This window comes from Scardinius erythrophthalmus, assembly GCF_964197995.2.
Source record: "Scardinius erythrophthalmus genome assembly, chromosome: 13".
In the NCBI taxonomy this organism is placed as follows: domain Eukaryota; kingdom Metazoa; phylum Chordata; class Actinopteri; order Cypriniformes; family Leuciscidae; genus Scardinius; species Scardinius erythrophthalmus.
The window spans coordinates 28642266-28714354 of record NC_138233.1 but is presented as its reverse complement, the minus strand read 5'-3'; the positions used below and the strand labels follow the sequence as shown (position 1 = coordinate 28714354).

General features: G+C 37.1%; 1 protein-coding gene across 1 annotated transcript; it reads left to right on the top strand.

Moving 5' to 3' along the window:
• Positions 1 to 40075: 40075 nt before the first annotated feature.
• slitrk2 (SLIT and NTRK-like family, member 2) lies at positions 40076 to 42802 on the top strand (the record flags this gene model as incomplete). Its single annotated transcript, XM_081381943.1, has 1 exon — positions 40076 to 42802. The coding sequence occupies exon 1, from the start codon at positions 40238 to 40240 to the stop codon at positions 42800 to 42802; it is 2565 nt and encodes an 854-aa protein (XP_081238069.1). The 5' UTR covers positions 40076 to 40237.
• Between the last annotated feature and the right edge of the window lie 29287 nt (positions 42803 to 72089).

Sequence of the window (72089 nt, the reverse complement as noted above, 5' to 3'; positions counted from 1 at the left end):
CCAATGTTAACTTTTTTTTTTCTATATTTATCTATGGCATTTGTTATGAAAAATAGCAACCTACACATTTAGTAACTATAGCTACAACATGCCACAGTTGTAAATCTATTCCCATAGCTTATCTTTTATAAATTCTACAAATTAGTCAAAATTTACCACAATAAATACAATAGAACATGATACATAAGAATAAAGGTCCATGTTTTATAAAATGTCCACGAAACTTAATGAAATGTTTAGTGAAATTAGAAAATATTTAAGAGATCGTTAATTTAGTTGTATAGCCTACATACATGTTTTTATATCCACATATTTTGTTCTAATGTCACAAGTAATAATCTCAGGGTTTACTGGAATTTACACAATTCTTTTTGTAGTGTGGTAGTGATGTACTAAAATAAACATTGACACGTGTGGATGTTTCTTCATCTCGCCGTTGATTCCTGATGGTTAAGAGGACAATTACTTGAGTCGCCCCCTGTCGTTTCACAGAATAGTACAACGGCGAGCGCGTCGTCCGTTTGGGGAGGTGCGCGCGCAGTCTGCGAAGACTCACGCTGCGGAGCCAGGCGTGAGGGTACACTACTATATATATATATATATATATATATATATATATATATATATATATATATATATATACATTTAACATTTAGACCACTTAACTTAGTGATAGCTATCAGGATGTGTAGAGACTTTCAACCAGCATAACAAAAAATGTTTCTGGAACAAATCAAGTCAAGTCAATTATGTCTGCAACAATAAGCCACAGTTCGCATTATAGTTGAGCAAATATCCGTCACTAGTAAACTCAGGGCAACAATATTCTGCCTTTTAGAGTGTGCTTGACCGTATATGAACATTTCACATTTCAACAATCAACATGGCACCCTGTCATAGGATGTCACCAATAAAATAGTTTGTTGGTGTGGAAGAACTTGATTCACCTGAACCCCACCTGAGACCTTAGATGAACCAGAAAGACTGCTGTGAACCAGACCTCACCACCTAAGGTAAGTGACCTCACTACTGCAGTATGGAACTTATGCCTCTATAATGCCATCTCTGTTTGAAACATAACACTGCAAGTTACTTGATGAGTTTTTTTTTTTTTTTATCACCACCTTAGAGCAGATCTGTCATTGTACATCGAGATGACAATAAGAAGTACATGCATATATTCTATAAAACATAAAAAAGTCATCTGAACAAGTAACATCAGCCTCTTTTGTTCTGACCAAATGAATCGTAAATAAATCATGTTATATGAGCAATCAGTTCTCTAGTTGACAGTTTGACAGTTGGGCCCAAGCCTCCGTTACTAGTTCTAAAACGTCACTTTAGAACTTGTAACGAAGGAACGTTGAGTTGCTTCATTGATGTTTTTTGTATTATGTGTAGAGTATTATGGTATTATGAGAGATATTGACTAAATGGGTGTATTACTGTACCTGCATCTGATATAGCATTCATTCCCTACGTCGATGTCCATAATATTATATCCAAAAATCGGAGATCACATGCAGAGATCCGCATCAGCAGATCGTAAAATAGGCACTAAGATTATATATTACTCACATATTTGAGGTCTAAATAACTACATTCTCGCCTAAAAAACTCTTATTTACACAACAAAATACACAATGTTATATATATATATATATATATATATATATATATATATATATATATATATATATATATATATATATATATATATATATATATATATATATATGTATATATATATATATATATATATATATATACAGTATGTATGTGTGTGTGTGTTTGTGTGTGTGTGTGTGTGTGTGTATAGATGAGAGAAGCAAAATGTATACGCATTGTGCACATGCTACATTATGGCCAAGCATGCACCCTTAAAATAGCATCTGAACACGCCACTGAAAACGCGCCACCGACTTTAGACTAGGTTTTTCCTGGTCTGTGGCGGAATGGTTTTCTGGAACTGCAAAATAGCACCAGGGAACGTTTGCGCCGGAACACGCCTCCTCTTTTCGCTGAACCGCCCCCGGGAGAGCAAGTTCATTCCCTAATTTACCGACGTGTGTCTGCCTAGGGAAAAGTCCGCAGTGCATCAGGTGCAAAATAGGAATGAAACATGCGTCGGTGTACAGAGTCAATTGCGCTGGGTGCAAGATAGAGCCAATTGTGTGTGTGTGTATATATATATATATATATATATATATATATATATATATATATATATATATATATATATATATATATATATATATATATACAATAGCATTTAAGATTTACAATTAAGCACACTTCTTTTTCAAAAGGGAGGTTTTGATACATAAAATGTGTTCATTCAAATTTAGGGAGCAGTCTCTTGGGAACGGTCACTTTTATATAACAGTATTTACATTTTTAGCGAGTGTGTCAAAAACATTTTGATCTGTTCACAGAATAAGCTCAATTTCCAAACTAGAAATGCATAATTTGTTTTATCAAAAAAAAAAAAAACACTCAGGTGAAGAGGTTGTAAAGTAATTGGAAGTTGTTGGTAGTCCATGCTGAAAAATCCAGCATTGCTGGTCACCAGCATAAGGTATATTTTGCATGCTGGGACCAGCATGTGATGCTGGCTACGGATTTGCTGGATCCCAGCATGGGATGCTGCTTTGCATGGTGGACCAGCATATGCTGTCTTTTGGGTGCTGGTATGATCCCAGAAAGACCATAACATAGAAGAAATCAACTGCTGCATATAAAATCAATATCTCACCAGAGGATGATTAAACAACTCCAAAAACAGCATTACCATAGTCACACCAGTTTGGCTTTATTTATTTCATATGATACATGGACAAGGTTGTTGAAGCCCTTTAGTTGGGAACTTGGCTATTGACTTGAGTTTATTATCTTTTAGCAATATCTTTCTGACTGACAGCTGGATTTTGCCACGTGAGTCCCCAAAGGAGTATAAAGTCTTTAAAAACAGGAAACAATTCCTTTGATGCTTTAAAACATTTTACCAATTTACCAGTGACACAAGATTTTCAGTTCTACATTCAGCAGAGGGAGCAAAAGAAATTACAAATGTATTATCATATAATTCAATAAATCATATTTTTTAACCTTAACTGTATTGTTTGCGTTTTCTGTCCGCTTGATCCTATTCCCACTAACTAGTCCAGTCATTCTATGAAAAAAAGGTTGAACAAATTGCAACAGAAGTAAACTCAACTGATTTTGTATCCTCAATATGTCCTGAGTAAGGGAAAAAAAGCCCAGAAGAATCCCATTAGGGGGAAGTTTAGAAAAAGACCCAAATATAGTCTATTCATTCGCATTCACATTCATATGTGAATAGGGTAAACATTTTAACCTTTAGATATCAACATGCAAATTACTGAGTTGATTACTTACACACAACTGGAGCTACATGTGCAAAACTCTAACTACAGTCTGCACTAGTCACCTGAGCTAAACAGTTCACATCACCTGCAAAACTCATTCCAAGCAACACAACTCTTAACACATGGCTCAAAACAGGCTCAGTGCAGCCAAACACTATGCACAACCCTCACTGAGATAACACACACTGTCACTCAGAACACACTGAGAGTAAAAACACTAGCATCAAACACCAATATAGAAAATACAAACTTTTCATCTTTACGGTTTGAACAATTTCAGTGACTTCAGTGACAAAGAAAAGAGTGACATTCTTTCACATGATTTATTTAAAATTTTCAAACATAACAATTCTTTAAGGTAAATGAAAATTAGAAGTTTGCTTAAATAGTCTGTTGTAATTTATGGAATTACAGTAATGAGAAAAAAAGGTAGAAACTAAAAGTATATACTGTAATTCGAACAAATAATTGAATTACAGTTTTTTTCAATCGCTAACAAGCGCTTACCCATACTTAAGATACTTTTTCTAAACTCTTAACACAGACTCACACCTACAAAACACAATTGGCCAAATGGTTAATTGTCTTCTCAAAAACACATTTTGTTAAATATATACTAACTCTTCATTTCAAAACAGAAAACATGTTTCTCTGCGCACACACTAACTTTACCAAAACACTGGAAATCTGACTCAAAATAAGATTATTCTGTCAAAGAATAACACTTGTTTTCACTTCACAAGGTACATGCACTCAATCAAAGTACACCAGGTTTCAAAATCCTGGCTATTGTTGACATTACTAAAACTGCATAGACTTTTATGTTTCAGTTTTACAGGTATTTGCATGCAAAACGTGCAATCCACCATTTTACACTAAATTCTTGGTTGGGAACTGTCCACATGTACAGTACTGTTCACATTCATAATCATTCCAGTAAAAAGAAATCAGTTTTTATACCTTTACTGTTTACTACAGGAGGTACAGTAGAAACACGGTTTGATAGAACAGAAAAAGTTTTACAGTATTGCTTACAGTGAACAAAATTTCCATGAAACACACAAGAGCATTCTGAACAAAAAAACAACAGCAAAAAAAAAAACATAAAATTACTGTATCTAATCTCTGCGATCTTCAGGGTTAGGCCACATGTTTTCATCAAGATCACATCTGATATCATCCAAGGTGATGCACCTGGGATAAAACTGCTTGGTATGTCGGATCCACCCTTGGAGCCAGCATCCATGGCTTCAAGGAGGGACATCTGGTCATGTGGCTGATGGCCATTAACCTTCCAACTCCACATTACATTTTGTCCAGGTTGATGCCTTTTGGCCAGATTGAATCCTGCCTCATCTATGTATATGAATTCATGAGGGGCCTGTTGGCCTCCAATTCCATAACTCTCAAAACAAAGTTTATGTAAATCATGTCATTTACTGTATACCATACTGTACTGTAACCTATTGCTGTGTAGGTTACCTACTTGCAAAGTGCAAAGCTTATAGAACTGGACATTGAATTGAATATACACTATACCTGGACATATTGTTGTAGCTCCTTGACTCTCTCACTGATATATTGTTTTTGAACTGATATCATTGCAGAAGCAGAGGTTTTTATAAACTTTCATATTGTGAAATATTACAGTAGTACAATTTGAAATAACTGATTTCTGTTTAAAAATATGTATGTCATGTAATAAATTGTGTAAAATTTATTCATGTGATGAAAAGCTGAATTTTCAGCATCATTACTCCAGGAAGAAAAGCTTGTTTCTTCATGACATTGTTCAAAAGCAACACATTTTGCTAGCAATCAAAATCACATTTTGCTAAAATCATGAAATTTACAAAAATGGTAAAAGTTTCATGTAAATGGTAAATAAATAAATGCAGTCCATACTGTATCTAAGGTTTGGAATATTGTTTTTGCTATTGTGGGATGTTGTGTGTTAACATTTGTAAATACTACAAAAACAATCCATCATTTTGTTGGGAGGTATAGCTTGTCTGTTAAGAAAATGTAAGCATTGTGGAAATGTGTTCACTGACTGCATATTGTGTGAAAACGACAAGAAATGTGTGAATGGTATGGCCACAAAAGGCTGATGCTGTGCTAATTGTGTTTAGAGTTTTGAAAATGTGACAACTGATTGGACAAACGCTTGTTAGCGACTGAAAAAAACTGTAATCCTGCCTCTCTCTAGCATCAGGCCACAGGTTTTCATCAACATCAGTTCCCATCAAAACCCGTCTTCCTTGTTCCATTTCCAAAATTAGTCTCTCTGAGCTCTACCTATATATATATATATATATATATATATATATATATATATATATATATATATATATATATATATATATATATATATATATATATATACATATATATATATATATACATATATATATGTGTGTGTGTGTGTGTGTGTGTGTGTGTGTGTGTGTGTGTGTGTGTGTGTGTGTGTGTGTTCACTAACAAGTCTAAAACAAGACACCTGCTTAGCCTCTCAGCTGAAATTGCAATCAGCAGTGTTTGAAAGGCACAAGGCTGAAATCTATTCTGTTTTGAATGTGTGGTTCACAGTTTAGACAGCAGTGTGTTAGCATTTGAACAAAGTGCCGTAAATCCACAGTGTTGTGCAGGTTGTGGTTAAAGTCATGGGATAAGTGTGTAGAGTTTTGAAAACTGTGTTCAAGCAATGAAAAACGAACTAGAGTTTGGTCCACATGAACTGCTGCTGTGCAGACTGTAGTTAGAGTTTTGCACATGTGACTCCAGTTGTGCCCACTGTCGTTTAGCAATCGAAAAAAAAACTGTAACATGGACAAACAGTGCATAATCTAATTATGTATGTGCTAATTGTATTACAGTTTTTTACGATTGCTATGACAGATTTTTCAATACTTTTAACAATTTTCCAAAACTCTTAACACAGTTAGCACTACATCCATCTGTGTAAGCTATACTATTAACACATTTCTTGTTGCTTTAACACAAAATGCATACAATTAACACAAATTTAAAATGCTTGAACTTCTTTTACACACAAGCTCAAACAAGACCAAAAACAATGGATTTTTACTGCCAAATTTACCAATGCTTTAACACTGTATGTCAGAACAGATAACACCATGTTCTAAACCTAACCTTACAGGCTAAAGTCAAGGTGAACAGCTGTTTATATTGTGAACTGAAACACAAATATATCCCCTGTATTTTATTATATTCTTACTGAGAAACAGCTGATTGAATTATGCAAATAATTAGAAGATCTTTTTTTTTTTCTTCTGGTGCTTTTTCTGTTTGCATATTTTGTATTTTCACATTATTCCATTGCTAGTAAGAAACAGCTGATTGAAGTTATGCAAATATGGGACAATGTGGCATTCCACCATTCCCGTCTATAGTCACAGCGTGGTTTGACGCCCATCAGAGGATGATGACCATTTTCCTTGCCCCTTACTTCCCTTTCCTCAACCCCTTTGAGGAGTTTTCTCAGCCTGGAGATGAAGAAAGGTTTTTGACCATAGTCCACAGGACCAAATGTCCCTCCTGTATGCAGAAGATGCTGTATACCAAGACATCACAGCTGAACACTACCAGGGGTGGATAAGGCATGTTACTGTAAAAGATTATTCCCAAGATGCCTTGCCAGGGAAGATATCAGGTGTGATGTGGATGAGAACATGTGGACAAATGCAGAAGACTGGGCAGATTAGAAGATGGCCTTTTCTGTTTGTATATTTTGTATTTTCACATACAATAATACTGTAAATGGCAGCTATATTGCATATTTTTGTTATCTTGCAGAAATGTCCTGTTGCAAATAAAGCCGTTAAAGCAGTAATTCTGTCTCTGTCTTCTTTTTTTCATAAACCATACATTCCATAAAGCTACTCTAAGAAGGGTCATTTATTTTGTTGTATTGAATTTCTGCTGCAAAAAAACAACAACAAAATGCATTTACATTACAAACAAAACAAAAATGTAGAGAGACTTCAAAAGAAACTGCAGTGCAAAACACAATCTATATCAATACATTATCTATAGATATAATAGATATAGTATAATATACCTATAGAATAATATGTCTGTTGTATAAGGGCAGACCTGACACATATAAAATAATGCAGTTTCTGTAATTCCATCTGATGTTAGTGTTTTTTATGACATTGTGCTATGATTGACTAAATGTTCCTGGTGGAAGAGAACATGTGTTAATGTTTTGGTAGACATGGTGTATTGTGTTAGTGTATTATTGTATTTTGAAAATTAGTTTTGCAGTTTAGTTTATAATGTGTGATTTTGAGCATGAAATTAACCGTTTTGCCAATTGTGTGTTTTAGGTGTGTTGGTGCGTTAAGAGTTTAGGAAACTTGTTAAATGTATTGAAAAATCTGTCATAGCGATTGTAAAAAACTGTAATGCTCATGGGTAGCCTAAATGGGTTCCATTCAGACCTTAACATTAAGTATTTTACTGGTATATGTCAACGAGATTCAACAAGACATTTTCACCTGGCTATACCCAATGTTTAGACCTGTTGTGGTATTTATGCAAATTAGCACATATGTAATTAGATTATGCACCGTTTGTCCATGTTAACAAACAATAAAAAAAACAAAAAAACTTGTAGTACATTTTTTGTTTGTCTTGATGTAAGTAATCAACTCAGTAATTTACTAAAGGTTAACATTTTTACCCTATTCATGTAAGAAAAATAATGAATAGGCGTATGAATAGACTATATTTGGGTCTTTTTCTAAAATTTCCTCTAATGGGATTCTTCGCTTTTTTTTTTTCCTTACTCAGGACATATTGAGGAGTTTCCTTCTGTTGCAATTTGTTCAAGGTTGACCCCCATTTTGGCTTAAAATGATTGGACTAAACCTACTTCAAGCCATTTCATCCTCAGTTGTACCCGCACTCAAGCACATCATAAACACCTCTCTTCACACTGGTACCTTTTCCACAGCATTTAAGCAGGCTCGGGTAACCCCACTGCTTAAGAAACCCACTCTAAATCCAGCACATGTGGAAAATTACAGACCGGTATCTCTTCTTCCAATCGTCGCAAAAACACTTGAACGAGTTGTTTTCAACCAGACCTCTTCCTTCCTTACACAGACCAACCTCTTGGACAACAATGATTTTAAAACACTCAACTGAGACTGCCCTGCTTTCAGTAATTGAAGCTCTGAGACTGGCAAGAGCAGCTTCCAATTCCTCAGTTCTCATCTTGCTGGATCTGTCTGTTGCCTTTGACACAGTTAACCACCAGATCCTCCTGTCAAGATGAAAGGCATCTCGGGAACCGCACTCCAATGGTTCAAGACTTACCCCTCAGGTAGGTCCTTTAGGGTGTCGTGGAGGGGTGAGGTGTCTAAGACCCAGCATCTAGCTACTGGAGTGCCTCAGGGCTCAGTGCTTGGACCACTTCTCTTCTCCATCTACATGACATCACTAGGATCTGTGATTCAGAAACTATCACTGCTACGCCGACGACACACAATTCTACCTCTCATTCCAGCCTGACGATTCGACGGTAGCTTGTATCTCAGCCTGCCTGACAGACAGTTCTGGCTGGATGAAGGACCACCACCTTCAACTAAACCTTGCGAAGACAGAGCTACTTGTGTTCCCGGCCAAACCAACACTTCATCACAACTTCACCATTCAGCTAGGTTTCGTCATCCATAAGTCCATCAAGGTCAGCGAGGAACCTTGGAATTGTAATTGATGATCAATTGAACTTCATAGTCCACATTGCTAGAACTGCCCTGTCGTGTAGATTTGCCTTGTACAACATTAGGAGGATCAGGCCCTTCCTCACAGAGCATGCCACACAACTCCATGTCCAAGCGCTTATTCTATCCAGACGGGACTATTGTAATGCTCTCCTGGCTGGTCTTCCCGCTTGCTCTGTAAAACCTCTGCAACTGATCCAGTATGCTGCAGCCAGAGTGGTCTTTAATAAGCCGAAGAGAGCACACGTCACTCCTCTCCTCACAAAAGTGCACTGGTTGCCAGTTGCCGCTCGCATCAAATTCAAGTCACTGACGTTTGCCTACAGAACAACCACTGGTTCTGCTCCCTTTTACCTAAACTCATTACGTCAGACTTATGTGCCATCCAGAAACTTGCGCTCTGCAAGCGAACGACGTCTTGTGGTGCCATCTCAAAGAGGCACAAAATCTCTTTCTCTGACCTTTACCATGACTGTTCCCTGCTGGTGGAATGATCTGTCTAACTCAACCAGAGCTGCTGAGTCCGTAGCCATTTTCAAGAAACGGCCCAAGACGCATATTTTTCGGCAGCACTTGATCCAGTAATATTAATACTCTCTCTTCTATTCTATATTTTATTATATATAAAAAAAAATACATGTAGTGCGTTAGATTAAACTGAGAAGGGTCATAGCACAGCATGAATTTGCTGCTCCACCAGCTAGACCAGCACTATACCAGCATATATCAGCATAAACCAGCTTGGACCAGCACTATAAAGCACAACCCTGGTTTATGCTGGATTTTTCAGCAGGGGTATTTGCCATTTTATCATCATTTAATGCATCACACTCTTCCAGTTGCTTGTCATGTAAATATTTTGCCATGCACTTTCAGACTGATGGTCTTCCAACAGTCCTTTTTCTCGTCAGAGCAATAAAGTCTGTTCCTTTAACGGCTTTTTGTAATTGTATTCAACTATCTCTCTGGATCCCTTGTGTACTGAGAACAATCTGAAACGCAGACCTTGTCAGCTTGATGGATTGATTCACTCTTGGGCGGTGTTAGAAACGAGACTCCCTCTCCTGGCTTGAAATCTCTCAACTGACAATTTCAGTGTGAATTCTCACAGTCTATAAATGATGTTGTCCTTTATCCCCTTTGTTACCTGGGAAATGGAAGAAGTGTGGCCTCATCTGAAAGGAAAATGTATTCTGTCTGTTAGATTCTATCAGTGGCCTGTAAGATGGACTGTCCTCAATGAACAAAGGAACTAGACAATTTATATGCCAAAATAAGTCCTCAGTAAAAATTCCTGGCGTTAATGTGCCAATATATCTCTAATATAACTAATATTCTCCTCAGATATATGAGGTATATGAGATATATATATATATAATACCCTTTTACATATTACCCCAACTGTTATACCCTTAAAGGGATAGTTCCGTCAACTGTCAAATGAATGACTACTGTCAACTGTCTGCTTACATTCTTCTCAACAGAAGAAATAAACTCATGCAGGTTTGGAATTGGAACAACATCAGGGTGAGTAAATGATGACAAAAATCATCTTCATTTGAATTATTATTATTATTATTTTTGACTCATCATTTTGAACAAAAAAAAATCATAACTCAAACTTCTAGGTACAATGACAGACTTCTCTCTGTTGATGTATGGAATACTCCAATTTAGTCCACTTTTACCCTGTTCCCCCACAATCGACTGCAGGCTCGCATTCATTTTTGAGACGCTCACATCCCAAAATCCAATCAACACCCGATGAATAGAACCAAGTCCCCACCCTACTTTCCTTTTTCTTTTCTTTTTTGCATTGAGTTTTTCTGTGACTGGAGTTTTTTTTTTTTTTATAGGACATCAATAGAGATCTTTGAGTAAAACTTGTAAAAGCAGTCATGTCAACAGTTCCAAACAAATCAACACAAAGGCTTCTCCTATTCACTGGGAAATGTTTTCTGGTGTAATCCAAATGAAATAATCCAGTCCCTGAGCTCTTAGGGCAGCATGGAGAAAGCAGGGAAGGTATTGAGGTATAAACAGTAGTTTCAGTCGTAGCCCAGTGCCACTGTGGTCAATTAAAGCAAACCACAGTGTCCCAGGCTGCTTTGTGAAGATCCCATATCACAACCCTCCCTCAACAGAGCCAAAGGTAACAAAAAAAAAAAAAACCTGCAGTGTATAGCAAAAGCCCTAGAGTAGAAAACCAGACAACATATATTGGTCTCATTATGAAACTATGTCTGTATACCAACTAAGTAATATCTCTCTAATTTCATTACAATGCTCCATTTTTTAGGACTGTAGTCTGTTAGAAATTGTATATCTCTGCTGCAATGTTATACAAAAGTAGCCTATTACAAAAGATCAAAATAAGAGTTTAATTTCTACCTCATTTGCTACTTGTTTTTATCTGCATTGCCAGTGACATTTAAATCAGTAAGGAGTCTAGTCTTTGAAACTTTGCATAAATTTGCTCCATTTTTGATGAATTTTAGATTTGTAATTAAGATTTCACAAATCATGTGGAAGTGAAAGTTTTGTGGGTTTTTTGCTCATCTGTAAAGAGATGTGCAGTACATCAATAACTCTTCAAATAAATGTTTCTCTGACCAGCTTGTTGTCTTGCGGTATAATGAATTGGTTTCACACTCTCTTGGGTCCAAGAAACAAACAAAGCAAACCCCATACTGTTTCCTTGCAGGAGAATGTTAGTTTCACCACAAGAGTATGCAGAATGCAAGGTCTCAGAGATGAAAATCAATATGTGCTCCAGGACAGGTACCTTTTTGAGAGGTTAAATTATTATCGATACAACAAAACAACATGAGCCACTTACTGCTGCATTGTCATTTATGAATGCTGTCTTCAAGTGCCCACTGAACTGTGCTCTGTGAATAACCTGTGATGCTGAAGGGATAGTTCACCAGTGTTGGGGTAAAAAAGTAATTAGTTACTAGTTACTAGTTACTTCTGTAAATTGTAATGAGATTACTTTACTAGTTACTGCATTTGAAAAGTAACTTCACTACTTATTACTTTACTTTCCCATTTCTTAATTTACCCTGTAGATACGGACAAACATCATAGCCCTATCATCACTTAGCCTGTCCGCATAGTGTTTATAAATGTAGTAGCCTATACAAAATGGCATGCAAAACCATATGAAAGAACAATAACTATGTCTGCACAAAGAAATATGCCTCACTGTAAAATCCACAAACAACAGGATAAAGGACAAATGTCCGCGGTGGTAGACACATGATCAGGGCTGGACTGGGACAAAAAAAATCGGCCCTGGCATTTTGGCCATAATAATAATAGCACACTAATAGACATATATTGTAAAACAAATGCACTGAAAAATAAAGGAAACTTTCATAATTAGTTTTGTACTAATTTCTATACTTGAAAGAGATATAAGCACATGATCTTTTATTTTGACGGAAAACATGGTTTACAAACGCGTCTCATTGAATTTATAGTAAATTACGGTAATTGTCAACTACATGCAGATGTGGAAATAATGTGTTACTGGGTAATGGGTTCCTACACTCATGACACCCCATACACAAAATAAATATATTTGAAATATTTTTTCAGAGTATATTTTGGAATATATGCAAATATTTGAAATTGGCCCAATAAATATATTTAACACTTAACATAACATCATATATTTTTGTTATATTTCAGAATATATTTCAATGTATTTGGAATATATGCCACATATATTTTGACACTTTTGGGGACCCATACAGAAAAAAAAATACATTGTAATATATTCTGAAAACGAATAAAAATATAATGGGAATGGGCCGCCGATGTACGAGTTTTATGGTCCGTTAAGACAAAAAAAAAAAGAAAAAAGAAAAAAGGTATGAGATGTCGGCCCAAAAGGCACGTCAGCCCACTGGGAATCTTCCGGTAGTCCCGATGGCCATGTACTTGCTGCCTGGGCGCATTTCACGCGAATATTTTTGTCCTTTCGAGCAATAAACTGAAAGTAATGTGAATATCGCCACTGGCCGAAACCCCCTGTCTTCGTCTCCGTCTCCATTTCCCGCTCCCCTTCGCACCAGCAGCTACGTCACTCAAATCGATCTCTACGCGCACACACAGACATGCACGCACCACAAACAGATCGGAGCTTTACAAGCAGGCAAACACGGCTTGGTTAACGCAGGAAAGCGCGTTCCTATAGTCTAGTAAAGTAGTGTAGTTACCGATATTTTTAGTGTAATGCATTACTTTATTTCGTTACCCAAAAAAGTAATATCGTTACTGTAATCCGTTACTTTGTAACTCGTTACCCCCAACACTGTAGTTCACACACACACACACACACACACACACACACACACACATACACACAAATGCACCAAAAAAAGTGTTAAATTAACATAAAGAGTTAAAATAAAGGATGTGTTTCAGATCCGCGTCATGTGTGGATCTTAAAGTGACAGCAGCCTGATAAACCCACTGCTGCCTGTGTCATTAATTGTAATCAAAAAGCAAAAGACAAAGAGAAAATTGCTCATGCTCTTGACTGATTAACTTTTGTAGCTTTAAAGTCCCTGTAAAGGCAATTCTAAAAAAAAATTCTAAACACATTATAAATGTTAGAAGTGTATTGCTAAATCATATTACAAAGACTGTGAACTGTGAAGAACTAAATTGTGGAGTTAGACCGTTAAACAGTTTGTCACCATTGCTGTGTTCCGGATTTTTTGGGCGGGGCTAAAACGGGGGCTCGATGACACACTGGAGCCGCTGAGCTCCTGGACACGCCCCTACTTGATGACGCACTGGAGCCCATTCACATCAGTTTGCAACTCAATCGCGAGTTACTGTCAGTACTATTAGTTACTACATCCTACAGTTTGCTAGCTAGCTATGCCTTCGTTACGGAAATGCGTATTACCTGGATGCGATCACGTACAAAACAGATTGTGTCCTTATTTAAATTTCCGAAAAACTATTATATCAACAAGAGGTGGATTAATTTTGTGAAGAGCCACCTTGATGGAGAGCTGAGGATCACCGCCAAAACCCGCCTCTGTAGTGATCATTTTACACGGGATAGTTTTATAAACTTTCGTCGGAGACAACTGGGATTCATTCACTAATAATCCGCTGTTACTGGTGAATGTGGCCGAACTGACTATCTCCCGCCTCGGCCTTCATCCTCCCGTCGCGCCGACAACTGGTGCCATCATCGGCAGTGCGTGCCCACCAATGAGTGTAAGTTGCCTTGTGTGCTTATGTTATAATTATAGTAGGTAGTCCAGGCTCGAACATGTATGGCTTTGTAAAACAAATTAAGCTGCTAGGAGCATCCTTTCTGGCTGTAGCGGTGACAGTTGAGTGTGGCGAGTCGACGGCAGCGAGCTTTCCCGCGAGTGGGCGTGGTTTCAGCGCAGCCAGCGGACACGCCCCCAGCATTTGAGAGCAGAGACTACTGCTCATTTTTAGTGCAATTTTTCCCCCGGAAATTGCGCTTGTTAACTCATGATTTCTGTTCTGTGCGTCTGTGCGCACCAATCTTGCACTTCTATCTACTCCTCAACCAGACCACCTAGAGACTTCGGGTTTTCGGCATTATGTTAAGGAAGGTCTATTCTCGGGAACGCACAAAAAAAATCCAGGAAAAGATTTACTATCTCTTAGTGTTGTGATCCCATGAGGTGAGAAAATTGCGCTAAAACACTCACCAAGTTTTTATTACTTGTTTCAAGATTTTGATCGCTTATTTTATGTACTTGCCAGCTTTTTTTATCATTCAAATTTGGCTGGGTGGCTAACAACACATTTTTCTGTGGTGTGACAAACTCAGAACACATACTTAATTTTGACTTTACAAGGACTTTATTAAGGATTGATCAATATTCAGTTTATAATTTATGCAGGGAAGACCGTGCAGTATTTGATTATTCAGTTTCTGTATATTTACCTGTTAAACTTACCTTAAAACCTTAAAGCACTGTTTACAAGGTTACATGGGGCAAAAATAATGAAAACGAGTTGTTTTTGACCCATGTAACCTTGTAAACAGTGCTTTAAGATTTCCAGTTTTTTATTTATACTAGTGCAGTGCAGTGCCCGTGCAAAATCAGTTTTTGTGTGTGTTTTTAGTAATTGTTGGTTTGGTGTGTTTGAGTGCTCATTGTTACAATTAGGGATGGGACGATTACCGGTTTCACTATAAACCACGATAAAATGTACTGACTGTTAGTATTATCGTTCAAATTTTAATTATCATTAAAACCGTGTTTGATTATCGCGATTTTAATAACTCACTGTAAATCCTGTCCACCCAGCAACAGTCTGACGCAGCGCGCAATGTTGTTGTTTCTTATTCGAGAAGGAATAGCGGAAGGCAGTGAGCGTGCTCGGGAGATTTTTCAGCCTTTTAAGAGGACCAAATCTGAGGTGTGGTCATATTTTTGCATATTTTTTCATGAGTGAAACTTATTTGAGAATGGTCACTACAATAGGGGGGAAACACTTCAAATCTGCCGAGTCGTCTTGTGTGACCATCACCCACTGTTAGCGAACGCAAGACAAGTTAACTTTGACCTCAATACCAAAACTACGTCTGGTAAATATTTGATCACAAAATGTTGTTTTGAGTTGAAATATTTTATCTCACTCACTTGAAATAAACGTGAAGCTTCCGTGAAGAAAATTTCGCAGCAAGTGGCTTTGAGCCAAAGACGAACGATCAAGTTCAAACAAGACTATCATTGTAGGCTACACTTATTACAGCGATTTTTATTTTTTTATTTTTTAACCACACAATTACGGGGACATATTGAAATGAGATTAATGTTTTAAATCTTACCTGTTTATAAATCCATTTTGATTTTGTACAGCGTACAAAACAATCGTCCAAAAACGGAGACGCAAGACGGCAAGTTGTATTTGAATGAAACGAGAGAGCGCGTCCGTTGCGATACATGGATGTGCGCCGTTATAATGCGTTGGTAGGAAGGAAATGCCACAGAATATAATCTTGCTTAAAAAAGTGCATAGAGCTGCTGTTTTATTTGTTGTTTGTTGATTTTCAAATATTAAACTGTTTTTAGTGTGAGCATCAGTTCTTTTTGAACACTTTCATCTCGTTTTAACAAAACCGTGATAATATTGATAATCACGATAATTTTGGTTACTATAATCATAATATGAAATTTTAATACCGTCCCATCCCTAGTTACAATTACACAGCAAAAGTTCAGTGATATTTTTATTTGTGCATGGTAGAAAGCAAATACTGATACTGACATAATGACATACAATAAATATGGAAAATTGAACTACATGGTTGCAAAATAATTTATAATGGTGATATTAGGTGACATATATGTGGGTATCTGTGTACAGGTAGCCGGAGTTTAGATTAGATTAGATTTACATTAGTTTCAACTTTGTTGTCATTGTGCAGATTACAATTATAGAGACAATGAAAGGCAGTTAGCGTCTAACCAGAAGTGCAAAAATGCAGAAAAGTGCAATGTGAACAGTTTAGACAGGTAGTGCAGTATAAACAGTATATGACATTGCAGTGTAGACAGTAGTATTCAGTTAATGAAGTGGTAGGGTGTACAGTAAGGATATGGGGATTTGCCGTCACAATCGGTAAGAGGAGAGTTAACCTCGTTTAAGCCTGCATTGCCTACATGAGCTATCCTGTTAGGCAGGGCAACTATTTAACATAGCATATTCAGCATCCCATTTTTACAGGCTAACTTCAGCGCGCATGACACAGTAATAACTTAGCATTGAGACCAGGCTATGCTTGCGCAAACAGTTTGTGAATAGGCTACTACAAGTGATGGCTGTGAAAGAGACCGTGAACGCACTGAATAGGATATGTTTAGTTGGTGGATAGCATAGGCTACTATTACACAGTAGCGATAACGTTAAGCGCACCAGAATAAAATTTAATATTCAGAAGTAAACAGTGTAGCTGACTTACAGATTCAGTTAACATCCACAAACGAATAAGTGCAATGATTCAGGGAGCAGGCTACACAGTGAACTCCGAGAAAACGTTACTTAAAGGTGCACTAAGTAACTTTTTTACCCTAACCGAACAGCTTCGGAGTCATTGGAATAGTTATATGACTTTTTTCGGGTTGAATGGTGGTCGTCTCGCATCCCCCAAGCGCCTGTGAGCCGAAAAACCACACTTGCAACTTTGGGCCGGCAGGCCGCCGGCGTCAGCGTCAGGAAGTATCGCGTGATATCAGGTCTCGCGATGTAACAAATTGCTTTACGGCACTGCACACAAAGCTAGGAAAGCTTTGTCGGAGGACGAAAGAAAGAGGAAATGGCAGACTGACCGAGCAAGGAGTCAGACTCGAGTAAATATCGTTCTTGTTGATGGACTAGTAGACATCTTCAGAGGTTATCTGTGCCTGTTCGATGTCAGGAGGAGAAATAGGGATAGCTCACAGATGAAGTTATTACAGAGGCCAGACAGACTCACGGAGGCGATTGGCATCTCACAACTTGCACTTTATTCCCCAGTCGAACTTGTGTAACTGTCTGTCACCCGTTCTACCATCCACATCTTTACTTGATAAACAAAAGTAGGATAAGAATGAGCATCAAACTGAAATAACCCGCATACGGGTGTTCGAGGTGCACATACAATACAGACTGCCGACGACAGTTCAACAGGGCGCGCGCAGCTCTTAAAGGGGCCACACCTTATTTCCACTCATTACAGCTTCCATCCGACTGAACAGGGACCGGTATACAGGGGGGAGGGGATCAGGCCGTGAGTGCAGAGACGGCTCTGCGCGAGTGGTATTTACGACAGTAACGTTGAATACAAGTACTCCACAGCGACTCTAGGGGTCGCTGTTTGACAAAAACGGAAAGCTGCATAGTGTCTCTGGTCTTGCACTGTGCTCACTCAGTGTGCAGTGTGAGAGGGGGAGTGGCAAAAAGTATCGCGAGAGCGATTCGAGAAAACGGCAAAAAGTACCGTTCCATCAAAGTACCGCAAGAGCGTTTGAATGATAATTTAAAGTATATTAAATTGAAAACCAATTATTTTAAATTGTAATAATATATCACAATATTTAATTTTTTCTGTATTTTTGATCAAATATATATATACAGTGCTATGCATAAGTTTAGGCACCCATGCTAAAGTTGATGCCTTCATTTAAAAAATGAGGAAAAATCCAACCTTTAAGGACACCAATTTTCTTTGAGAATAAATAATGTATCGTAAATAAATAAATGTTCTTCCTTAAAATACAGGGTGCATAAGTTTGGACATCCCTATGTTAAATTCCCATAGAGGCAGGCAGATTTTTATTTTTAAAGGCCAGTTACTTCATGGATCCAGGATACTATTCATCCTGATAAAGTTCCCTTGGCCTTTGGAATTAAAATAGCCCAACATCATTACATAGCCTTCACCATACCTAGAGATTGGCATGGTTTTATTTCAGTTAGCCTAATAGCTGGTTTGATTTGCATTGAGTGATGATCTTATGGAAAGTACTCCATGCCAATCTCTAGGTATGGTGAAGGCTATGTGATGATGTGGGGCTATTTTAATTCCAGAGGCCAAGGGAACTTTATCAGGATGCATAGTATCCTGGATCCATGAAGTAACTGGCTTTTAAAAATACAAATCTGCCTGCCTCTATGGGAATTTAACATAGGGGTGTCCAGACTTATGCACCCTGTATTTTAAGGAAGAACATTTATTTATTTACGATACATTATTCATTCACAAAGAAAATTGGTGTCCTTAAAGGTTGGATTTTTCCTCATTTTTTTTAAATTAAGGCATTAAGTTCAATTTCCAAAAGATGATTTTTTATTCCTCTTTTTAGTCAACTTTAGCATGGGTGTCTAAACTTATGCATAGCACTGTATACTTAACGTTAATAAGCCATGATATATTAAAGGCACAGCTAAATGTGACATTTATCACAATGGGTTTATGTGAAAATCGTTTTAAGTTCACTTGAATTAAAAGTTGTTATATTTTTACTGCCTATTAAATGTTAAAATATATAGCTTTCAATTATACTGTAATGCTGAATGGCTATAATTAATGGCCTAGATTGAGAAAAACAAATCCATGTAATAATCAGCATCAGCACTGGAATCAGCCTACTGGCCTTCATAGTGCTTAGTAAAAATATGTCATTAAACAAATATTTAAAATATACTGTCTTTATGTTGTTTCAACATTATTTTGGAGATTTGATGTGTAAGTATTACACTATATATATATATATATATATATATATATATATATATATATATATATATATATATATATATATAGTGTAATACTTACACATCAAATCTCCAAAATAATGTATATATATATATATATATATATATATATATACTTTAATGTTAGGTGTGATTAATCACAATTAATTACAGAAAAAAAGTGTGATTAATTATTATTATAATTTTTTTAATCGATTGACAGGACTAGTTTTTATATGTTAGGGTAGATTCTGAAATCTTTCAATTTCAATTTTATCAGTATTCACTGAAAACCCAACACAATTTCATTTCAACGCAATTTGTATGAATTCGTACAATCTTTTTATGCCCATGTCTCGGGGTTAACCTCCAAGCTTAATTTTTTTTTTTTGTATGAATTCATATGAAATCACCACCTAAAATTGTTACGAGTTAGATCAAGTTGGATTGTGAGATCAGGTAAGGAAAACCTTGCACTCATATTCAAACTGGAAAACTGGAACGTAACAATTGGGTCATGAGACATGTGAGAATCAATACAGATTGCTGTTCATAAGAAAATGTATAAATCATCATATGCCCAGCAGTATATCAATCTTATGAATAAACAGCTTGTTTAATTGATATTTCCATTTGGCACACTAAAGCAAATGATATAAATGAAATATTTTTGAGAGACATCTAGACTTTTAGACTGTAGAACGTTCAATAGACAGGCAATTTATAATCTAGATCCATCTACTTTGCACTTAGTCTATCCCCAGAACTCAGTAGGAGCTCTGAAAGCTGACTTTAAAGTAGTCTTGTAAATTCGAACATGTATGTTGTATTGGGACTCAGAAATGGTTTTAGTGTTTGTTTGGAAACCGCTAAGAGTTTTCGGTCACAGCTGTGCAATGGAATTTCGATTTTTTCATAGCTACCCAACAGTCTCAGATATCCACCTCTTCCTCTCTCAGTAGACCTCAGAGTGCGGGTAAACACAAGCTTCAGCTCCTGTCAAGGGACAACGAATGAGGAGGTTTTCCCCTCTAATTGCATACTATTTCAAGGCCAACCAATGAGCGAGTACAGGTGCAATCATGCAGGAACAACCAAAAACCTTTGAGTATATATTTTCAGGTGTGCACACACAAGAATCTCTTGACATCCGCAAACAAACACACTCCAAAATCTGGTATATATTGCCCTTAAGTCTACAGTCAATTCCACAGATATTAATTTCTCTCGGTGAGCAGACGTTGACATTGAACACATATCCCTCATTTTCAATTTCTTGCACACTTTGCTGTCCTTCAAATAAAGCCTGGAATAAATTATGCTTTTCATTTGTAATGAAGAATATGATCACTCTGGTGATCTTACAGACCTCCGGCGTGAATGTGATTTCCTAGATAAAAAATGAGGTATGAAATAAAAGACTGCTTTTCAATATAAGAAGATATTGACCTACTGAAATCATATTCATGCTTTTACTTGCTTGTGAATTCAGTCATAAGAGTGATTATGTATTAGCAGTATATTATGTAGATGCTAGTTATTTCAAATGTCACTGAACTTGATGGACAGTATCCAAGCAAGCAATAGCCGTCATTTCACTGTCTAGGTTTACAGACCCAATATAGTCTGGCTATGAGTAACCCACTTATAGCCAAAATAACCTTGAATTGGATTGAATGTCATTTTTGCCAAACAACTTGAGAGATGTATGATATTCCATCATGTAAGCAAAGATGTTTGGTTTCATTTATTTGACATGTTCTATGCATAGCCTGTGCGCTGATGAATAGTCTATTAGTGGGCTATGGTTAGATGTCTATTAAATTTTCACCGATAGCCCAAATTTTGCCTTGTTTTACGTCAGGGCTGTGTTTTGACGGCTATTAGACTTCTTTTAAATGCACAATTGCTTGCTGGGATGTGCCATGTACTGAACCCATCTGGAATTAATATGTTTGAATGCATCAAATACTGAAACAAATGTAATTTGTTTATGAGCTCTAAGCAGCATTAGTGATGATATTTTCCCGGTTTTCAATAGTTAATGCACAGGGGCCTATTAGAGAGTTGTGGAGTTATAGCAGCACTCACATAAGCGCTGCAATTGAATTCCACTTAAGAGGAAGGAGTCTGGTCATTGGTTTTAAGCAGTTATGGAGCTCTAAAGCAAGTGTTCTTGAGGCACATTAGATTACTGTCTCAACTGTGGTGCCAGTCTGTTGGACTTGACTGATGTAGGTGTGTAGTCTCACTTTAAACTATCGACAGAAAGTCTGGTCCTCTGCAGATTATTTTGGCCAAGAACCTCCCACATAGACAAGAAGAAACCTTCTGACCTGCATGTAAAACAAGGAACCATTGTTTCAAATATTTATCTGAGATTTACAGATGTGTTCAAGGATACCCTAGAGAAAAAGGTATACTTTGTTGTATTTGAAATATATTCCCTTTTTCAATAGTACATTGCAAATATACTAACAAAAAGTGTACTATCTTCAAATATATTAAAAGTATATTAGTATCATGCTTTTACCTATTTTCACAATACAACTTTTAACACAAATAATTGTACTTTAGTATATTTTAGAAAAAATATATATTTTAGAAAAATATACTTGAAGAGAAAATTCAGGTTATTTTTTAAAAGTAATATATATGTATATAGTAAAAAGTAAAAAATATATATTTTAGGTATATTTTAACTGTGTGCTGGAAATGATCACTGTAAAAATGCATTGAAAGTATACTTTCAAAAGACATTATAGTATACAGTAGTATGTTGTACAAAGTATAGCTAAGTATTATTTGTCTAATAATGTGCATTAAGACAAAGTGAAGACAAAGTGTGCAATTTGTAGTATAAACTTCTGGTCAGCTCCGACAGCCTCGTGGGCAAGTGTACCAACATGTAGCATGTAGCCATTGTGATTCGAGAGAACTGAGTTCGAGTCCCGGCTTGTGGGCTTTTCCCGATCCCACCCCCCCCCCCCCTTCCCCCCACCTCACTTCCTGTCAAACAACTGTCTTATCCTAACAAAAGGCATATATAAATACACTTATGGTATATTGCTTGTATGTTTCAAAGACACTCGTAATGATTTTGTAATGTACTTGTAACACAAATAAAGTACACTTTAATATCACTAATCAAGCATGTAATTAGTCCCTACACAGGCATATACTTAAAGTATACTAAGTATAATTGAAGTTGTTCCAATTTAGTACACAAAAGTACACTAAATACACTTAAAGTTATGTTTTACTACAATTTAAAAATGTAACTAAAATATAGTTAGTACAAAATTAGTTGTTTCAAAATAGCAATGTGAAAGCACAAACTTTCAAACTGACAAATTTCACAATCAAATTGACTAAAATTTCCATGTACCTTATATTGGGTAAATTATGGTGCTAGTAACAATAGAGTCATGTGTTCAATTTCAAGGAAATGCATGGACAGATCAAATGAATATCCCAAATGCATTGTGAATTACTTTGGATAAAGCTGCCTGGCAAATGAAGACATGTAACAATAAAACTTGGGTAGGGCAAATCCCCCAAAAATATTTAAGTCCAGCTTTATTTTTGAAAGTAGGAACATACAGTACCTTAAAGACTGTACTACACAGCGACTATTAAAATGTCCACCTTATGGCACCAATATGCAGGGCATATTGCTAAGATGACACAATAGACTATACCATTAAGCATTATATTCTACATTATATAACATTATTTAGTCTTTTAAACAGTGAAAAACAAACTTAAAATGTTAAACCTTTATAGTTACTGAGATACAGACCTTGAGGCAGATTTCCTGTGAGACAACCATCTGCCAGATCTCAAGATGTGGGCTGTCAGAATCTCTTCTTTACAGTTAACCTTTGCCAACACAAGAAAAAAAAAAAAAGAAAAAACATCAAAATGACACATCGAAGTATAAATTTCATTTGGTGATCTGAAGGACAAGCTCTATCCAGCCTTCACTTTCCCTTTAGAACAAGTAAGATAAATGTAAGCCTTATACTATCCAGACAATTTTACTATCTATATACTGTCCAAACCAGTAGGTGACTACATTTAATATTGATTCAATTAATATTGCTGAGAAATTTTAATGCACAATTCAGATGTCTCCTTCCAAACTGCAATAAGCAATTCTTCAAGTAATCCTACACAGCCGACTAGATTAACAGCCCGGTCTCACCCCAAAACGTCATGTACTGACGTGTCTTGACCAAACGGCAACATACGACGAATAGGGTACCCCTAAAACGTCCATATGAGACGAAGACATAAGCGCACCAGCAGCGCCTCCTAGCGGTACCCTAACGCATACCTAAACCTACCCATAACCCGAATAGTCACATACGGACGTTTTAGGGGTACCCTATTCGTCGTATGTTGCCGTTTGGTCAAGACACGTCAGTATGTGACGTTTTGGGGTGAGACTGTGTTAAGATTAACGTGTGTTCTATACTAGTTTTTTTTTTTTTTTTTTCTCAGTCAAGATATTTGTATTTACAGTTTTGGAAGGGGATAGATACAGTTCCCCCTTGGCCGACTAGTTAATTGTCTGTCCAGCAGGATATTTTATCACACTGTTTGCTGTTCTGCACTCGCCCATAGTTTCAGAGAACTCTTTCAATCTCAGAGGTAATAAAACTGGCACTCAGCCCTTTCCAACATTCAATTACCCAAAGACGCAGAAAGTTTCGAGATTTACCATTCTCAGACCCCCTCATAAACCTGCTGTAAACGCAGCGCACAGAGCTGATGATTCAGTCTTCATCTGGCCACAAAGCTGAGAAAGAATATTGGCTGATTAAGTGGATGAAATAGTTAGCATTTTGAAAGGGAACGGCTGTGAAAGAGGCAATGATATCTCACTCCCATTACCCGTGGAGGAGAACGGCCTCTAATAAAAAAGGACTCTTGCATTTATATAGTCCCGTTAGTTGTTCCTCAATTAGACATCTCGGTAAAGTACACTATATACTGCTCTGTGCTGTAATTTCACATTCCATAAAGCACGGCTCTAACAAGCACGCTTCTTTTCTCTTTTTTCTGTTTTCATTTGCATTTCTTGTGTAGATAACGAATGCAGCTGTCTTTGTTACATTTCCACTTACCTAGAGCAGAGTTGTGTAAAATAGGTTGAAGCTCACTACCCTTTATTTGCCGCTTTATTCTGCATGTAAATGATAAGAGGTTGAAAAAACAAGATCCTTTGAGAATAAGGCAGCTCTGGTGGCCCATGCGATTGAGGAGGATATTATAAGCGCTTAACAACCTTCTCAATCACGCAGACATCTAATCCATCTAATTCATCCACAGGCTCTGGTTGTTTTACTGAAACGCTATTCCTAAAAAGGGATACAAAGTAGAAAGATTCCCACTTTATTGCTTTATTAATTGAAATGAGAGCAGTGGTTTAGGGCATTACCATGATTCACTAGCCTGATAAGCCAGACCCACATCAAGATGTTGGGTCTGGGAACACACCATTGGCAGGGCTCAATCCGAGGGGCGGGATAAACGGTTGTCTTTCAAATTCCCTCTGCACGCAATAGGATAGCGCTACAACCAACCAGAGCGTTTTCCCACCAGCGGAGCAAGTAGATAGATTCAACTTTTGCTATATCCGGTCGGCAAAACTCCGAACACATCTTCCTTTTTTAAGAATGACTTCAGTGACGTTCTTTGTTCTTTTCTCAAAGAAAAGCTTAACTCCAAGTCTTCCAGAGTCGTGGCCAAAGCCGTTTCGAAAGACCGCCATAGCAGCAGCAGCCATCTTCTTTGTTTTCAAGTAGCATTGAATTCACGTGGAACCGTCACAACTCTGCCGTCATTATGTTAAGCCCGCCCACCGACTCTATACACGATATGATTGGCCTGACTAGAGTTTGGTTTTTCCAGCTCACAAGCCAACGGAGAGTTGCCGCTAGGGTGGCGTCTAGATTTCTAAGCTAATGATTCACATAAATGTTGGCAAATGCATTGAAATCTATGGAGCAAAGCGTCAATTATACACCGCAGTGCACCAGTCAAGTGCAAGGAAGCCCTAAAATTATTGGAGAGAGCTAGCCGTTAGCATTTACAGACTTTTTGTTTAGAGGATGAGTTGGTAACACTTTAGAATAATGGTCCATCATTAATAAGTAACTATGCAGGAAGTAATGCAGGACTAATGAGTAGCTCTACATTAACACTTCAGTTACCACTATTAACTAATATGGAAACAAGCTTAACTAATCAGTAAGTAATGTCAGATTTAGGAGATAGTTCATTATTGTGTAATCAATAATTACTTAATGAGATAAGCCTCATTAATAACTATTGACTAAGTGACTAGTTATTAAGAATATTATATCATGTGTCTGAGACGTAATCAGTCATAATTTTTACTCTGAATGTAGTCATAAAATGCATCACTAATTACTCAAGTGTTACCTAGTCACTATGCAGGAACTACTAGTGATCTGGACCATTATTTTAAAGTGAAAAATATGTTTTTCACTTTAAAATAATGGTCCAGATCACTAGTAGTTCCTGCATAGTGACTAGGTAACACTTGAGTAATTAGTGATGTATTTTATAACCACGTTGAGAGTAAAAAAAAGACAATTGCTAACGTCTCAGACACGTTAATGTTGTGATTAGTAATTAATTAGTAATTATTTATAATTTGTCATAATTACCTATTAGTTCTTAATGATGCCAATACCATTAGGTAATTATTGATAACCTAATAAGGAACTATCTTAGTCCTAAATTCGATATTACTTACTGATTAGTTAAGCTTGTTTCCATTCTAGTTAATAGTGTTAATAGCTAGTTAATAGTGGTAGCTGAAGTGTTAATGTAGAACTATACTCATTAGTCCTGCATTACTCCCTGCATAGTTACTTATTAATGACGGACCATTATTCTAAAGTGTTACCGATGAGTTAATTAAAGAATTACAGCAGAAGAAAAACGTCACAAATATAGCAAAGAAAAACATGTAATATACAATTATAACACTAAACCTTGTGTTATTTTACCTTGGCAGTAATATATATATATATATATATATATATATATATATATATATATATATATATATATATATATATATATATATATATATATATATACATATATATATATATACATATATATATATATATATATATATATATATATATATATATATATATATATATATATATATATATATATATATATATAGTGTTTCTAATGAAATGGCTGAGAGATTGAAGGCAGATGTCATGTCATTCTCTCTGACTGCTGTAATTAATATCTCTATTTGTTACCTTCTTTTGGAAAGGAAACGCTATCATAGATTATTATTATTTTTTTCTCTCTTTTGCTGTTGGAACAAATTGGAATACAGAACACTTATATTTGCTGTCGTCTCCCATTCACCGCAATACAAGTTTACCAAAGTCCCTTTAAGGAAAGTCATTTCACTTGGCAGCCATCTTTGAAACGACTTTCAGGCAGCTTTTTCAGTAATAAAAGTACAGCTCCTTTCTCTTTAAATGGGGACACATCAAATTATCTGATTAAAGCTTGACAATGCTCAAATTATGACAAAAAAGTTATAACAAAACATTGTAACATGCAGCGTTACAGAAGAACGGACCCTCTAGGCTGAGTTTTATAAAAAGATGGATTTACCGGCAGTAGGAGCAGATTTCTCAATCTGTCGGGCTTAACAAACTTTCCAGATCACTCCTTGTGTGCCTTCTTTTATGACAGCTTTAATGAGCGCACAAAGGGGAAGTCTATGGGGAGGTTCGTGTGTTTCTGGTGAACTGTGATTCGGCATTAATTGTTGAGGAGGACATCATCAGCCCCGCTCCAAACACTGATCGAGAGACCAGACATTCTGGGCCCACGAACTACACAGACAAATCGCTAGAGCCCGCCCCAAATTGTGGAGATCGGCCTGCCACGATGAACGAGCTAGAGAAGGATACTGCGCCTGACATCCTGCATCCTGCCCACCACCCCGTCACAATGGATAAGTTTTGCATGGACTCTGGAAATTATTTGAATATATTTGAGGAGGTAAAAATCTCTTGAATCTCCTGTTTCAGCTGGTCCCGCCCAGTTTTAAGTTTCCAGTATTTCCAGACTTTCTTGCATCTCCAGAGTTACCTACTTCCTGAGTCCCTGCCCAACCTTCCTCTCCCACCTCCTCTTCCCAAATCAGCCAGTTCCTCAGCCCTGCCTCCACTGGTTCCCTTCAGTCACTCTGCATCTCCGACACATCTCGGTGAGGATCAGCCTCGGATCTTCAGTTCACCAGCTCCGCCTAGTCCAGAAGCTCCCCTGGCTCCACCTCCAGCCTCAGAACCCATCGCTCCACCTCGGCCTGTCGACCTATCGGCTCTGTGTTGGCTCCTTCCTCCCTCGGCTCCACCAGAAACCATCTCCCTGCAGTTTCACCAGGCTCCCTCGTCGCTCCGTTTGCACCCTGGTCGGACGTCGTCCTGCATGCACCTTTGGCTCTGTCTGGCTGCGCTTTTCCTTCGGCTCCGCCGTCGTCCTCGGTCCCACTGGCTCGTCTCAGTCCTCTGGTTCCCAGGCTCCATCTCAGACGCTCGTTGCCGTGGCTTGACCTCATTCTCCAGTCCCATCGATGTCGCGTGGGCTCTTTGGCTCACCATCTCTACCTGGGTCTCTATCTCTGTCCACCGTCCTGTTTCAAAAACTTGCATCTGAAAAAGTAAACATAGAATGTTTCTGTTAGTTGTCAAAATAAATGCATCACAGCAGTTCTATCATACATAAACTTAACTTTAAAAAAAGTTATAATTTGAATCTCCTTTTGCAAGAATGTGAAAATGGCTAGGGCGGAAGCAGGCAGTACATAAATGTCAGAATATAAATTAGTTATTTTATGCAAACTTAAATGTAATACATTTGCTTTGGTCCTTTGCCAACTAATTTAAAATTGGTGCCAATTTTCTAGTACAAATGCTTGCATTTATTGTGCATTCCGTCCACTCTCTGGTATATCTACTATTCGCCATTCACTGTTGATCTGCTGAAGCTCCTGTGGCACTTGTACCTTTTCTGTGCTCGTTTGACTTGCACCTGGTGCTGAGGTAAAGTTGCCATGTGTGCCTGAAATGTCGATGTGGTCATAAAGAGACGGTTCTATGTCTAAATAAACACAATTCTTGTCAAGAAAAAAGGCACAGAAACAGCAATTGTGAGTGGGGTGGACAAAGAGGTCCCCATAGCTCCGCCCCTGGTATGATGGAACTTTCCAGGAAGATGTGAACATTTGCTCAAATGCATGTTTTTGCTGTTTTCTTCAATGCGGCCTGTGACATGAGGTATATGAAAGAGCCCTGAGAAGGTTTTCATTACTGGATTACAATGGAAATCTCACAAAGGAATTGGCATCAACATTTTCTTTGTTTTTATATGCAAATCACTGAAAATATCTATTCTGAATAGGCCTTATAAATGTTTTATCAAAACAATTAGAGCAAGTAGAGAAGAGTTGTTAAGAGTTGCACAAGCATTAAAACCAGCTTTTACATCCCCATTCTATTCTTCAAGTGTAAAGCTTGAAAATGTTTAGTGGCTAAAATCCTTTAGGGGATCAGATCCTTTACTTTCTACCTTGTTTAATGACAAAGCCAAGCGGCTCGCAGGGACCCAGCCAAAGACAGAGATGAGGGAAGTGGAATTATACTTCTTCGAAAAGACTGGGGGCACCTGACTCCAGGCCCTGGGATTGATGGATCAGAGATGTTCATTCATCACTCACTGTGTTCTGCCAACTACAGGAAATCATTGCGAGCAACTTTCGGGTCAGCACTTCTGTGGACCGGGATGACACAATTCATCAAGTGGAGGGACCCACAAGTTATAGGTCAGCACGCCATTGTTTCAGCATGAGAGGGGAGAATCAGTATCTAGCACTAAAATGTAGGTGTTCCTCTGTGATGTGTTCATAAAAGCAGAGAATGAGCTGTCCTCAACCAAGCTCAGGAGTTATGCTCTTTGTCTGTGTAAACAGAACCACAGATATATTTTACTCATAAAATGTGTTTGTGGGGAACAGATGTTGATTATACACCATGAAATCAAAATTGACAATTCTTGTTGTTCATGGAATATTGCAGTATTTATTATAAATGATTTATCTTTTTGCATATTTTTATTTATTTATTTTTAATTAATGTGCCTTTATAATCTTTAATAAAAAAAAATAAAAAAATGCCCTTGCAGCAACATCTCTTCTCTGATGACGTGTTTACTGGCGCGAGGGCAGGACAACCTGTCACTAACGTGATATCCACCAATAGAATACCATAAACCATCCAATCAATTCCCAATCAAGCCCCATCCTACATTTTCACTAAGAAACAAACTTTTATCCACTTAATTTTTCAACGTGGATGTTATTCCCTGTCAATGTGTGAGACTTCTGATTCATTAGATGTAAATAACTAAAATTATACCAGTAAAATGCTCTGTTCTGTTTATGGCTTAGGGTGACCAGACATCCCTGTTTTCTGAGGACAGGGCTGAATTTGGTGCCCTGTCCTCAAATTGGAGCTGTCCTTGGAAATGTTCCCATTTTACACCTACTTTAGCCATGAAAAACTGAACCTGGATGAGAGCAGAGCAATATTATCATCATTTAAGACCACAAAACCAGACAGGTCCTCCGCACAGACCCTGTGGCCAGCTTTGGCTCCATACTGGTATGACGAATCAAACTTCAAGCAAAAGGAACTGGATGAATATTTGAATACTACCAATCCCGGTCTGAATTTTGACTTGTGATGCAGCCCGAATCATAATGACACCGTGTCCATTCATTGGCCAGAGGAGAACTGCCCCCCGACTGAGACACTCACCTGATAGAGTTTGGGTTCCTTGCAACTTTTGCCTCTGGCTTGAGTTGGGGACACTTAATATTCAACAATATTATTGATCTGACTGTACAGGCGCTGCTGTATGAGAACTGAACTTGAGCTGGACGATGAGATCATTTTTGCAGAAGTGCTTTGTAGATGAAATGAGCTAATTTAATAATTGATGATCTTTACAACGGAACTGAATCAACACTGAACTGACTTCATCTGTACAACAGTGAAATGCATGCATCATTTTCCTCTTATCACTGAAAAGATGATTTGAAACAATCTGCATAAAGTGCTACATAAATATAGGTGACTTGATTTATACAAAAGAGACACAATTATTTATTAGTTACATACTAACTATTAAAATAATTCAGTTTGTATGTACTGTATGACAAGGTCTGAACAGGGCAGCAGATTGTTTTGAACACAATTTTAAATGTTCCCAGAAGTTCCGCTGTCATAATGCAATAATTTCCACGCACGCCAATATGAAAAATCCTCTAAACAATTACACATTCAACAAATACATTTTCAGAGAGCATGTACTTTTTGCTCAAAATGAGTCTAAATGCAAAATAATAAGCTTAATTAAGAGATAAAGTAAATATTTCGAAAACACACACACACACACACACACACAACAACAAAAAACTTTTGAAAAGTTGTGGCCTAATTACTGTAAAGCTTTTGGTCACAGTTTGTGCAATTAAAAATAATAAATACAATTCAAAATGTTACAATATTTGTTAAATACAGTTTTATTTATTGTATGTTCTATGTTTTTAGTCTTTTTTATGTGTTTTTGTAAAGTTATATGTCTTGTACACTGGCCTGAACACAGCCACAAAGGCTCAGTTGTACAGGGAGGGTCTTCGATGGAGCCTTGTCGAATTTGTGGAGTGGGTGCGTGGAGTTCGAGGGTTTAGATTGGAGACCCGCCCACCTGCCCGTCACTGACGTTGCTGGACTTTGATAATTTCCATGTAACCCCTACAATGCTTTGGACTTGCTGGTCCTGCCCAACCTCCCTCTCCCACCACCTCTTCAATGCTCTCCTGTGAGTTTAAGTCTTCCTAGTTTTTTTGCCCCTCTCCAGTCAGTGATCCAGCCTTCAGCCACGCCTGCTGCCCCGTCCTCACTGTCTCCCACCAGTACCTCAGTGCCTACCTTACCTCCTCTTAGTGGCGTGGTTACACAGAGGCCCTGCTGTGAGCCACCTCATCCTGGACATAGGGATCCTGAGGCTCCACCTCCAGCCTTTGATCCCTCCATTATACCTCAGTCCCTCGCCCTAGCTCCTGCACCTGTGCTCCTTCCTCCCTCGACTCCAGTAGAGACCTTCGGGCATCGGGCATCGCTGGGCTCCCTCAGAACGTCGGCTCCAGCTGGGTCAGTCATCGCATTGCCTCCACCACGGGCCTACGGGCCATCCGCTGCTCTCCGGCCCTCCACCCCTGTGGCTTCGGCTAGCTCTGCCTTCTCTCAACCTTCGCCTCCGCCCTGGGTCGCTCCACCTCAGCCTTCCGGATCTACACTTTCATCTCAGGGGATCATCACTGCGGCTCCGTCATGTCCGCCTACACCATCGGCATCATTCCACTCCATCGCCTCTTCGTCTGCACCATGGGGTCCTGCATCGTCTGCTATCACCTGTGCTCGTCCACATGGCGGTGTTGAGACTACCTTCTCCATGGCCTCTCCCTCCAGAAACGCTGCCATGTGCCGCAGTCCTGGCTGTCGCCTGGATCACCACCTTGATATTCCTGCTCAAAGCCATCCCCTGGATCATTCTTCCATCTACTCCACCCTGGACTTTTCTGTTGAGCCCTCTCCCGTTCCCGTCTTCCACCTATGCCTCCTCCATCCATCTACCATCGCGAGGTTGCGCCTTCCGGGAGGGGGCGAACTGTCACTCACACTACTTTGAGCTTGTTTTCAGTTTGCACATTTACCCTTAGTTTGTTGTCATAGTTGTTTATTGATATTTCATTAAAGGGGCTATATGCAACTTTTTCCCCAAAATAAACGTAACAATAGCCTTTTTATTTTACCATTTATGACTCAAACATCTCCTGATGAGCATACTGACACCTTGTCAGCTCACAGTGGGTGCACCTATAAGCCTGTATCCTATTTTTCCTATTTTCTGTCGGGTCGGATTTTTCCCGCGCTGTCTGCGGATGTGACGTCAAGCGTGTTCATGTTAAACGTTTCAGATCACTCTGCCACCACCGCTAGTCAGCAAACAAACTTAGTTTCTCAAACAATATATGTATTTGACTGTTCTTACCTCTGTAAACATAATGTTGACCTCTTTGCAGCAGATGACTTGTGAAGTGTGCACGTACGAGCGCGCGCTGCGAGAGCGAGCAGAAAGCAAGAGCAGTTCTGTTTTTTGGCCACAGGTGTCAGTCACGGGTTTAAATTTCAGAAAATCGCATATAGCCTCTTTAAGGGGCTCTTTACATAACACCGTTTTCAACTATAAACATACATTTTTTTATGCGTGTTGGCCGTTCGATTACACAACAATGGCGTTTTGGATGTCTGAAAACGCAAAGTTTTGAAAACTGGTTGCAAAGTGCAAGTTTTTGAAAAAGGTCTCTGTGTAAACAACAAAAACGCGAATCTCTGAAGATGATGACGTCATGCACATTACATTTTCAGTCTATAGTGTTTCATCGCCATCTAATGGCCTGGCAGCAGAATACAGCGTTTTTAGTCGTTTTCACTGATCCTTGTGAACGGGGATCGTTTTGACAATGATGTTATATCTCGTCTGTACGCGGAAAACTTTAAGCATATCGTTGTCGTACACTTAGTACAGCTGTGTGTACCTCCCCTGGTGAAAAAAATAAAATAATATGCTAAGTATACTTGCAGCCAGACTAATTATCAGTATACTTCAAGTGTGTTAATGATTAGTTAACTTGAAGTGTGCTATTTTGAAACAACTAATTTTGTACCAAGTATATTTTAGTAGTAATTAAATTGTAGTAAAGAATAACTTTAAGTGTATTTAGTGTACTTTTGTGTACTAAATTGGAACAACTTCAATTATACTTAGTATACTTTAAGTATATGCCTGTGTAGGGACTAATTACATGCTTGATTAGTGATATTAAAGTGTACTTTATTTGTGTCACAAGTACATTACAAACAGTGTCTTTGAAACATACAAGCAATATACCTAGGTGAAAAAGAAATATATTTAAATTGTACTATACTAAGTGCGTATTAAATGTATTGTTTTGAAACAACTTCAATTATATTAAGTGTATTTCAAGATATGCTTAAGATAAATTTTAAGCTATTTGCACTACATTTTAATATATTAAATTGTGAAAAATATAACCACTTCAAGTACATTTAAGTGTATTACTTTAGTGTATTTACAGTTCATTTAAAATATACTTTCATATGTCTTAAACTACAGTTATAATATATTTGAAGCTTAATTTTAATGTACTTCAAGAACATTTAAATAGCATTTCAGCTAATTAAAAATGTATTAGCATTACACTAATAGCTTATTATAAAGCGGTTTTATTCAGTATTCAAAATGGTATATTAAAAGTGCAAAAATAATTAAATATAAATGCTAAGACATACACAGACTTTGAAATCAAGAAAACTTTAATATAGTATCTTGTTGTGTACACTGCAAAATAAATACATGAGTATGTTAAACAAGTACAGCAGCATATATAATCTCTTGAACAAAAGACATTATAACAAAGATCAGTGAAATGCTATGGCAGAGCTTTATATATATTTTTGTAGAACATTTCAGTTATACCTGTATTACTGAAAAGTACACTAATATTACATCATTAAATAAATAAGCATCACAATGCAATTTTCTGAGTTAAAGTTATGGAAAAACAATGTGCAGAAGTGAATAATGCATTATTTACAAACGTAGGCCTACAAATGTCTGAACCAAAGAAACAGAAGAGTTTGAATGTCACATCTTCATATTCAAGTGGACGGTCACTTCTTTGAGTACGACTCATTTTCTGCAACTGAGGGCTTGTGGTTCAGACACTGTAGTATTTGAAGACTGCTTTATCACAGGATCTGTGAAAGGGAAGAAGAATTTATATAAAATTAACCAATGATTAACATTTTTGTATCCATGTTTGAATATATGTATAATAATTTGCATAGAAATTCATTAGAATTATGTTGACTTCTCAGTTTACCTTTCAAAGCTTTGACTAAATCCTCATCAAGCTAGACATGAGCGTTCACTTTTATCCTCTTGTCTGTCGTCACTATACAGCTTACTATGAGTTACATTGAACATGAGATTAGAAGCAGCCCAACACAACTTACAGTGAGCAAAATTCAATCAAAAAGTCACTGACATAGTTATTTGCAGCAATAAAGCAACCTGTGAGTATTAGAGGGTATGTTGTATATTGATAATTGTGGTTTATTTAGGGTATTTCCCATGAACGTTCCGGAATATCCAGCCATTCCTTCTATCCTAGGAGACTCTTGTAGGTAAAAAAAAAAAAAAAAAATACAAATATTGCAGCATCAAGCAATATCTAATGAGTCCTATCAGTTCAATTTTTCAAGTTTTGATTTTAGATTGGGAGAAAAATCTGATTAATCATCTGTCCACTATAGAGGACATCATGCATCAATTGCTATATTTCAGCTACAATTCATACTTATACTGTGAATATTGTTTTTGAAAATACTTATTCTGCAGTGACTTTTTTTGACTGTAAATAAATGTATTTGTATTAGAATGTAATTTTCATTGACATCAAAAAAAGTAATGTGATTACATAATGTATGTGACTTGCAATGCATTTCTTTACTTGTTAGATCAAAAAGTAATCTGATTTCGTAATGCACGTTACTTGTAATGTGTTTCTTTACTCGTAACATCAAAAAGTAATCTGATAACGTAATGCACATTACTTGTAATTAATAACTTGTTAGATCAAAAAGTAATCTGATTATGTAATGCATGTAATGCATTACTTTATTCGTGACATTAAAAAATCTAATTACGTAATGCACTTTACTTGTAACATCAAAAAAGTAATCTGAATGCGTTATGCATGTTACTTGTAATGCATTTACCGCCAACACTGCTCATTTCAGATGAGACTGAAAAAAACATATCGCTAGGTTTACTCAGAGGAGGGCTATGATAGAAATGTGTCCATCTTGAACATAATCAGAATTATCAGCTAATAAGGGTAAAATGACATACTCTGGTACACTGGAGGGAACATCCAACGCATTCTCATCCTAGGGCGTCATATACTGACGCTTTCGACATTTCGTCTACATCCAACGCACATGGCACCCTTTAGCCTCAATATGACACGCACAGAGCTTTGTTCGGTTAGGTCTGGTGTAGGGTTAGGGTTAGACCGTTAGGAGGCGCCTTCTGGCCCATATCTATCTGCGTCTCATATTGACGATAAAGGGTGCCATGTGCGTTGGATGTAGACGAAATGTCAAAAGCGTCAGTATATGACGCCTTGGGATGAGGCTGCAACATCTGAGTTGGGTTTCCAGAGTTGTACCTTGACAGGTTGTAGAGATTTCTGATGGAATCACGTCCTCATATTCTGATATCAAAGATACGCGAAGTTCAACTTGTATGAAGTTTATATATATATATATATATATATATATATATATATATATATATATATATATATATATATATATATATATATATATATATATATATTATAGTTTTCACATGATTTGATATAATTGTATTGATTGTTAAATACACATACTATATCTGTTTGATTATTGTATTATGTTTAATACATTATCTCTTCAGTTTAAACAATAAACACATGCTGTCCACTCAAGTGGACATCTGAAAATCTCTTTGAAAAATGTGTAAAAAAAAAAAAAAAAAATCGAATCTTGTTTTTCATGCCCTAAGAGCAATAAAAACACATAGGAAAAAAATCCTGACTGAGGTTATCATAATGCACGCATGAAAGGGTTAAGTTATCTCCGTTTCTGTTCAGTGTGTCCTGCCTTGTCAATGCTTTGTGAATGTATACTGCATAGCATCAGTTCCTACATTTCCTCTTAACACACTATTGCAAGATGCATTTATTTATCATGCATCTCTTGCATAACATGTTAGCGTGAAGTGATAATTATATATGACTCAAAATAAATGCTCTCTATCACAATAGTATAAATGGCACAAAGTGGGCAGATTGTTATAGAATAATTACATATCTGTAATGTTAAAGTACTTATATTGAAAGAATAAGACAAACACGTCTATTTTCAGTGTTTCGTCATTTGCTGATATGCACAATGTTTTGTGACGAATCTCAAACATTGCAATGCAGTCAGAAGATACAAAACCAGATTTAGATGACTTAAAACAAATCAGCTTCTGATGTTAACAATAAATGCATAAACACAGAAAAAGTTCTGGCTTTCGTGTGCAGATGGTGTGTCTGTCTTTGAGATGATTTAAAATCACTTCGCACATTCTCCATCTGATGTGGCCTTCACCTCATCTTTGATGACATTATAAATCATAAGGGTTTTAACAAGTTATTATGAACATGTGAACAGGCTATGCCTTTACAGGTACCTCCTTAAATATCTGATTGATGATCACTAATTAGTGGAATAACTGTGACAAAAAGATAGATGGATGAAAGGTAACATGAGTTATGATTTAAAATTTTGCTCTTGTGTCTTCCTGACAGATGATTGACATAATCATATTCATTCAATCATTTGAGTTTTGCAATACAATTATTTTTTGTACTTATGTTTCTTAATCTTAGATGTAATATTCCCATATTTATCAGCTACAAAATAAAGTAGAAAAATACTACACTACACTAATAGCAAACAATCAACAATAAAACTGGAAATAAGTAACATAAATAAACAGTTGCATTTATAGGTGTCATATACAAAATGAAACGAGAACCCATCACAAGACAAATTTATATATATATATATATATATATATATATATATATATATATATATATATATATATATATATAGCAAATTAGCTCTATTAAATATTAATAATCAATAATAACTGGTTATAATTGATTATGAATATTTGGATCAGTTAATATAATTAACTTACTGTCGTAAATTAATTTTCCAATCAATTAACCTGTTTGTTGCGTGAACACTCAGGATTAATTGTTTATTAACTCTAGCAGCAGGTTAATTGATTGTAAAATTAATTTACGACAGTAAGTTAATTATATTAACTGATCCAAATATTCATAATCAATTATAACCAGTTATTATTGATTATTAATATTTCATACAGATAATTAGAATAATTTATATATACTGGTACTGTATATATATATATATATATACAGTACCAGTCAAAAGTTTGGAAACGTTACTATTTTTAATGTTTTTGAAAGAAGTCTCTTATGCTCATCAAGCCTGCAGTTAAAAAAAAAAAAAAAAAAAAAAAACAGTAATATTATGAAATATTATTACAATTTAAAATAATGGTTCTCTTTTTTAATATACTTTAAAATGTAATTTATTTTTGTGATGCAAAGCTGAATTTTCATCAGCAAGTACTCCAGTCTTTGGTGTCTTATGATCCTTCAGAAATCATTCTAATATGCTGATTTATGATCAATGTTGGAAACAGTTGTGCTGCTTAATATTTTTTTTATAACCTGAGATACTTTTTTCAGGATTATTTGATGAATAAAAAGTTAAAAAGAACTGTATTTATTTAGAATAGAAATCTTTTGTAACAATATACACTACCGTTCAAAAGTTTGGGAACAATAACTATTTTTTTTTTAAGAAATTAGTACTTTAATTCAACAAGGATGCGTTCAATTGATAAAAGGTGATGGTAACGATTTATATTGTTAGAAATTATTTTATTTTGAATAAATGCTGTTTTTATGAATAAATGCTGTTAACGTTTTACTCATCAATGAATCCTGAAAAAAGTATTCCAAAAAAATATATTAAACAGCACAACTGTTTCCATCATTGATAATAACTGAGTATCAAATCATCATATTAGAATGATTTCTGAAGGATCATAAGACACCAAAGACTGGAGTACTTGCTGATGAAAATTCAGCTTTGCATCACAAAAATAAATTACATTTTAAAATATATTAAAAAAGAGATTTTTTTTTTTTTTTTTTTTTTTTTACTGCAGGCTTGATGAGCATAAGAGACTTCTTTCAAAAACATAAAAAATAGTAATGTTTCCAAACTTTTGACTGGTACTGTATATATATATATATATATATATATATATATATATATATATATATATATATATATATATATATATATATATATATATATATATATATATTATTTATTTGATTAACTCAAATGTGATATAATAATTGTATTATAATTAATTATGATTTATTATAATTAATATATTAAATAAATATAAGAATACTGAAATATATATTAACTGCTGCTATTATTTCAGAGTATGTTCTTACCCTTCATTTATTATAATTTCTAATGGGTTGAAAACTGATGGAGTTACAATGCTCTCCACTATCCAGTGAGTTTGGCCTTAGTGCATTGGGCATATCGTCCTCCTTTTCTTGGCTATTATTGCCAGTGTGCAGCATGCAAATCAATAATTTATGACAGATTACCTTATGCCTGAAGCTGGTGTTTTGTAATTGCAATTTAAGCTGGGTCTTAATATGACTCATGAATTAAGTCTCAAATTTCGTTACAGCAGTCAATAAATAAACAAGAGGAATGGATAAGCAAAATAAACACCAAAGCAATATGGGGAAAATATTTTTTTTTATTTTTTATTTGAAGATCCCTATTGATGCTGTCTTTACCCCTGCAAATGTATGTTTTATATATATTTGGAGCTACTTGCGCCTCCTAGTGGAACAGCTGCGTTTGTTATAAAACCAGAAACTTTACTTACAGAAGCTGCACAGAAATCTGATTTTATTCTGTTTATTTATTTCCCATTTAACCTTTTTGTGCTACAAATTAATGCTCTTTCTCTTCTTATTTTTATTTGTATTATTATTACACGATAAAAGGCTGTGCAATATTGGTTTATTTAAAGGAAAATAAACCAAGAAGGCATATCTTAAAAACTGTTTTAAAACAAACGTAAGTGTTCAAGTCGCGTTAGAACACCCACAGCAATAGTTCATTAACAGATAAAAGCAATAATTAATTAAAATAAATAAAACATAAGATGCCATTCAATATCCAAAACAAAAAGGCCACACAAATCCCATATTAAAACGGCTTTTATTTTACGTCTATAAATAACAATAAAATGTTATTGTTGTCATAAAAATAATGTCTTTGACTAGAAAAGGAATACATCTACTCACTCATGTCTGGTGACGTCGGAATTCCACACAGAGCTCGCTCACTCTCATCCAGCAGACACACACACAAACACACACACACACAGGCATAGGCGCGCGCTCCTGGTGGGAGTGAGTGAGCAAGCGCGGAGTCCATCTCTCTCACTCTGAAGCTCGCTCGCATAGCGCTCAGTTATCCCGCGCATCACGCACCGTCAAGTTGACTGTCGCCATGCAGGATCACAGGCGTAAAGTTGCTTTCGTGTGAATATCTCTCGCGCCGCAGGTGAAAAGGACAGTTTAAGCTCCGAGACTCGGAACGGTGGTCCCTCGGATGCGCTTCAAACTGCTGCATGAATGCTTGCTCATTAGCCCGGCATTTCACTGTCACTGCGAGGGACGACGATGTGTTCGGTCCGGCAGCGTTCACAGTGCGCTCGGTGATGGATGCCTTCTCTATTCCGCCTTTTGGGATTTAAGGAGGGTCAAAGGAGAGCTGTGCGCTTCCGTGCGCCTTTTGAAATCTTCTTTGGGGCTGAGCATGCCTGTTTTGAGATTTGCACATTAATGCTGGGGCTTTCGGCATTATTGCTGTAAAAATGCTGAACAACATTCTCTTGCTGAGCGTTTTAACAGTCACCAGTTTCCCTTCAAAGACAGACAGCCGCAAAACTTCCAAAGACATTTGCAAGAACCGGTGCTCCTGCGAGGAGAAGGAGAACGCACTGAATATCAATTGTGAAAACAAGGGTTTTACAACGGTCAGTCTGTTCCAGCCTCCGCAAAACAAAATCAGCCAGCTCTTTCTGAATGGAAACTTTCTCACCAAGATAAGCCCGAATGAATTCTTCAATTATGGTAATGTAACATCTCTTCATTTGGGTAATAATGGCTTGCAGGAGATCAAAACAGGGGCATTCAATGGGTTAAAAAACTTGAAGCGCCTTCATCTCAATAATAATAATTTGGAAATCATAAGAGAGGACACTTTTTCTGGTCTGGAGAGTTTGGAGTATTTGCAAGCTGATTATAATTACATTAGTGCCATAGAGGCAGGGGCTTTCAACAAACTGAATAAACTCAAAGTCCTGATACTCAACGACAACCTTTTGCTCTCTCTACCTAACAACATATTCCGCTTTGTCATGTTGACGCATTTGGATTTAAGGGGAAACCGACTGAAGATGCTGCCGTTTGCTGGTGTTCTAGAGCATATAGGTGGAATAATGGAGATTCAGCTGGAAGAGAACCCGTGGAATTGCACTTGTGATTTGATCCCCCTGAAAGCCTGGCTGGATACAATTTCAGTCTTTGTGGGGGATATCGTGTGTGAGACACCGTTCAGACTGCACGGCAAAGACGTCACGCAGCTGATCAAGCAAGACCTTTGCCCCAGGCGCAATCCTGGAGACACAAGTCATCGTGCGATGCAACCCCCATCTGATTCACAATATCAGGGTCTGTCTCCAACCCTGCGGCCTCGAGTCACACCGACAAGAGCCCCCAAGGCCTCCCGCCCCCCCAAAATGAGATACCGTCCCACTCCTCGTGTCACATCCAGCAGAGATAAACATGTATTCGGGCCTATCATGGTGTACCAGACGCGCTCACCTGTCCCGATGACATGCCCGGGAATTTGCGTGTGCACGTCGCAGAATCCCGACAGTGGATTAAACATCAATTGCCAGGAGCGCAAACTTCAGAACATCTCTGAACTTCAACCCAAACCGTCGTATCCAAAGAAACTGCATTTAACCGGTAACTATTTGCAGACCATATACAGAACGGATCTGACAGAGTACAGCTCCCTTGAGCTCCTGCACTTAGGGAATAACAGAATAGCAATCATTCAGGATGGAGCCTTTGAGAATCTCACTAGTTTACGGAGGCTCTATCTGAACGGCAACTACATTGAGATCCTGTCCCAGTCTTTATTCGTTGGGCTGCAGAGCTTGCAATATCTCTACCTGGAATACAATATCATTAAAGAGATTTTACCCCACACCTTCAACTCGCTGAACAATCTGCAGCTATTGTTCCTTAATAATAACCTGCTGAGATCCCTTCCCGACAATGTGTTTGGAGGTACCATGCTGACAAGGCTTAATCTCAGAAACAATCATTTTTCCCATCTCCCAGTGCGCGGCGTGCTGGACCAGCTCTCTGCCTTCATTCAGATCGACCTCCAGGAGAATCCGTGGGACTGCAGCTGCGACATTGTGGAGCTTAAGAACTGGATGGAGCTGTCCAGCACCAGCGTAGTGGTGAACGAGATCACGTGCGACTCGCCATCCAAACACGCAGGCCGGCTCTTGCGCTCCCTCCGAAATGATGCCATCTGCCCCGAGACTGATGAGGTTCCTGTGACTAAACCCCCGACTGCTGTGAGCTCGAGCACCGAGGCGACCCCTTCTTCTTCCGTGACCCCTACGGACAGAATGCCCGAGATGCCACCCGAGGTGCCCTTGTCCGTTCTCATCTTGGGCCTGCTCGTCGTGTTCATCCTGTCTGTGTGCTTCGGGGCGGGATTGTTCGTGTTTGTCCTCAAACGTCGTAAGGGAGTGGAGAACGTTCCCTCAGGCACCAATAACCATTTGGACTTGAACTCCTTCCAAGTGCAGTATGGCTCTTACAATGCAGATGCCAATGCGGATAAAAGCGACAACCATGTATATAACTACATCCCTCCGCCTGTGGGCCAGATGTGTCAGAACCCCATCTACATGCAGAAGGAGAGCGAGCAGGTGGCCTATTATCGGAACCTGAAGGGGCTGAGCTTCAGCGCTCTTGACCCCAAGAAGGACGAGCTTGATCGAAGCCCAGCTTTCACCATAAGCACAGTGGAGTTCATTGACAAGCAACCGTGTGCCAACCGTGAACCGGAACTGCTTTATCAGAACATTGTTGAGAGAGCAAAAGATCTGCCCCAATCCGGGCCACTCAGCTATAACTTTTGCACTTTACCCAAAAAATCCTTCATCCCACCCTACGAAACCACCCGGCGACACAACCAGGATCGATTAAACAAAACTGTTCTCTACGGGACCCCCAGAAAATATGCTGCACAGTCCAAAAACGAGCATCCTTTGCTATCCAACAAGCTTAAAACCGAGCCAGACTACCTCGAAGTTCTGGAGAAACACACTGCGATGAGTCAGTTGTAAGATTGAGTTCCTGTAAAACCTGTATCATCTGTGTATTCAACCACAAGAGACAATAATAATAACACCACCACAGACCTAAGCCTTCCATCTTCTTTTTAGAGGCTGTATACATACCCGCAATTTAAAGATGATATATTATTTTCTCTAAGGTTTAAATTATTTCTTCTACTTGAAACAGAAAGACTGTAGCAGTTGTCGCAAGAATATGTATAGCTTACAGCTCCATGCTTTTTTGTAATATGAAATATATTTTCTCTCAGACGACAGGGTTGTTGAAATGACATTCCTGTAGAACATGTTGGATGGTGAGTGCAACACAAATTCCTGGTTCCAGAAGTGCCTTTGCACTTGAAGAATTTTATCTCTGCTTTCTGCTAATCAGAATTTTTATAAGTGCTGTATTTTAAGACTCTTTATGTAAAATAGAATTATTTGTCCATTGCATTAAAAGTAAAAAAAGTAAAATGGTACTCTAGTGTTGGGAGGATATTGTTTCTCATGTTTTGCATTTCTAAAATCAGGTGATTTCAGCTTAAATTGAATTAAGTTTCCTATGCATTCTGTGATGGATGTGGATTGTGCAGTATTCTGCAGCGAGGCTGATCTCTTTTAACGGCAGTGTGTGCGTGTGTGTGTGTGTGTGTGTGTGTGTGTAGGCTCAGCATATATGGTACTTGCATTTGCCTAGTTTCTGTGCCATGAAGCATTGTCAGTGCAGAACAAATGGTGCAGAAAATTATTTGATAATTTTTACTTGCCTGAATATTCTTTACATATCGTGGCACACCGACTTGCTTGCTGTAGTATCTGATCTTTTATTCCTTGCGCATTCGCTCATTAATTTCTAAATTAAAATCAGATGGTCTCTTACTGTGGACATAATGGTTGCTGTCCAAGGTGCTAAAATGAGTTTGGATTGGCTGGTAGAGATATACTGTTGTTTTAGTGCTGAATTTCTAAATATGCCTTATTGTAGACAAGTTAAATACTTGAAAAATGATGCAGCAGTTTACTGCAGCACAAATCAGACGAGTTTGTATTGTTTCCTATCAGCACAGAAATAGGGTTTATGCATTTCTTGATTTATTTTGAATTTGTGTGTTTGCTTGTTTACATAAATGTAAAGAAGGCTCTGTATCATTGCTGCATTCATAAACTCCGTGTACATCACGTATATACATTTCATTCGTAATTCATTACCTTTTTAAAAATGTTTGCAACCTATCTGAGCAGTTTGATTTCAAAGTGAGGCAAATGTTTTCCCCCATGGGAATAAAAAAAAAAAAGGAGTGCGCTTGCTACAGTGCTTGATGTGACAGAATGTTTTTCATCCACTTTCAAATGGAGTGCGCGGTACAATGAGCCTCTGTGTGGCTGTTTCCTGGTGTGGCCGAGAATGGGCAAAGCCACACATGCCCTGCACATCAATGAGGGGTCTGACCAGCAGAACACTTGCTGCTCTAGATGGAGACGTCATGCTTTGATTCGAAATAAATTGTGAGCTGTAATCGGTTTACGCAGAATGAGAGGGAGCGAGGCTGTTTCATTGATGCTGATGTATTGAGTTCATTACATATACAGCTGGTCCCAGTATACTTTATGTGCTTTTTTTTTAATTGTGTGCATGCAGTTTTGCCTATGCATTTGAAATTCATAAGTCTGTGAAGTGTGCAATCAGTCTTTTGCATGCAATTTGATCTGCGAGAATACATTACAGATATATATTTCCAGAGCATTATGATAACTTTCTTATTGCTGTGTGGAGGTTGGGATAAAGGACTACTGACTGATTGAAGAGAAAGTTTTGAAGCCCGTGAGCCTCGGCAGTGCTGCAGTACTTTGATGCCATTGGCAGTGAATTATGTCAAGCAGTTTGAAGGCACTTGGCTCCAGATTCAAATCGATGGGAATGATGCTAGGTGTTGGCTGCTGTGGGCTTGTCCTCAAGCCGTTCTTAGCTATGCTTTCAGGCAGCTTCCAAATTCTCCTACATGAATCTCCTCTTCCCTCATTGCACCTTTGGTTTATGGATAGGTGATTTTCAGAAAAGTTTTTAAAAAATGTAACTATAATGATATATTCATAGATCTCTTGAGTAACTGCTCAGCCCGCAGGCACGTTCATTTTTTTTGAAAGGTTGTGACTGGAATATTTAACCTGACCTCACGGCAATTCGAATTTTACGAGGTGGCTAATTCGTACAAATTCATACGACCTCACTTGTCCGAATTTTTACGATTTTTGCTAAATCATACTTATTTTACGAGTTGTCCAATTCGTATGAATCCGTCTGAATGACCTACCCCTGACCCCGCACCTAAACCTACCCATCACTGGGGTTTAGACAAATCGTACAAATTTGTACGAGTGAGGTTGTACGAATTCGCCACATTTTACTCACTAGTACAAATTCGTATGGATAGGTCGTGAGATAGCGTTGGAATATTCCAGCAAATTGCCAAAGATATGCTTTTTTGATTGAGTTGCCCTCATTATTAGGTGCATTGTGTAACACTGAAGGGCAACACTGTTCATTCTTTAAAATACACGTTAATTACATGTTCAGTATATTAAATAGCATTGTTAAGGGGTTAGTTCACCCAAAAATGAAAATGATGTCATTAATGACTCACCCTCATGTCGTTCCAAGCCCGTAAGACCTCCGTTCATCTTCGGAACACAGTTTAAGATATTTTAGATTTAGTCCGAGAGCTTTCTGTTCCTCCATTAAAGTCAATGGACGTGTCACTGTTCACGTCCAGAAAGGCAATACAGACATCATCAAAGTAGTCCATGTGACATCAGTGGCTCAATCTTAAGTTTATCAAGCGTCGAGAATACTTTTTGTGCGCAAAAACAAACAAAAATAACGACTTTATTCCACTATTCATTTCCTTCTCTCTGGGCCTCGTAGTGTTTTTGAACAGTGAACAGTGACACGTCCATTGACTTTAATGGAGGAACAGAAAGCTCTCGGACTAAATCTAATATATCTTAAACTGTGTTCCGAAGATGAACGGAGGTCTTACGGGCTTGGAACGACATGAGGGTGAGTAATTAATGACATAATTTTCATTTTTGTGTGAACTAACCCTTTAAATAGTATTTATTTGAAAAAAAAAAAAAAAGGTATTTGTTTAATATCTTGGCTAACCAAGCATATTTAATATGTCTAACTTAACTAAAAACTCATGTTCATGAGAGGCCATATGCTTTTATTATCATATTATGCATAATTAAATGATTAGATAGCTGTAGCTCCTGTACAACGTCTCCATTCTTGTTCAAGGTAAATGAAGCATACATAAGATACAATGAGAACGTAAATGGACCCATCAGTGTTTCAGCTTCTGGATCCATAATTAAAATCATATGCTTTAGTACATTCGGCGAGGAAAACGGCGTGAGAATAACCATCAAGGGGCCATTCAAGCCCACTTGTAGACGCCTTGAGAGCTGCAATCAAACAAAGTGATAGAAGAGCATGCAATGATATTAGAGAGGAGGGGAGGCTGTAAATTGTTAAGAGTAAAAAGCTAGAGTTATGACGCTTTTTCAGCACATAGCTTTTTCTCTCTGCCTGAGAAAAATGGGAGCAATTGTTTCACTGCATTGCAGATTTTTTTTTATTTTTTTTTTTTATACAAATTAAGTATTAATTATTATCTGATGTTTGGATGAATTCAGATTTATATCTCTTTTGTTCAAAGTTTACATGAAAGGGAGATGCTAACTGTCTTTGGTAGCTACCATAAACATTTTACAATAGTACCATCAGTAAGTTAATGCACAAACTAACAATGAGCAATACTATACAGTCTATCTATCTATCTATCTATCTATCTATCTATCTATCTATCTATCTATCTATCTATCTATCTATCTATCTATCTATCTATCTATCTATCTATCTATCTATCTATGATTTACTAATGCCTTTTAAGATCAAAAGTTGTATCTTTTAACATTAGTGAACTAACATGAACGAACGCATTAATAAATGCTGCAAACATATATGTTCATTATTAGTTCCTGTCAGTTAATGCATTAACTAATGCAAAGATAATTAAGTTGTAAAAAGTAACAAATTGTGTACGATGTTGTAAAATGATACCAAAATAATATATACTGATATTAGTTTTAATCATCAGCTTCTCTGAATATATTTTACCTAAACAGATTACATTTATTTTTAGATAATTATAATGTACAGCTCACTTAGACTTTTCTTTTAAACACATTATTCCTAATCTTAATGGGGCTATTGTTATAATAAAATTCCAACTAAAAGAATAATTCTTCTGATCTAATCTTTCTTATGTTAACTCTATGTATGGTATTTCTTTTGGCACAAATAAATGTTTAATTTGCTCTTAGTCTCCTCTAAATCAAAACTGTATTGATTTTGTCTTCCAGAAAGAATATATATATATTCAAAACAATTTCTCACCTAAAAATAAAAATAACACTGCAAGTAATTCATTTTTTTGTTTATGCAGGAACTTTTGCAAGCTTATCATTGTTATTTAAATTAAATGCATGAAAACAACACTTAGAACAAAATATTCCTATTGTAAAACGCACTAGTGCGCATCTCACGGGAGTCCAGAAAATGTCTGTCAGACACTGACAAGGCAAATAGAAATATCCAAAGGCTGGAAATGACATTAACACCAAGCCCAGCGCCCGTAGAACAAACAAGCTTTCGGCGTGATGTAAATCATGTGTTGAGAACAGCAGGAGTGTGTGTATGATTGTCTGGAGTCAGATTTAGGGGCGAGATCTTTGTGTGTAGTCTTTCTTCTGCAGTGTCTTTCTGATGAATAATGTATTTGTTTCATGGCCGCGTAATCATTTAGGCATTAATGATGAGCCGTGTTGGAAGCTGACAGGATGTTTCGCGCAACTGTCACAGAACAAACTGCCTCATAGGAATTAGTCGTCAATGTCCTGACGACTGCCAAGGCGTTTCTCTGGAAACAAGTGCAGTGTCCCCATATATCTGCGAGTGTACGCAGCGACATCTGCAAAAAGGCATGGCCATAATTCTTTTAAATGGATGAAATTTATATAAATTTTCACCTCCATGCAGAACTGTTATAAAACATACTGAATCATTGTTCAACTGTGTATTTAAAGGGATAGTTCACCCAAAAAGGAATATTCTGTCATCATTTACTCATCCCTCATGTTGTTTCAAACCTGTATGAGTTTCTTTTTTTAGCTGAACATAAAAGAAAATATTTTGAAGAATGTCGGTAACCAGAGAGTTGACGCCATTGACTTCCATAGTATGAAAAAAAAAAAAAGAAAACTATGAAAGTCAATGGGGACCATGCAGAAATTACCAACATTTTGTGTGTGTCCAGCAAAAGAAAGAAACTCGTACAGGTTTGGAACAACTTGGGGGTGAATAAATTATGCCAGAATTTTAATTTTAGGGTGAACTATCCCTTTAACCTTATATGTTTGGTAACGAAAGAAAACTGTGCTACTGAACAAATTTGTGTTATAGAATCCATGATATATACAACCTGACGCAAGAGTAGATAAACCTACACAAACACATCTCTTTTCACACTGTCTATGGAACAACAACGCAATAAAAGACAGCCAACCTTTGAAATGTTATCCTCCGTAAGATCTGACCTTGAGTCATTTAAGCACAGAGCATAGAGACTTTTTCAGGAAAAAGGAAACAGTGAGGGGAGAAAGTGAGTGATGAATGGAACAACGTGAAATTGATGCGGTTGGCTTGCAGTTACACTAAAAGTCAAGTTCATGGAGAGTGCAGGCAGTAATGGAGATGAGAAAATGATGTGAATGTACCTCAGACATAAGAAATGACCTCAATGTCCAGGGATAAAGATGGTCAGTGTGATGGCTTTTGCCTTTAACTGTTATTGAAGTGCTCCACTTAAATTATAACCATAAACTTTGATCACGGTAATCATTATTTTCTACTTATGATTTGGAGAACCATCATCGACCTAAATAAAAGAAATGCATTTACTAGCCTGTGTAAAAGGGCAATAGCAAGCAGGCCTTTTTCTTGGGGTTGTGATCTGAACATATGAACTGAAGCACAATGGTGCATTCATTGCTGCTGTCTGCATTTTTTTTTTTTTTTTTTTTTCTGGAAGGACTTGGAAACCAATGTGACGAAAGAGCACAGCATGGAAAATACCTTATTTTAACTCTATGGAATGTAATATGCACGACAATATGAAAGAAACCCAATTTCTTTTGAGTGAAGAACTAGGTCTCTTCATGCATAACTGGCTTAATAGTGTATTCAAGCGATTGGCTTTTAACTCAACATTAAACACATGCTCATTGATTTCCTCAGGGGTAATGGTCATTATTTGTAGCCATAAGCGTTTTGACATAGAGTGATCTAGCGGCTCTGTGAAAACAAAAAGGAAATCATTACAGCAAGAAGAGTACATGTCTGAAACAACAGGTGATGGTTTAACAAAGATCAAAGCTGTTGCATTGAATCTGGTATATCACCTCTGTTGTGACTCACAAAACCGACATCCATCAGCACTGGAAAAGAATGATTGTACACGCTTTATACATTTTGGGTTTAGCTCTCTAATGCTGTCAGAGGAAAATCTGAGTCCTCCATGTCAGCTAAATGTTGACACAGATCTATGCTGAATAAAAGAAAAGCGATGCTGACGTTTTAAAAAAAAAAAAGTTTTGAAAGCGTGGAAAATGCAGTTGCCTGCAGGAAGCTTGGCGAAAAATCCCCATTTCTGGCAGTGAATAAGTCATTTGAAGTGCAGCTGCTTTATAAAAAATGAGGCGAGTGCTTTTCACAGCCCAAATTGTAACAGCTGTACAAAGGATTTCGATTCTGTATACCTTGACGTTGAGGGAAAATATGTCATTTTTTTTACAAATAATCTGTGGTTTGCTGAAAGTAGCCAATGTTGATGTGTTGACAGCTGGCCATGGTGGAAAATGCATTAATACCTTGTCAATTATATGTTTGAGGAACTGCTTTGTAATAGCTTTGCATGGCCCTGAGGTATAATTCATATTTGAATGTTGGGGGGCTGAAAAGGTTCTTATGGAATACATAAAACAAAAAAACAAACAATTCAGTAATCAAGAATAAGTGGGAAATCATGGAAAGGTCACAGGCATTCATTCACACCTTTTAACTACTGAATTAACTGAGCAAGTGTTGTGTTGTGTTCAGTCAACAAGAAATGCTGTTCTCAAACAATTTTACATTTATAACCTGATGGAACTTTTAGAATGGATTGTATTAAATGTGGATATAAATATGTGGATGTTACAGGAGGTCAAGGTTTGACTGGTTTAGTTGGTAGATGCTGTAACTACAATCTGGACCCTGCAAATCATATTTCTCTATTGATGGCCATTGGATTCTGACAACATATAAACACAAAAGAATCCAAAATAATGTTTTTAAAAGTCTCTTAAAATTGATTGAAAATACAGTAAAAACAGCAATGCTGTAAAATATTATTACCGTTTAAAATAACTGTGTTCTATTCTAATATATTTTCAAGTAAAACCCTCTTTGCGGTTTCCTAAAACCCCCTGGTTCACTGTAAACCATGGCTTCTTGGGCCGTATTGCTTTATTTTAAAATATATTAAAATAGGCAAGGCAAGTTTATTTATATAGCACATGTCATACACTATGGCAATTCAAAGTGCTTTACACAGAAAGGAATTAAGCTGTCACCCCAATTTTTTTTCACTAACTTAAATGGTTGTAATTCAAGAATGCTTTGGAATACAGTATAGACCTGTGGAATGTCATGTCATATCATGTCATGTCATGTCATGTCATGTCATGTCATGAAAGTGAAAAAGAAAACGAACGAAAAAAAAAAAAACTTATGAGAGTGTATGACAAGTTATGAGAGTTTATGAAAATGTACAGAGTAAAAATATAATTATTTACATTTTATGTAAAATATATATTTTACAAAGTATATTTTACTCTAAAACTGCAAGAAAATCAAAGCCAAAAATTTGAACAAGTTGTGTTCCAAATTTTAGGTTGATATCTCAAAAAAAATGAGTTTTCAGTAAGATTTTGTTTGGGCGCATTACCAAACTTTTTCACTAGGTGGACAGCCAAGCTTCCTTACTGACCATATAAGGGCGCCTCCATTTTCATATGTTTTCAGTGATCTGAACCATGTATTTCCATAATTTTCATACAATTTATGAAGTAGACATTCTATTCAGAAGTGTGGTTTGACAGTATTAGATTTGAATTCAACCTCTAATAAACACATAAAAAGAGCACATACGTGCATTATAGTTCGCAGCCGCCTCACAAAAAATCGAGAATCTTTTTTTTTTTTTATTTATTTATTTTTTTTTTCTCATAAAATTTAATTGGTGTTATCTTTTGAACTCTTAACATGAAAACAAACTGAGGTTTCTACCAATCTTTCATGATTTTTCATGTTTATCACTATAAAGGCCTAAACACGCCTATGAGTATAAAATATTCTTATTGCAAATTGATAAATTTCTGCTCTTCTGTAATTTATTTATTATTTATTTATTATTTATTTATTATTTATTATATATATATAATTTAAACACAGTGGTGCAGTAATAATGATGATTATCAATGTTGAAAATAGCTGTGCTGCTTAAGATATTTTTTTTTTGTTTTTTGTAGAAACTGTGATGCTCAATTGTTTGCAGTAAGTCAGAAATGTATACTTTTATTCAGAAAGGACACATTAAATTGAGCAAAGTTAACATTAAATGATTGTATAATCTTACAAAAGATTTACATTTCAAATAAGTGGTGCTAATTTGAACTTTCTATTCATCAAATTTTCCTGTTAATATCGCGGTTTCCCAAAGAAAAATATTAAGCAGCAAAAACATTGATGATAATTCATTGAAAACATTGATTTTAACATTGATGATAATAAGAACCATTGTTAATAACTGAGCACCAGTAATATATGAGCAACAAATAAGTGAAACAAAAAACAAAAATAAAAACACAGGTCATTTTTGACATCATAGACTGTAAGGACAAAAGCCACATAAAAAAAAAAAATATATATATATATATATATATATATATATATATATATATATATATATATATATATATATATATATATATATTAATATTTGGGGTCTATCCTCCAGGGACCCAGGAATAGACTTTTGTCCTCTAAAATATTAGAATTGAATTTCTCTGACACCATATGTCACAGTTTTAAGTCTGGATGTCCTTTGTAGAGCTTTTCAGAGATACGAAATGTTTGGAGGTTTCACCATGACAACAACTTCTCCTAGGTCTTTAAACATGAATGACATTAATTTAGTGATCAAATGTATCACACCTATGGAAATATGATCATATTTTGTAGTTATTGTTTAAATCTGTTTTATATACCAGTAAAAATAATTTAAAAGAAAAAATGTAACTGGGAGCCAGTGTCATGAGGATTTGTATCTTATGCTGTAGTCTAACCAATGTCATGACATGAACAAATATTAAATCAAGTTTTTTTTTGTTTTTGTTTTGTTTTTTTCTGGGTCTCAGGAGGCTTTATAGTACCTGACTCAATTTTAAAGAACCCTTCATGCAAAAAAAAAAAAAAAAAAAAAAAAAAAAGGTTATGTTTACCCTAGTGAAAAATAAATATACTAAAATGTATTTGAAATACATTTATTTTATGCTAAGTATACACATTTATATCTACAGTATGTACTTAATTAAAAAAAAAACTGCAATTGTACTTTTATTTTACTAAATTGATATACTTAAAGTCTGCTAAATTGGAACAACTAATTTTGTATACTTAATGCATTTTAGTTATCCGGAAATAGTGCTGAGGTCCAACTAAAGATATACTTAAGTATATTTGATTGTGCTAAAATGGAACTATTGCAAGTATACTTTAAGTAAATATCTTGTATTTAAATAATTATATTAAAGATTATAATATCCTTAATAATAGTGATATTAAAACAAATTTTAGGCTTAAAATCAGGAAATGTGCATTGCGCAATGAAGTACTCCAAATACAGTTTAATTATAACATTTATATCAGTAAGTGTCAAACTATATGTGCGTAAATACACTATATTTCCAAAAGAATTGGGACACCCCTCCAAATCATTGAATTCAGGTGTTCCAATCACTTCCATGGCCACAGTTGTATAAAATCAAGCACCTAGGCATGAAGACTGCTTCTACAAACATTTGTGAAAGAATGGGATACTCTCAGGAGCTCAGTGAATTCAAGTGTGGTACCGTGATAGGTTGCCACCTGTGCAATAAGTCCATTCGTGACATTTCCTCACTACTAAATATTCCACGGTGAACTTTTCAATAAAAAAAAAGTAAAAGTTCACTGTGGAATATTTAGTGAGGAAATTTCACGATTATGCATGGTATTATAACAAAGTGCAAGCAACTGGCAACAACAGCAACTACGTACTAAAATCACAGAGCGGGGTCAGTGCATGCTGGCGCACAGTGTGTCAATAGCTACAGACTTCTAAACTTTGTGTGGCCTTCAGATTAACTCAAGAACAGTGTGAACCCTAGTCAAAAAAGTATACTTTATTGTATTTGGAATATATTCCCTTTTTCAATAGTACATTGCAAATATACTAACAAAACTTTTACTATCTTTAAATATATTAAAAGTATGTTTGCATCATGCTTTTGACTATTTCCACAACTGGCCTGCACAGAGTCCTGACCTCATCCCGATAGAACACCTATGGGATGAATTAGAGCGGAGACTGTGAGCCAGGCCTTCTTGTCCAACATCAGTGCATGACCTCACAAATGCACTTCTAGAAGAATGGTCACATATTCCCATAAACACATTCCTAAACCTTGTGGAAAGCCTTCCTAGAAGGGTTGAAGCTGTTTTAGCAGCAGAGAGTGGGCCAACTCCATTTTAAACGCTACGGATTAAGAATGGGATGTCATTAAAGTTCATGTGCATGTAAAGGCAGATGTCCCAAAACCTTTGGCAATATAGTGTATGTTAATCGATTTGTTGCATACTTAGTATGAAATAAATGTATTGTAAATACATTTTCGTATAGGTTCACTAGGGTAAGGAGAAATGTATTAAATTATTGCATATTGTTTTTTATGATTAATTGGCTATATATATATATTTTTTTCTAGTGATAAAGTATATTAACGAGCTGCTTAATTCACAAAAATGTAATTAAAAAAAAATAATTCAAACAATAGAATTAAAGGGTAAGTTCGGTATTTTACACTTAAAGCCCTGTTTACAGATCGTTTCTGATGAAATAGAACGGTTAAGATTAAAATTTGGACACATGCTGCTGTCCCAAGAATTTTAGGTTTCTTTCGCTTTCCCCAAAACCTCTAGAATGGGTGTATAGGTGCACTGGAACAATCCTTCATAAAACGCATTAAACTTTCGTTTACAAAGACCTGAAACTCACCGAGTGGTCAGGGGTGTTCACTGATATGCTCACACAAAAATCGCTGCAAAAGATGCTTTCCAACAGGTGTTTTACCATTCGTTGTAAAACTGTGGATCTATTTTTCCAAACGTCTCACACCCGTAGATTCTTCCGTTGAGAGCTTGAATAATAGACACTCCAGCCCAGTTGGTGGCGATAATGCACCTTTGCCAATTGCAAGCAAACCACTGGCATTTCATTGACTACACAGAAGAAGCAGAAGAAGAAGTGGCGGAGTAATACCGTACCTCACGCAGCTCATCCAATACAAGTCAATGGAGATGGACAAAAACTACGATAAAACCTGTTGGAAAGCATCTTTTGCAGCGATTTTTGTGTGAGCATATCAGTGAACACCCCTGACCACTTGGTGAGTTTCAGGTCTTTGTAAACGAAAGTTTAATGCGTTTTATGAAGTATTGTTCCAGTGCACCTATACACCCATTCTAGAGGTTTTGGGGAAATCAAAATAAACCTAAAATTCTTGGGACAGCAGCATGTGTCCAAATTTTAATCTTAACCGTTCTATTTCATCAGAAACGATCTGTAAACAGGGCTTTAAGTGTAAAATACCCAACTTGTCCTTTAAATTATACTAAATGATCCCATTATGGTAACACCTAAAAGGTTCTATAGATAAAGCACCTGAAAGAATCCTTTAAGGTTCTATAAAGAAATTTTTATACAAAAAACAAAACAAACAATTCACACTTCCAGTACGTCACTTCCCAGAAATTCCCAGACAACGCCGACTCATCATGTTCAATCTGCGAAAACGCAAGGCGAGAGACAACCGACAGGCGTGACGCACTGATCCTACAAACCCAGAAAAAGTGTCTAGTCGTCTGTCAGTGCAGTGTGAACTGGCCTAAAGAGTGAAATGCTCGTTAAAAGCATTTGCTCTATATTTCTGTCCAGTCTTGATATGCACAGTCATACACTTTCCATCACTTCAGGGGATATTTATTTCAGGCCGTCCGCTAGTCTCCATGTAGGCCAACAAAGAAAGCCTGTTGACATCAGTCCATCCATCAGTCCTTCTCCCCCAGAGCACAGCAGTCACAGATGATGGTTCCTGATTTCATGAGGATCAATGTGGACCCGGGCAGTGTTAGCAGGGGACACGTCCGTGTCTGAACGCTAGTCAGTGGGGTGCAGCTGACCACGGTGCCCTGGAGGACACATTGGACCCGCCAGCCCTTCCGAAACTCGCTTTCCATTTCATCAGTCCTTCTGAAAAAAAAAAAAAAAAAAAACACGAGACGAGCAAGACTGCCTTTTGTTCTTTCATATATCTCTCGCTCGCTTTCTCTCCCCATCATGGACACAGTCATTTGTCTATTTAGGGCCAGTCAAATAAAGACTAGACTGTCATTTTCCCTAAATGGTAAATCATGAGCTAATGTGTTTTCAATGCGAGACTGTTTTATTGCAGCCAGCCAAGCCAGTGAACGGTTGAGGGATGACATCAATTCCCATTCTGAAGTGATGCGATGGTTGGTGTTGGCTCTTTCATAAGATATATTTGGCATCGGCAGTCGTTTGTCTTGTACCACATGCTCATTTCATACTTTGATGCACATATAGGACATCTGTACATGTGTGGAAAATTAACTGAATTTTGAACACATTACTTCTTGTCTTGAAGCGAAAGTTGCAACACTTTTAACTAAACTACATTTTCAGCAGCTTGAAAGTTGCTCAGTACAGTAGAGTAGCTATTCTTCAAACAAGGTTTTTTTTTTTTGTCTTTTTCTAACGAGTAGCGATATAGAATTGTGCTTATGTTGCTATTTTTGTTAATATTAGGTAATGTTGTAATTTTTGCCCGTAACAGCGGCACAAAAAACATGAAGGTGGGTACTGGATGTGGTAAATCACTTATATTTACACACAGGTCGGGGGCATGATTAAAGGGATGGTTCGAAGTAAAATCAACCTAGGGTCCTTTGCACCATAACCTCAGGCCAAACACCCCCCTAGAAGCCTTTTTCCCCTTGGTTGAACATAATTAAAGTTACTAGCCGGATGGCTTAGTGCAGGCGCTAACGGATCCTAGGATGTATCTCGTAAATTACCCCACTAATAATGCCCGGAATGGTACCAAACTTCTACAGTAGTACATATGTTCTGTACTCATAAAACGAGGCATTGGGAAGTTTTAAGTACATCAGGAGTTTATTTAAATAACAATTGCCTGATGACTTGTGCTACCGCTAACCCAGACGTCGACATCACTTCAGTGATTTGGGAAAAGGCAGAAAGCGATGCATAAGGATGCAGTTTAACGACGCCCAGTTCCAGGAATGCACTAATATTTTGTTGGTAGTACCACTTTGCAACAATTATTAGTTAACACTAAGTTGTCAACACTTTGGAAAAAAAAAAAAAAAAATGTTGGATATACTGGCTTTCTGCCAGGACTTTTACGTGCTTTTCCCAAATCACTGAAGTGACCTCGACGTCCACGTTAGCGGTAGCATGAGCCATCAGGCAAGTGTTATAAAAAAAAAACAACCTCCTGATGTACTTACAAACTTACAATGCCTCGTTTTATGAGTACAGAACATAATGTACTACTGTAGAAGTTTGGTACCATTCTGGGCATTATTAGTGGGCTAATTTACGAGATACAGCCTAGGATCCATTAGCGCCTGCAGTAAGGCATCCGGCTGATATCCCTAAATAAGCTCTAACTTTAATAAAGTTCGACCAAGGGAAAAAAGACCTCTAGGGGGGTGTTTGGCTCGAGGTTATGGTGCAAAGGACCCTAGGTTGATTTTACTCCGAACCATCCCTTTAAATAGATTAATGAATTCATTAGTGTGTATTTTTTCTACAATTAATCACATTAAATTAACATTACATTTACACCCATAATGCCAATGTTCTTTTGAACATGACGCTTTACACTCAAAGCTAAATTCAAACAGCTCTCCTAAAATGTTCACACTCTCATTTGATACATTGGGAAGTCCAAATAAATTTAGAATCAGTTCATTCTTTGAAATAAACATGTCCCAAAAATAAGAAAAAACTAAAAGAAAGAAAAGAAAATCACTGATTCATCCCTGTACATTTTGCAACTTATTTTTGAAGTGAAAACAATTATTATTATTATTAATATTATCTATCTATCTATCTATCTATCTATCTATCTATCTATCTATCTATCTATCTATCTATCTATCTATCTATCTATCTATCTATCTATCTATCTATCTATAGCTTTTTCATTAACTCAAACTTCCTTCTCCGACACTGCTGAGTAATATGGCACACAGGTGAAGTGTACTTGGTGATAGACCACAACAAAACCCGCCCGTTCTGTGAAACTAATAAGCATTGCCAGAAATCCATACATCTGCATGCATATGATACAGCGGGAGCAGTGAAAGTGCAGCTTTGTGGATTGATGCCATTTGTCAGGTAAAGAGAATCATTCGTCCAACTGCTGCCTTTGAAGCGAGACAGCTAGGAAGAAGGATTAGATGTATCCCTGTTTACTGCAAAACCCACTTACTTCATGCTCCCTTACAGCCACCTTGAACACATAGCTGCATAACAAATGGCCAAGCCACTGAGTGAATGCGAAGAGGATTTAAGGATTGGAAATGACTATTTACTGAAGGGCAACCAGGGAACATTGTGAAAAGTTCAAGGTGATGTTGCTAGTTCAAGTGTCGAATTATGACAGATGGGGTGTGATTCTAATATTAAACCGCATTGGATGTCTTCCATCAGCTTTTATCTTTATTGGAAAATGTACAATGAGAAATGTATCTAGCAAGTTTGATTATTTTAACACACAGTAGCCTATACACTACCATTATAAAGATTGGGTTTGGTAATATTTTTTAATGCTTTTGAAAGCATCTTCACCAAGTCTGCATTTATTTGATTAAAATACAGTAAAAACAGCAATATTATGAAATACTATTACAATTGAAAATAATTATTTTCTATTTTAATAAATTTTTTAACTGTAATTTATCCTGTGGTGGCAAAGCTGAATTTTCTTCAGTGTCACATGATCCTTCAGAAATCATTCTGATATGCTGATTTGATTTGCTGCTCACGAACCATTTCTTATCATCAATGTTGAAAAATGTTGTGCTGCTTAATATTTTTGTGGAAACCGTGATACACATTTTTTTCAGGATTCTTTATAGAACTCAAGAAACTTTTTATTCATAAACCTCCTTCAAGAGACACACTAAACACATAAACTAATAAGTAACTTTTTGATTATTACAGTATCATTTTCCATGGTATTGTCAAAGTGATGCAATTTAATGCAAGTTATTACACTTCAGGTGCACATACACAATCAATGACCACAATGTTTAGCAGATTTTTGACATAATTCCCATATATTTACAACAAGAAACACTGTTGAAATGACCCTCTAACATCTTGTATGAGGATAGTTGGTAATTGACATTTAATGTTTCTTATGAATGATTGAACATCACCAACTGATCTTCCTAACATTATGAATCAGTGCTACAAGGTACATTTGCAGATTTCAACATCTGTCACAGTCAAGTTGAAAGAAACTCTCAATAATGTGCTTTGACACGCCATGACGTCAAGTAGTGGTACTAATGTGTTTGACGCACGTATGGTTTGTGTCATGATCTCACTACCCACCCCATCTGTCCATCCTTTCCTGTCTATCTCCTACCATCCTTATCAATAAAAGTGACAGAAAAGCCAAAATGAAATGAGATGATTTTGCTCTCTGTGAAAATTGGCAAAAGTAATAGCCCCCCCCCCCCCTTTTTTTTTTCCAGAGGTCAGGTTCCTTTCTGAACTGACACGAGATATACTGATAGAGGACAATCTCTCTGGTCGTGCAAATGTCATCACATGCCCATCATTGTTTTCCAAGCGGCTTCGTCCACCTGAACCTACAGTGACATTTGGCTGAGGCTCAGATCGCCCTGCTGTCTTCTGCCAGGCTTATCGGCATGCTACGCTCGTTGCAACCAATTATTGTGACACAAGTGACTTTCACGACCTAGTGCGCCCAGCATGTTGAACACTAAATTTAAATTATTCACCCAGTAAGAGCTTGATTGACTCGTCTTTGGCCGTATGCCTTGCAGAGTAATGTTTCTCCCACCGCTCTTGCTTTCAGACTGGGATTAGCTTTTCAGATGTGTCTGTTAGCCGTTGTCACCCACTTGTTGATTTTGTTGTGCCGATTCACTTGCTCTTTAAGTGGGGCTAATGCATATCAGCTTGGGAACCCAGCTGGAAATTGGCCAAACTTCAGCCCTCTCGTGTGATTCACTGTGACATTAACCGCTAATTAGATCCTGTCCTGGTAATTACAGCCAACTTTTAGCCAAACTGAAGTATATATATATTATATGGACCAAATAGATTGAGCTGCAAAAATGTAGATAATCTGTTCTGCCGGTCTAAAAATAACTGTACTTATGCTGGTGCAAAATGTGCTTTCAAAAACTATATTATTCGATTATGCTGGCAATGATAAAGTGGTCTCACGCTAGAATGTGGTTTAAAATCAGTAGAATGCAGTTGTATTGATCCAGGGGCCTCTTTAATAATAAAAAAATAATAATAATAATTTATGAATTTAGCCGATGCTATGACTTTGATATTTTTAAAGCCCTGTTCTGTTGTCCAAGCTATACAGAAACACAACTTTTCACTCAACTTTTCAACTTTGTAATTAAACTGTTGTGTTAGTCTAGTGCAAAAGTTAGAGAAATAATTGCAGTTGTAGGGTAAAGCAAACCAAACCCAAGTATATAGCTTAAATTCAAGGAAAGACGTTAAAATATGTCATTTTGTTGATCAAAAATGAATTTTAAGGGATGTCAGTCAATAATTAGACTAAATTGAAAGCTCTATCTTTCAAAAGTTTGGGGTCAGTAAGAATTAATGTTTTGGTTAATTATGCTCACCATGGATTTATTTATTGAATTGAAAATAGTAAAATCAGAATAATTTTGAAATAATATTACATGTTAGGCTACTATATTAATATATTTGAATATGTAATTTATTCCTGTGATTGAACGCTGATTACACCAGTCTTCAGTGTCACATGATCCTTCAGAAATCATTCTAACATGCTGATTTTCTTTTACTCAAGAAACATTTCTTATTATCAATGTTGAAAACAGTTGTGCTGCTAAATAGTTTCATGGAAACATTTTATGAACAAAAAAGCAGTATTTATTTGAAATAGAAATATTTTGAAATACACACACACACACACACACACACACACACACACACACACACACACACACACACTCCTGAGCAAAAAAAAAAAAAGGCCAAATAAAAAATAGCAAATTATTTAGTGGTCTTTTAATGGTCTTAACCAAGCGTGCCGCACAAGCCCTGAAAAGTAAAGCCAAAACGTCTCGATCGCCCCCCGGTGACTGGTCCTAGTATAGGTCATAAGCCCCGCCTCCCTGTTATTCAACGGGACGTGAGACCAACTAAACAATTAAATTACACTTCAAATATCTTTTTTCCAAAGGTGGTTTCTTTCATTTGCTGTGGTTTTTATCACGCTGATGTAAGTTCAAGTGTCTGTTTCAAAAATAAGTTGGTTTTTAGTTAGTTACGTGATGCGGTGGTGTAACGTCATGATTGACAGCTGTGATTGACAGGTTCTCTGAGCAAAGTAGTCACCGAAGCACCAACGGACATTTTTTTCGGGATCTTCGGAGGACTGAGGAGATTGTATTTACTTTATTTTAACAAGCCTCTTGTCGTACTGCAATCAATTTTTAAAAAAAGTGTGCAGAATGCACTCTCCCTGAGTGCATTCTGCGAGAGTGAGGGCGGAGCGTTGATTTCGCGGCTTTACTTCCTGCTCACTACTGCGCAGGTCTGGTCCCGAGATCGCTACTGCGCAGACTCAAGTTCCAATATGTCAGCGCCATATCGGGACACTGGCGGCTTCAGTTCTCATCAATGGAAGAGAGCGAAGGGGCGTCGTCCATCTTTTTTTACAGTCTATGGTCTTAACCTTTTTCATTTTAATCACAAATCATTGGTTAGGAAATTATCACAAATTGCACACATACTGTACAAGTACTGTAAAGTAACTTAGCACGGAATAGCAAACAGCTTTTTACAGGAGGAAGAGTCAGTGTTTTTCCACTCAATGTTAATGGCTTCAAACAGTTCATGAGTAGTTGAACAATATCTCCCAGTTCATTTGAGTTTAATGTGAGACCAAATATTCACTATAGGGTTCAAATCTGGACTCTGACAGGGCCATAACATGAGGCTGGTGGACTTGTTTTCAAGCCACTTCTTACTTGTCTTTGCAATTTGGGCTGGAGCATTGTCTAGTTGGAAAATAACATCTGATCATTCCTCTTTAGATAAAAAACTTTTATTTTTGGGAAGCCATTTTGCAATATTCTCCTGTACTTCACAGTGAAGTAGCTCACAAATACCAGCAGCTAAAAAGGCTCCCCACACAATGACACTCTTCCTCCATGCTTCACTGTGGTGGAGATACATTTATTGTTATATTTCTCACCAGATTTTCAAAGACACCACTCTGGAGCATTAATTCATCACTCCACACACAACTTCCCTTATCAGCAATGGCTTTTTAAATAGTGCATTTTCTTTAAATTAGCCTGACCAGTAATTTGTGGTTAATACAATTAAAAGCTTAGTATTTAGACTTTTTCTCAAATCTCACTAACCCCAAAAAGCTCTTCACAATGATGACTCATGAGCACAATACACAATACCAAAAACTTGCAGTGTTTTGTTGGATGACACCTTTTTTTTTTTCTCGATGGTCCACTTTAGATATTCTACTAGTAACTTTGCAACTAATTGTCAACTAACTCTCATTAGAGTATTAGTAGAGTGTCTGCTTAATATCTCCAACACTTTATTCTGATGGTCACCAACAGACATTCTACTGACTAACTTTTGCAAGTACATGTGAATCTTATTCTACTAAGCCAAACCCTAAAACCTATCCCTAACCTATAAGTCTACTTACAGTCTACTACAGTTTACAAATACTCTAATGAGAGTTAGTTGACATGTTGTTGCAAAGTTAATTAGAATGTCTAAAGTGGACCATAAAAATGAAATGTAACCCTTCGTTGTACATTATTGCAGTTATATTAATAATTGCATGACATTTACTTCATTTCATTTATTATTTAGAGACTTATTTAATTTATCTGCAATAAAATATTCTATGTTAAGTCTGGTGCACATGTCCGTATGTGTGATTGCACAAGCGTCTCTCAGCATCTTGTTGTTGGATTTCTGAAAAGATGACTGCAGTGAAAACAAGCATCTTGTATTCATCTGGCTGACGAAGTGAAAAAATCAGTTCTGAATTTTTATTTTTCAATCAGAAAATCCAACAATTTATTATTTTATAAAAAGTCAGTTTTATTCTGATAGAAAAATGCATCAACCATGCAGCGCTTTCCACTCGGCATGTTTCATCAGTCAGCACATGCATTTTAGTAATATGGAAAAGATCAACTTTGACATTTTGTGTTCCACAGAAAAGTTTGGATTTGGAGGTGTAAATGATAAAACAAAACAAAAAAATGTCAGAATCAGCAGAAGGTATGACTCAATTGTATTAACCAAAGAGATAGGACACCTTTTTTTTTTTTACCTACAACTGAATATATCAAAGATACAATCAGGCTTATTCGTGTCTGTTATGTAATCTTGGCATGTCTAGTCCCACGTTCAGGCTTGAGTGATGAGACAACCTGGGCAAATGAGAACTGTCTGACCTGAATATGTTCAGCAGGAGTCTGGCAGACTCTGAAAACAGCCTGATTCATGCTCACAGCTGACAGAGCATACAGCTGCACAGGTGGAGCGAGCTGGGTCAGGCAGCTCTGTTTATTTTAGGAGCTCCAACCCAAACAAAATGATCGCCAGCTGCATACAATTTGAGACAAATGTACTTAGATTGTAAAAACAGACAGTGTGTAAAGGCCAAATGCAGGCCTTTCTGGCAGTCAGCATACATTAAACACAAAATAAACAAAAATCGGCACACTGCCACTTCTGCTCCCAAGAATTTATTAAAAAGAACAACGTTTCGACCCAAAGGGTCTTCGTCAGGCAAGCAACAATTATAGAAAGGTACAATTCATATCAGTGTGAACCATCACACCTGACCTCATTAGTGAACTAATTTAGTGAACTCTTTCTCCAAAAGGTTTGAATATGGAGTTTTTGAATTCATGTTAGCATACATTACTCTGATCCTGAATGAAGGTACAAATTTGGCTTGGATCATGATGTTAAAGAATGCATATAAATAGCAGGGAAATGAATATGACAAACAGCAAACAAACATAATATAACATGACAAATATAGACTTAATTTAGTAATAAAACAAAATTCTGGACTCTTCTTTGTGAATCAAGATTTTTTAACCTGTTTACCAAAAAGATTCACTCATATTTGTTCACTGATTCATTTAGTAACAGAATTCAAGAGTTGCACACATACTGTGTAGACTATATAAAGGAACGGAATAGCAGACATATTTTTACAGGAGGAAGAGTCCGTGTTGTAATGGCTCTAAACAGTTCATGAGTTGAAAAATATATACCATGGTTCATTTAAGTTTAAGGTGAGACCAAAAAAAATAAATAAAAAACAAAATCACTCAAGGGTTCAAATATGGATTCTGACCGATGCCAAAACATGAGCCTAATAAGATCTGATCATTCCCCTTTAGATAACAACTTTTCATTTGTAGGAAGCAAGCCATTTTGCAATATTCTCCTGTACTTCACAGTGAAGTAGCTCATAAATACCAGCAGCTAAAAAGGCTCCCCACACAATGACACTCTTCCCCCATGCCTCACTGTGGTGGAGATACATTTATTATTATATTTCTCACCAGAATTTCAAAGACACCACCCTGGAGCATCAATTCATCACTCCACACACAACTTCCCTTATTCTGCCAAAAATTTAATTGTGCCTTCGACATTTTTCTGAGACAACAATGGCTTTTTAAGTAGTGCATTTTCTTAAAAGTAACGCTTTAGGTTACAGCATTCTAACCCCTAATTTCCACCAACTGTGGAATGGCTGCAGATCCGCTGCAGAACGGCGGCAGAGTCAATAGGTTTCCATTAAAGTCAATGTGTGTATTTTCACTAACTGCGGAACGGCTGAGTTCCGACTCAGGCGATCCGCAGCCCTCAGGAGCAGATACGCAGAGCTTCTATTTTTGCCGGATGCTGGAGAGCTGCGCAGCAATTCAGCACTTATATCGCGCAATCATACGTGAATTTGCGAGATCTCATGGGTCCTCGTGACTTCAGCTGTCATTCATGGCCCCAGTCGTTCCACAACAAATCCGGACCTGGTGGGTATTGAAGGATGGCGGAGCACGGAGTCGACACGCAGCGGAGCCGATCCGCAGCCGTTCCGCAGTTGGTGGAAATCCGGGGTTACAGTACTGTAGGTGATCAGTGAGGCAGCATAAAGGCTGCAAACTAAAGACAGTAAGACAGTACTTCCTTAGACAGTAATGAAGTTTGTTGGTAAGGGTGGAAGGAGGCGGGAACCTGGCGAACGTTAAATGCAACTTTTAATGACACAATAAACAAACAACAAAACGAAGGTAAACTGGCAGCCCCTAACCGATGACTGCCGCATAAACTAAAACAAAACAACAACATAAATGTTCCAGGCCTGGTCCTCTCTTGTCCTTCACTTTCATCCCTTTTTATGGGAATCGAGATCATTAGCACTCGCTCCACCTTGCCCTGCTAGCCCCTGTGTTCATTCATTATAGAAACAATTATTGTTATACAAGGGATTGTTACTGTATGTCCAGAGACACATTCTTTGTGATAACTGTGTGATGTGCTGTGGTGTGTTTTCCCTTTTGTTCCCTCTTCTCTTCTTCGGCTCCTCCCACTCATTCTCTCTGGCAGGTAGATGATTGTCCCCAGCTGCGCCTGCTTACCAACTAGGAGTGGAGCAGCATAAAATCAGAGGAGAGACTCTGGGGCTGTTTACACAACATTTTCAACAAATGTTTCGGCCGTTCGTTTACACGAGTCAGTTTACAAGTTTTGAAAACTGATTTCAAAGTGCACGTTTTTGAAATGGTCTCCATGTAAACAACAAAAATGCAAACCTCTGAAGACGATGCATATCACGTGTTCAATCTATAGTGTTTCATCGCCATCTAATGGCCTGGCAGCAGAATACAGCGTTTTTTTTTTTTTCGTTTTCACAGAACCGTGTGAATGGGGATCATTTTGACAATAGTGTCGTCTGTATGCGGAAAACTCAAAGGAAAAACTTCATCTTAAAGGAGCACACACCGGGACGAACACGTTTTTTTGTGTTCACACCCAAGCGATTTTCACTGACGATGAGCCGAGTGAACATGCAAATTCATTCCCTGACATTAGATGGCACTTAATGTAAAATACTCCAAAACAGTTCTCTTTTATCAAGATTTTTGTAGTCGCTGTCGTGTTTGTCATATAGTTCTTTATGTTCTGACACCAACGAGACCAGCAGCTCTACATTCATCTTGACTTGCATCTTCCTCGTCTTATTTCTTCCCGGCAGTGTAGACGCTACTTGGCGTATATCTTCTTCGCCGTTACGTATGTGTGCTCGGCAAGACCGTTTTGTGTTTGAGCGCCCCCAAGTTGTGTTTTACTGTAACTTCAGAAGCTCCAGACACGTGAGCAAAAGCGCCAATCTCATTGGTTGGATAGTTTTTGACGCGGCGCGTCAAACCAAAAAAAACGAACCCGAGGCGTTTTTAAAAAAATGACGCTTTTACGCGTGGCGTTTTTCGCGTCTGTGTGCACACTCACATTGGCGCCCTTTGTTTAGTCACGAGGTGTTAAATGTCGGCGTGTGAACAGGCCTTAAGGCAATGTTCAGACTACCATGCAAAAATCTGATTTTTCATATATCGAGATTTTAGTTGTGGTGTTGAAAGTCTGGAGAGCAAAAAAACAAATAAACAAATGTAGAATCTGTAGTTTGAAATGTGATTCCAATAAGATTTTTACAGATCAAATTGGATTTCAAACTGTGTTTTGCGTCACTCTTAAAGGGATAGTTCACCCAAAATTGAAAATTAAATTACATACAAATGGAGTTATATAAAAAAAATGTCCTGGCTCTTCCAAGCTTTATAATGGCAGTGAATGTCCGGTTATGTTTTGAAGTCCATCAAAGTGCATCCATCCATGATAAAAGTGCTCCACAAAGGCTCTGGGGGGTTAATAAAGGCCTTCTGAAGTGAAGCGATGTGTTCGTGTATGAAATATATCCATATTCATATGAAAGAAGAATGTCATGTACACCTGGATGGCTTGAGGGTGAGTAAATCATGGGGTAATTTTCACTTTTGAAATTATTATACTATCCCTGTAATACAAAACACAACAATAATTACAACACTGGTGACAGAAATGCCTGAAGTTCACATTCATATGGTGTTCAAATGGTGTGTCCAAAGATTTTGCCATTTTGCTGTGCGATGGAGAAGGTCTGCAACGTGACTTGACAGGGTGCTTATTTGGAAAGCAAGATGATGCAACTCTGCATCCGTTTTGAAAGCCTCAACACATAGTTGGGTACAACTACGTGGTTACCTGTGCAGATAGGCTGTTTATGTCTGGACACACAAATCCAGCCCAAGCTCATTGCTAAAATTTACCTGTGGCTACATTTTTGCAAAACGCAAAATACGTTGCATCGTGCACGTTTCGCGACAGCTTAAAAAGTGAAATGTACAGTGAGTGGCGCTAAAAGCGTGTTTAGTATTTTCCGGAACAGATGAATGTGAATATGGTAACGTTTTCTTACATTGGTGTTTGTACGTTTCACTGCAGTTCTGAGTTGAAATGTCTGGTGAGTGGTGCTAAAAAGTTCAATGCTCCATTATAATATAACGTACACCTACTAAACCCTAAACCTCCAGATAGTGTTAACAAAGGCAAATGTGACATAAAAACGCAACCTGGGATTTTAGTATGTTGTTGAGCTCTTTTATTGTGACTCGTCTTTCACAGGATTCTTACCTGAGTTCTCTGCATCGCAAGTACAATTCTGTACCAGCAGAGCAACCTAACAAGCTTATTACATTAGTAAAACCAAACATATGGCGTCTTTATTAATTAATAATTTGCCCTTGTAATAATAATTGTGTGTGAAAACGATTAAAAGTGTTTTACTGTCTCTAGGGTTCATTTCTGTTGGAAACTGCAGTGATATGTGCGTGTTGGTTCATATTTTGCTTTTTGCAAGAATGTTGCCACAGGTATTTTCCAACGAGCCTGTTGCACAAATCTTATCTGATCACTGAAAAAATTTGATTTGAGAAAAAAAAATCCTACCTGATGATCTCTATGTATGTGTGTTGATCAATGTATATATGTGAATAAAGGCTTACATGAAATCCGTTCATCATAAAGGATTGTGTCTCTTCAGAAAAAAAGAACTTGATTCATTTGGATTTATTTACAATGTTGTGATGAACTTTGTGAATCGTGAAAATGTTGGTTGCGTGGACTTTCAATGGGGAGACAGAAATCATTGTGGTGTCATTAAAAATATTGAAGATGCAAAAGTCCTATGGGTATGAAACAACATGAGGTTGAGTATATGATGACATATACATCATATTTTGTTCGTTCGTTGGCTAGAGGAGAACTCCACCCCCCCCACCCCCCCCCCCCCTCCCCTTTTGGCTTTTGGCTTTTGGCTTGCTTAGTTGGGGACATTTAATTTAATATTCAACAATATTACTGATCTGCCTGCATTGACACGTTTATATGAAAACTGAATTGAGCTGGACGATGACATCACGGTTTTCTCCTGAGTGGCTATATATAAATTATTAACTTTTTTTTTTTTTTTTTTTTGTCATACAACAAAATGAATCATCACTGAGCTTACTTAAACGTAAACTTATTGCGTAAACGATCCTTTTAAAATGTGCTAGTTTTTCTAGCAAAACAAATTTTCATAACCAGTGTTTAGTCTTATTCTTAGTATAAACCTCACAAGTGACATCAATACAGCGCTTATTGGCGGATGGCTTCACGACTATGACGTCAAAGGCAGCAGACAGGGAAAAGTCCATTACTGTTAAGAGCTCTTCAAAATATTGGTCACTGGCAAAACATCTATGATAATATAATAAATATCTCAATTTTTTGGTGTAGTTACGGAGGTACGAGCTTACCAGTGCCACTCTAATTTCTTCAGACTCAAAACAGTGAGTCATTCAGGGAGATTTGCATATTTTTGAGTAGATCCAACTAATGACATGCTATACACTTGACTGCTATTCTACATGTCAGGGCCGGAGTGGGGCCACTTTTCAGCCCGGGAGTTTCAGGGTGCTTTCACATCTGTAGTTCGGTTCATTTGGTCCGGACCAATGGAGAAAAATGATACTTTGTAGCATTTTTCAGGCGTTTTGGTTTCTTTTCACACCACACTTATTGCTCTGGTCCGGATCAGTTTATGAAACGAACCAAAATGCAGTCATGTGACAACATCCACATCACTCGTTGTCGTTGGCCAGATGGGTCTTGAACGTATTTTCATAACTGAACTTCGATTGTCAGAATTTACGTGCGGGAAAATTCCAACAGAATTACTCCCGGAATTAAACAAAGAGGAGGAAAATCCGGCAGACAACACGCCACTTTTTACTATGGAGAGACGACTGCGTGGGCTGATTGTATCCCTAGTCATAGTTTATTATATAGTTTGTCCAAAGCGAGGATGCTGCTTAAAAAATGTTTTATTCAATGCACGCGGCGAGTCACTTCAGGAGGAGGCAACGCGTGCATAACACGCCACTGTTTACTATGAGAGACGACTGCGTGGGCTGATTGTATCCTTGGTCATATGTTACTATAGTTTACACCACTTTAGACAAACAATAATATTAGAGAATGAAGCGAGGATGCGGCTGTTAATAATTTCTATCGCACCTCCTCACAACTTCAAGTTTGTCCGCGAGTGCAAACTGTCAACAAACATTTCTCCTCATAGCCTACCATAATCACAGCGCAGTTGACTACGGCAACTGGTTTAGTCCAAAAATGCGCATTTCTTTGGCAGTTGGTTCTGTTCGAGGTCGGATCGCGTTCTCACCACAAACGAACCGCTCCAGAGTTTGTTTCAAAGCGTACCTAGACCACCTCTTCGAGCAGGTCTCGGTACGCTTGTTTGGTCCGCTTTTGGTGCGCACCCGAGTGCAATTGCCGCATTCACACCTGCCCAAACAAACCGCACCAATGGGGAAAACGAACTCTAGTGCGATTCAAAGGAACTAAATGAGGCAGGTGTGAAAGCACCCTCAGGCCCAAGACCGGCCCACTTTTTCCATGGTGGAATTCCAAATGAGCACTTTTTCTAAATTGGATAAATGAAGTTAACAAATAATGTAAAAGTTAAATAATAATTCACTTAGACTTTATAAGAAGCAATTACGACTTTATTTCACACAATTCTGACTTTATATTGTGCAATTCTGACTTTATAACGCGAATTTATATCACAATTCTGACTCTATATCTTGCAGTTCTGACTTTATAAGCAACTGCAACTTTATTTCACGCAGTCCTGAATTTATATCTTTCAATTCTGACTTTATAAGAAGCAATTGCGACTTTATCACACAATTCTGACTTTATATCTCGCAATTCTGACTTTATAACACGCAATTGCGACTTTATTTCACACAATTCTGACTATATATCTTGCAGTTCTGACTTTATAAGCAATTGCGACTTTATTTCACACAATTCTGAATTCATAACACACAATTGCGACTTTATATCACACAATTCTGACTATATCTTGCAGTTCTGACTTTATAAGCAATTGCGACTTTATTTCACTCAGTTCTGACTTTATATCTTGCAATTCTGACTTTATAAGAAGCAATTGCGACTTTATTTCACACATTTCTGAATTTATATCTCGCAATTCTGACTTTATAACACACAATTGCGACTTTATATCACGCAATTCTGACTTTATATCTCGCAATTCTGACTTTATAACACGCAATTTCGACTTTATTTCACGCAATTTTGACTTTATATCTCGCAATTTTGAGAAATAAAGTCAGAATTGCGAGATGTAAACTCACAATTGTGAGATAAAAAGTAGCAATTATCTTTTAAAATGTTTTATTCTGTGGCGGAAACAAAGCTTCCATACCTCCTGGCCTCTTCCTCCCATCCATCCTCCCTGACGTGTACCGTTACGGTAGGGCCGGCCCAGCTATCGGTAGGCGCCGGCGGTGCCGCGGTAGCCTACCTGAGAAAACGTTTTGGAAAAGACGGACTACCCAGTGGGCATTTGATGTCAATTTAACATCAATATGACATCACATTGATGTCAAAATTACGTCAAGAAATAGGTCAAAAATGAAAGTCATATTGACGTCAAAGTGTCGATGTCAATTTGATGTCAAGATTTTGACCTCTGCTGATGTCATTTTGCCAGACAAAAAGGTGAAATGCATGGCCGTACACTTATTACCAGCTTCACTTAAACTAACCAGATTTACTTAATTTAATTTCCAGTTTAATGAAATCATATTTTGTATTTTAAAGTCACCATGATGGTGGTTAGCGTTTGCTTTAGTTGTGTTCTTGACCCTTGACTCTTTAATATATAAAAAAAAAAACTATGGCTGCTATAATTGTGATTATAAAGCACATGTGTTGTAGCTAAAAAAGCCATGAGAAAATGAGAGCAGGTGATGTTGACTTTTCATTGATGATGAAGATGATATCATGATCTTATTCAGTGTCTAATGTTTTGATTATATAGAACTTGTGGTTTTAAAACTGTTTTATTCATAATAGAAGTTATTGGGCTCTGTGTTTATCAAATAATATACTTGGTTTTTAAAAACTATTTAGTGCACAAAAACCATGAATCTATGGCATTACTTAGACCCACACAAACATCAAGAAACAGCATATGAATCTCAACAATGGTGACAATCAAACAACATATCCAGATAATCAGATCAACTCCAGCTGCACAATTTATTAAAGCCGCAATGCATGCTGGGAGATTTGGGTGAGTTTTGATTGGTGGTACCCAGCATGCACTGCAGCATGAAGCATTTCATTGATTGTCACCATTGTTGAGAGTCATACACTCATTATTGATGTCTAAGTAATAATGTTGAGGAAAGAGTTTAATGCTCTAAATGTTTTTAAAATCATTTATATTATTTGATAAACAACATCGCTCTCATGCCGTAAAAATCAATGGATTCTATTATAATACAACATAAAACCACAAGTCCATTATGATTAACGCATCAGACACAGATCATGATCACTGTTTTTGGCATTTACATGATGATATCATCATCATCATCAATAATCAGCCAACATCACTTGATCTCATTTTCTCATGGCATTTTTAGCTACAACACAAGTGCTTTATAAACACACAATTATAGCAACCAGAGAAAATTTAAATTAATGAGTTAAGGTTCAAGAGTCCAACTAAAGCAAACGCTAACCACCATCATGGTGACTTTAAAGTGCAAAATTTAAATGATTTCATAAAAATTGTAATTAAATTAAGTAAATCTGGTTAGTTAAAGTGAAGCTGGTAATAAGTGTACGGCCATGCATTTCACCTTTTTGTCTGGCAAAATGACATCAGCAGAGGTCAAAATCTTGACATCAAATTGACATCGACACTTTGACGTCAATATGACTTTCATTTTTGACCTATTTCTTGA